The sequence below is a fragment of the Protomyctophum parallelum genome (assembly GCF_964188405.1).
Source record: "Protomyctophum parallelum genome assembly, chromosome: 1".
Classification (NCBI taxonomy): domain Eukaryota; kingdom Metazoa; phylum Chordata; class Actinopteri; order Myctophiformes; family Myctophidae; genus Protomyctophum; species Protomyctophum parallelum.
In genome coordinates this window covers 64,688,733-64,760,821 of record NC_139697.1, presented here as the reverse complement: position 1 = coordinate 64,760,821, position 72,089 = coordinate 64,688,733, and the positions used below count along the sequence as shown (strand labels likewise).

The 72,089-nt window shown below is 41.2% G+C and overlaps 5 protein-coding genes across 12 annotated transcripts; 1 reads left to right on the top strand and 4 right to left on the bottom strand.

Annotated features, from left to right (window-relative positions):
* Positions 1–3,212: 3,212 nt before the first annotated feature.
* gng3 (guanine nucleotide binding protein (G protein), gamma 3) lies at positions 3,213–5,859 on the top strand (the record flags this gene model as incomplete). The annotated part of the gene is made up of 2 exons (XM_083768887.1): positions 3,213–3,311; positions 5,100–5,859. 2 exons carry the CDS (start codon positions 3,213–3,215, stop codon positions 5,226–5,228), a joined length of 228 nt encoding a protein of 75 aa, XP_083625013.1. The 3' UTR covers positions 5,229–5,859.
* Positions 5,860–6,383: 524 nt separating this feature from the next.
* banf1 (barrier to autointegration nuclear assembly factor 1) lies at positions 6,384–9,052 on the bottom strand. Of its 2 annotated transcripts, none has more exons than XM_083768867.1 (3): positions 8,924–9,052; positions 7,719–7,863; positions 6,384–7,105 (listed from the first exon to the last, which is right to left on the bottom strand). In XM_083768867.1, exons 2-3 carry the CDS (start codon positions 7,842–7,844, stop codon positions 6,959–6,961), a joined length of 273 nt encoding a protein of 90 aa, XP_083624993.1. In that variant the 5' UTR covers positions 7,845–7,863; positions 8,924–9,052; the 3' UTR covers positions 6,384–6,958. The 2 variants fall into 2 exon arrangements, with proteins under 2 accessions (XP_083624993.1, XP_083624994.1); XM_083768868.1 differs by having other exon boundaries at positions 7,719–7,856; positions 8,920–9,049.
* A 2,054-nt stretch (positions 9,053–11,106) lies between these two features.
* Positions 11,107–20,255, bottom strand: prdx5 (peroxiredoxin 5). Its single transcript, XM_083765372.1, has 6 exons — positions 19,981–20,255; positions 18,572–18,706; positions 17,811–17,942; positions 15,031–15,069; positions 13,686–13,750; positions 11,107–11,856 (listed from the first exon to the last, which is right to left on the bottom strand). Exons 1-6 carry the CDS (start codon positions 20,068–20,070, stop codon positions 11,751–11,753), a joined length of 567 nt encoding a protein of 188 aa, XP_083621498.1. The 5' UTR covers positions 20,071–20,255; the 3' UTR covers positions 11,107–11,750.
* Positions 20,256–27,148: 6,893 nt separating this feature from the next.
* Positions 27,149–48,085, bottom strand: esrra (estrogen-related receptor alpha). 2 transcript variants are annotated; one of them, XM_083766817.1, is made up of 8 exons: positions 47,765–48,085; positions 45,855–45,975; positions 37,715–38,104; positions 36,837–36,953; positions 36,094–36,207; positions 35,741–35,908; positions 33,643–33,912; positions 27,149–31,143 (listed from the first exon to the last, which is right to left on the bottom strand). In XM_083766817.1, the coding sequence occupies exons 3-8, from the start codon at positions 38,097–38,099 to the stop codon at positions 30,890–30,892; spliced, it is 1,308 nt and encodes a 435-aa protein (XP_083622943.1). In that variant the 5' UTR covers positions 38,100–38,104; positions 45,855–45,975; positions 47,765–48,085; the 3' UTR covers positions 27,149–30,889. The 2 variants fall into 2 exon arrangements, with proteins under 2 accessions (XP_083622943.1, XP_083622942.1); XM_083766816.1 differs by lacking the exons at positions 45,855–45,975; positions 47,765–48,085 and adding an exon at positions 42,642–42,816.
* A 6,105-nt stretch (positions 48,086–54,190) lies between these two features.
* Positions 54,191–69,688, bottom strand: kcnk4b (potassium channel, subfamily K, member 4b). 6 transcript variants are annotated; one of them, XM_083783968.1, is made up of 9 exons: positions 69,164–69,688; positions 64,045–64,165; positions 63,160–63,338; positions 62,552–62,837; positions 59,257–59,374; positions 57,338–57,498; positions 56,717–56,909; positions 56,027–56,169; positions 54,191–55,929 (listed from the first exon to the last, which is right to left on the bottom strand). In XM_083783968.1, exons 3-9 carry the CDS (start codon positions 63,162–63,164, stop codon positions 55,318–55,320), a joined length of 1,518 nt encoding a protein of 505 aa, XP_083640094.1. In that variant the 5' UTR covers positions 63,165–63,338; positions 64,045–64,165; positions 69,164–69,688; the 3' UTR covers positions 54,191–55,317. The 6 variants fall into 6 exon arrangements, with proteins under 6 accessions (XP_083640094.1, XP_083640093.1, XP_083640096.1 ...); XM_083783967.1 differs by having other exon boundaries at positions 69,415–69,688; XM_083783970.1 differs by having other exon boundaries at positions 62,552–62,834; positions 69,415–69,688.
* Positions 69,689–72,089: the final 2,401 nt, after the last annotated feature.

Below are 72,089 nucleotides of genomic sequence, written 5' to 3'. Positions count from 1 at the left end.
TATTTTCTAGCCTACATACTATAGTGTCCACTCTCGATTTGATGTCTCTATAGGGACACGTACTGAAAATGGCATATAAGCTCACAACACGTCGCTCTGCTATTTTCACTACTTTTATTCCTCCTTAGTAATGCTTTTATTATGACCTTATTATTTGGTTTTTTTATGGAATTAGACAAAAAATGTGTTAATGACTGAGGCAAATATTGTCATGGTGAAACTATACTAGGCCTACTATGTTTCTGTTACGTGAGTGCATTTGCAACACACACACACACACACACACACACACACACACACACACACACACACACACACACACACACACACACACACACACACACACACACACACACACACACACACACACACACACACACACACACACACACACACACACACACACACACAAAATAAAATAATTACAAAATAAAATAAATTCAAAATAAAATAAATAAACCAGACTGCAGTAGTCCCCATAGCAACAGAAGAGGATGCGGGCATCACAAATGCCAGTATAGAGACAGAAATAGCATGCTATTGAAACTGTTGTGTGCATTCCAAATTGTATTTAGCCTCAATACAAAAGGAAATACAGCGATATACAATATCAATCTGCTCCAATTACCATTATCAGTGCTTTAATCTGAGAGACTAACCACCCCATAACACATTTCCCAGTGCTGTAGTGTACAGTATAGGGATATGGTATGGTCCACTTTCCTGAGAAAATATTCATCCAATGCTCCCCCTCTCCCCTTGCTTGGTAGGTACCATTGCTGCCGAGGGGTGTTTCAATCCACACAATCTCAACCCATGTACCACAGATTTAGTGTCCATTGTAGCAGAATTGCAGTGCACTGGACTATACAAAGCAGGGTAGCATCGAGGCTGTCTGGAGGGGTGGGGTCCAACTACACCGATATCACCAGACGAAAGAGGGGGGAGGGAAAGAGAGAGAGAGAGAGAGAGAGAGAGAGAGAGAGAGAGAGAGAGGAAAGATTGCACTCACAGAAGAATACAATACGGGTAAGAACACAAAAATGGATGAGGGGTACAAATGAAATAGGAATAGATCAAATGCTATGTTTCTATGCTCTGTTGGGTTTTCTCTTCTTGTTCATTCATAGTCCAACCTTCTTGATTCCATCTCCATCAGTCATGTGTTTCATCTTCTTTCCTAAAAATGTGCAGTGCCTATACATTCATTCATTCAGACTCTGGATTCATCTCTGTGATTTGTCCGGTGAGTCTGTCGGCCAAGGTGAATGTTATGTGAATGGCCCGGTTTATATAGGCTTAAATTATGTAGCCTTAATACTTTTAATCATAGCACCTGACAGTGACTTGATACAGCAGTAGTACTGTAGCATATTTCATACACAATATTCATTGATATTTATCCTGTATTGCAGGACATGCAGACTTTCTTAGACCTAATGTTTGCATTGCAATAACTGTCACCTATTTGGTGGAACTATTGTGATCTCAGTCTCAGAGATATTTGCATCCTATCTAGAGCATACCTCAAATTACAGTACATCATATACAAATGTTGTGATTTTGAGATAGAATGTCATCTTGTGAACATATTGTAATATTGGTTTTGAAAGTTCTCTGTTTATCATAATTATTGTGTGTGTGTGTGTGTGTGTGTGTGTGTGTGTGTGTGTGTGTGTGTGTGTGTGTGTGTGTGTGTGTGTGTGTGTGTGTGTGTGTGTGTGTGTGTGTGTGTGTGTGTGTGTGTGTGTGAGAGAGAGAGAGAGAGGGGGGGGGGGGGGTGTTTAACTTCAGAAAGAAACATTTCCATCAAATTCCAGCCATGACTTAAACAGTTTTTGTTTGTTTTCTTGTACCTTGTTTTAGAGAATATTTTTTGGTTTTATCAAGGTGAACTGTCTGGTTTGTAGGACAAAATGCTCTGGGCCGGAATGACATGGCTAAATGGCATTGTATCAGATATCCATTGTGGTTGAGACTGCATGGAGAAGGAATTCAGTTGTGACTGAATCAAGGAAATGCAACATTATCTAATATAAGAGGTTCTCAAAATGCGTTCCGGGGACCTCCAGGGATTCTTTTTAACTTTTTTTTGTAAATTAAAATGATTTCTTTTTTTATTTCACTATTATTTCACAGATGAGAGAATATATTAGAACTATTCTAATCTTCTCAAATGGGGGTCCTGGTAGTCTGGTACAAACGATAATTAAAGGAAACATGGAATGTACAGTAAGGACTCTCCTGGACTCGTATGGCACCTCTGAGAGAACAGCCTTGGTTGCTGAGATGAGTCGCTACAACATCAACAACGGCATTGCTACTCTGAGTGAGACCAGGATCCTATATACACTTAAGGCAAGTGTGTATACTAGCACCAGTACTTTTTAACATGTTCCTGCTAAGTGTCACCCAGCGATTGAGGACAGCAGTGGTATGGCAGTGGACTTTCATCTAGATGTATAGCTACAGTATTCAGATGACTGTGCTGTTGCATCACAAATGCACACAAATATCCTTCAGATACCTGTGGATCTGAAGGCATCCTCTGCTTTTTGGAGACTCCAGCATAGGCTCATTCACGAAACTACACCAGGCTACACCAGCACGAAGGTCTGTGTCTACCAAGCCATCTGCATCACTACCCTCCTTTACAGTTGCGAAGCCTGGTTAATGCCGTCACATCAGGGCCCAGAAGCGCTACAAAGACCAGCTAAGGGAATGCTAAATCAGACCTGAGGCCTTGGAGAATGTTGCTGCTGACCGTAACACCTGGTGTTAGCTGACTGTACCTGAATGGAACCCAAATATTGGAGGAAAGGACCGCCAGGACGGAAGAGACAGAAGAGGAGACTCAGAACTTGGGAACAAACCTACTGTTGCCACTATACCACCACATATACATGCCCTACCTGCAATAGGACCTGTGGGTCCAGAATAGGGCTATATACTGTGTAGCCACTAGCCACCAAATTAAAGAACGCATGATAGAAGTGGATGTCATCATTGGAATTGACAGACTAACCATAAGCAAGCATCTAGTGTGGGGTCACTGACATGAAAATGTATGAGAACCGCTGTTCTACACAGTACAATGCTCACTGTTAATTTATCCATTTGTACACTCAGGATTTTAGTGTACACCAGCATGCTAATCCATGAAGTTTCTGAATGCTGTTGTGTTTGTCATTTTTTTATTTCCTTCCCCAAGGATGAAAGGAGACACCCCAGTGCATAGCACAATGAGTGTTGGCCAGGCTAGGAAGCTGGTAGAGCAACTGAAAATAGAGGCGAGTTTTTGCAGGATAAAGGTAAGGCAAATCAATACAACAGTACAACTGTAAAAAGAATATCAGTCTGAGGTTGCACAAATGCACTATATTTGTACACTCTGAATTATAAACACTGCATATTTGACTGTGTATAGGTAAAATATTTACAGGGATTTAGGTAGTATAGAAACATAGCTGTACTCTTCAGTTTCAGAGTGAGAATCTCATAAAAAATTTATAAACTATCATACGGTACTCATGGTCCCTGAACTTTTGGCCAAATTCTTTGATCCACAAGGATTCATTCATGGTTATGTATTATGGATATTAATGAAGCCTAGCTCTGGCCTTCCCAGGTGGTACTTAAAGATTAAGCAACTGACCAATAATTAGTATTTGAAAGAATCAACTTGATGTCATTGATAGCCACTTAGTGCAAAGAGGCAGATGAATGTACACAGACGTTACTTCTGGAATGTATATACCGGTACATTCAAATGTTTATTTTGTATTGCCATTTATTTAATTATTACTAGAGCAGTGGCCGTTGGGCACTGGCCTATCTGGAACGATGCAAGTTGGAAATGCAAGTTGGAGATCCATGCCCCACCCGGCTGTAATACCCGTTGTACCCATGTCAGAGTACCCGTTCCACCCACTTGTGTCCCTTTCATGCCCATATATGGAGATTTCTGTATCTGTCTCTCTGTGTCCTTTATTCCTATATATGGAGTTCTGTGTCAGGCATGCCCAAATATGGAGTCTTGTGATGTCAGAACAGGCCAGCTCCATATATGGACCCTGGGCAGGGGCCCGGGCAGAGGCCTTTTGTGGCGGTTCTGGACAACCGTGGGTCCGACCAACTCGACACCGGGCACTGCACTCCCTGCGGGGGGTGTGGAACGCGTGTATCGAATTTGAATATAATGGATCAGTTCACTTATTGGTTTGAGTTTATGTCCAGCTCAGATCTTGATATGTACACCTGTATTGTCGATACACACGTATTGTGTATCGTCTTCTTAAATACGCCATTTAAGAATCTTATTTAAGAATCTTATTGTATGCCTGCTTTTCACATTATACATTACCATTTTATGATTCTTTATTGCATATTTTGAAGGGACACATCACATTTTTATGGAAATTTTATTTATTTGCAAATATAATATGACCATAGTCAGTACCAATAATCAGCATCAACAGCTACAAGGACAGTGATATTAAATAAACATTTGAATAAGATAAGCAAAACAACGATGTTGGCACAAATTAAAGTCAAATTGCTCTCTACTGGGAGGAACTAGGAAACTAGCAGTTTTTTGTGCAGTGGGTGCAACATTCACCTTGATTCCCACACAATCCAATGATCTACATTGACATCCACATACACAGACATTTAGTCTGTTTTGGCCTTTTTCTGAATTCCTACAATTCCCATTATTCACATTTTGTGGGCAAGCCATCAACCTGGCTCACCCATTATTATATAGATGGCCACTCTAGAAACTGACTGCCCAAAATGGTTTGTCCACTATTACAATGATCTGTTTCATATTCTCTCATCATAAACAGAAAATGGCAAGGTCATAGGTTCATCGTTTTCAAATATTTTACTTGAGTAAACCTTTAAGTTTCAGTACAACTTTAGTGGATTTGGTTCAGAGTATGGTAAATTACAGTACACAAGAGGTATGGTGTTGAACATATTGATAGTTTCCCTTTAAGCATGTTCTAAACCTTTAAAATAAATATTTTACCACATTTAATATAAACCAATTACGTTGGTTGTTTAATCTTTCTAATCTCATTCTCAATATCTTGAAGGTATCCAAGGCCGCAGCTGACCTGATGGCATACTGTGACGCACACGCATTAGACGACCCACTCATCACTCCTGTGCCCACTTCAGAGAACCCCTTCAGGGAGAAGAAGTTCTTCTGTGCACTGCTTTGAGACAAATCATGGATTGTTATGAGTACAGCTGTACAGTATGTACAGTGTGTACATGTACATCAAATCTTAATAAGAGCATCAATGTACAATAGTTTTTGGGAAACCTTCCGATGTACAGTACACCTGCGACTACAAAATGTTGAGCAAAATTTTAAACCTGCTATACAGTATCTGTCTTGTTACAAGGGGACAGAAAAATACAAATAAAATTGTGGACTGAAACCAGTCTACAACTCATAATAAAGTAACTGACAAAAAATAAACACAAGCATGAAATGTCTTACAGTATAACGGTGTTGGTTCACATCACATAATCTGCGTCAGTCAGTGAGACTAAGTATACAACAATTACTATTATGACACATAAAATGGATTCAACACCATTTTAAGACAAGAAATGTCAAATTATTTCAATGCAAGTCATGTTTAAGAGTGGAACTAAACCTCACCATGGCACACACATTTCATTCACTTGAATAAATACATTTATTTGCTCTGGTGTTTTATATTGTTAGTTACACATATCAAATGAGGACGATAACCAATTATGACAGGGGCATTATTCAAGTTTTTGTTATTGACATTACAACCATGTATACTGCCTACTTTATACTCCATCGCACAATTGTATGGCTTGTCAAAAACAACTGATCTTGACGGTCATGCATTGGAGCATAAATCAAGCTGCAAATGTTGCAGTTGTGTGGCTAGGGATTTTAGTGTATCCGTTTAAGTGGTACTGAGAAACTTAGGCAGCAAATCTGAAGTGTTAAATATTTTATATTACAATCAGTACACCCAAAACATTCCACTGGAAATGCAATATGTACCTGTATACTCTATCAAACAGCTGCTGCTGAGTTACACAGTTGTACAACAGTACTACAAGTATACATTAGTATCACCTGAACTAAAAAAAAAAAGAACATGACCTAGGCCATCTTATCAGCCATCATGTTTATTTTTGGAAAGAATAAAGTTCTTATGTTGTACTTAACAAAAAGTCTACAGTCATTTTAACAATATCAGATACTGTAAGGTGCTCAAGAGTTTCAAACGTTGTCCACTGCCTTTTCAATGTGTTGAACATATTAGCAATAGCAAATGACAAGCTTTGGTTTGAAGGTAACCATGGAATATCAAAAACTGAAATAAAACATTTAAATCAACTCAATTTAATTTCTGATGTTATGCAATTACAAAACAAGACATTTGAATGAAAACCCAAAATATAGAATTCTGAATGCTTTCAGTCACAGAAACTAACCAGTGTTTCAACCAGGATTATCTATAGAATACTTATTTAAACAGTGACATATTGGTACCAGCATTAAAACATAAAACCATAAAATAGTCCTGTGATCTATAAAGTGTTACCTTGCTGTATGTAGAGCTACAAGAAGAAAACTCATCTCTATGTGACTATCAAGTCACATAGGGTACCGAGGTAATCACTGGATTAGGGCCGTGGCTATGGGGACAAGGCCAGCGTAGGCATGCTAGTATAGATCATAGACTAGAACAACCACTGACTCTATCAAAACTAAACAGTGATGATTTGCACAACAAGAAAAGAAAATTGTGAGCAGCAGCAGCTTTTAAAACACATTTTTATTATTAAATGTTATTCTTTTTTTTGTCTTTTGTGTTCACAAGGCGCTGATGAGGTAAAAATGTACATGGAACTTTGAAAGTACAAAACAAACGGAAACTAAAGAATATAATATGCTTCACAGGAAGGAGTCACACCATTCCCGGAGACAGCCGTAGCAGTCTCCTTGCTGTTTGGAATTTGCCCCACAGGTATCCTTCAGCCAGTCCCGAAAGAGCTCCTCATCTTTCTTTAACACCAGGAACTGCCCAAGGACAACATAAGCCTGTGGATGGAGATATTCAAGATACATTTTACTCCAGGCCTGTCATAATGCAATGAGGTCGTAATGCTTTGAGTTAATTATATTCAGCAAAATCGTCTAGAATCACATTCTCATAAATGAATCTGTTGAACAATGTTCACACCTGAACGTGGAAAGAGACTGGAGGAGTATAGGACAAAAAGATGTTTTCAATGTTACTTCCTCAGAGTAAAAGTTATTCATTATTATAATTTCAATTTAAGCATTTCCTATACATTTTCCTAAATAAAATAAAATAAATTCAACCATTAATTTATATAATTTCATAAATAAAAATCTTAGAAATTTCATTAAACAAGAAAAAAATAGTCAATCTACAAGTTCAAGACACGAGCTTGTAGATTTGTATTCACTAGTTTTGGTCTTGGGGAGACATCAAATTTCTCTTTTGGGTCCCGTGCTAAAAGGTTTGGGAAGGGGAACCACTGAGCTAAGGGACAAATGTTCAATATTTTGTTGTTCGTTGCAAAGACTCGATACAATATTATATATAATATACACGTTTTATAATGTGTATAAGCATACAAAAAAAGTATAAAGAAACCAAACTCTAAAAGTCAAAGTGAGACATTACCTTGTCAAAGCCCTTGTCTTCTAGTCTTTTCCCAAGTGCTTCTCCAATGCCTGCTAGTGCCATGACATTTTTCTCTCCCATGGGCTCCGCCACAAAATCTTTGTGTTTCTGGGATGTTGACGACATGGCTGGCAGTTCCTTCTATCTGTAACATGAAGGCGTATGAATTAACATAATTTACAGATAAACAATGTATTTGTCAACTAATAACAGCTTGTCAGTTATTGACGCAGCATGACAGCTTAATTTCTCACAGGTCTGTTAATACATGTTATTTAACTTTTTTGTTCTACATCGTGCAATATTATACATTTATCGATAATACACATATTTCAATTAATGCACTATGTCAGTGGTTCTCAAAGTGGGGTCCAGGGACCCTCATGAGTCTTTCAACAGGACCCTTACACTAGGTTTGCAATTGAAACATAGAGTAGGTTTGCAACTCTGAGACTAATTTGGTTCCATTTGTATACTCAAAAAAATAACTGAAGCCGTTCAACCCCGGTGAAAAAGGGGCCCCAGGCCAGTCTAGGCGGGGGTCCCGTGAAATTAAAACGTTGAGATTAGAACCAATGCAGTGCTGCTCCAGAACAGAACGTTAACTTGTGTCCGCCAGAGGGCGACTTCGCAACAAACTACGAAGCCGGAAATACGGCGTTTTACGTCACGCACATCTTGGCGGTCCGATTTTACAGCCCATGTCCGATGTCCGCATACACAATGAAATAACATTTAATTTGTCAAATTAATAATATTCAGTGTCGACGCGACACTGTATTTAAAAATACGTATTTTTTTTGTTGAGCTAAAGACTCGTTGTGCAACAACGCCTAAAACCAACGCGATTCATTCCAGTGCTACTGCTACTGTTAGCTACGTTAGCTTAAACACGCTAGCTATAATTTCCAGATGCAGTGACTAGCCATCGTTACTCTGGTTGCTGTAAAAATTAAACAGTTATTATGATACTTAGCTGTTTTACGCCCAAACAAGCTGACCACAGCGAGTAGCGAGTCGCGACCTACATGAAGATGGATTAGCTTAGCCTGCGGGCTTTATGCTTTCTAGTCGCTGCTAGTGCCTTCAACTTGCTGCTAACTCCTCATGAAGTTTACCTCGAGCTTCAACGTGTTATTGAAAACAGCCTCATAATGGCTCCTTTACGCAACATGCTTTATTAGATATTAAATGTGTTAACTCACCTTCTTGTGGTGTATCGTCTGAACGCCCGGCCTTAAATGGTAGTAGTAGCGAGTACAGCTGCCTTCAGTGCCTTCGATGTTATTATTCAAACAAACTGGTCATTCCAGCCGTTCCACACATTGGCGACCACAATGCAATGCGACCGCGTCATGTACCTCCACGTTTGTAGTCCGATTGCTTGAATGATTGAATACTTTATTAACAGTTTGCAGAAAAATGCACAGGAAAGTACAGTTCAATACAAGTAAAGGTCCACTAAGAGGATTTAAACGCAAGAAAGCCTATGGCTTGTTTCCATTGGTGTCCTTGGCTGAAGTTCATACTCAATTAATTAAATCCTCGATTTTGTAGGCAGAGACCTTCTCACAAAACGTATTAAAGGGCGTTGCGATTGTGTATAATAAAGAACATATAACTGAACAGATATACAAAATAAATAAAGAATACCTGTAGTTAAATTGAAGACATTTGGCAGTGCTGGCGTTGGGTTATGGTGGGTGACAACACTTGTGAAGATACATGGCCAACAACAGGTGTTCTCACTCAGTCATAATGGAGTCGACTGCTGCGTTCGAATGCATAGTTGGTTCCATGAATGGCACGGCCTGTAACAACCCTGGCTGTTACAATTGGATAGGAGGGTTGTCGTTTTATTTTAAAACCCTGTAGCCAAGTTTTTCTCCAATAAGAAACTATATGCATAACATAACTTTACAAATAATCTGTGCTGTTGTGTATCACTGACCGGGTTTCAATTGCAAACTCAAAATACATTGAAGGAAATTCAGGATTCACCTATAATGGACTTTACCATAAGCAGTACAAAATGAATTACAAACTTTCCCAACTATTGACTTTCAACCAGTCCTTATCTATGCTTTTTCTACCCTCTTTTCATATTACCCAATGCAGTATTTCTCAACCCATCAACCCTAAAGTAGGTTGGGTCATGAACAAACAATTTCAACAATTGAATACCGATTTCCACCAACCTAGTTCTGTTATTTGACTCATTTCATAATATTGAGCCCTGGACAATGGCAAATTCCTGACTACTAATTGCCGGACTACTAATAGTCCGGCAGCCGACAGGCTTCTTTTGTTTAAAGTGGGACATTTGGTATAGTCTTTTTTTATTGGCCTAAAATATTGTCTATATACATACATTCATGAATCCACTTGCTTACCGGCTGTCACTATTGGGATTTTTTCCCCCATTAAGTAGCATGTATGACATTTCAAACTAGGGGGTTTTCATGATTCTGAATCCATTCCAAGCATTAGTTTTGCACAAAAAACACTGGCTTGGGCTAAAAAGGAGACCCTATAAAAACAATTGCCCAATATCGACAGACGGTCAAGTGAATTCATGAATGTATATAGACAATATTTTAGGCCAATAAAAGCATTGCTTATTTCGGACCCTGGTCTTGGAATGACCTACAGTCCAGACTCCCCCTGATTCCCCTAGTGAGCTTTAAAAGGATTGCCATGGGCACACTTCCCATACACTGCTCCTGCTTTGACGTATAGCAAATGTCTGCTTGCTTTTTAGTCTACTAGCTATTTCCGTTGCTTAGTTTTGATTTATTAGTCCTTATTGGTCGCGTTCCTGTTCTCCCTTTGAGCTTCTTCGGTAGTGGGTACTGTATTTATGAGCATTGTATGTCTTATGAGCAGAGCTGTGTCACTTATTTTGCCTCTTGTCTTGGCCAGTTCACACTTGTAAAAGAGACTCCAGTCTGTGTTTTTTTACTGGTTAAATAAAGCTTAAATAAATAATAAATAAAAGACTATACCAAATTCCCCACCCGTCCACCTCGACTGCCGTACTAAATCAGAATGAGTGACCTGTCAGGTAATGGAAACTCAAGGTCATTATTCCATCACTACTGATGTTTAATTTAAAAACGAAACGCGAGCATAGTCTCGTCTTTTTGGCATTCTGAGACAATAATGGAGGAATATACTGTATAAGCTCACTCAGCCTCACACAAACTATATCTCCGTGTTGTTGTTTAAGGTGTAAGGCGCGTTCGGAAATACCTCACCGGAGCACACTCGCCTATTAGTTTGCATTATACAGTGCGCTATTTCTGAACATGCCTGTAGTGAGCTGCAATACAAGAAATGTAGATAAACAAGAATGTACAGTATAATATATTAAACTAAAGACAAGCTATTATTGCTCAAAGCGAACTTTATTTGCTTACACCTGACAATGCAAAGAGAATGAGCAATGGTCATAAGTGCCTTTCCACTCAGATCTGTGCGCATTAAATATTTTCAGTGTTGTGACATTTAGCATCCATTTGACATTTTCATCTACAGTATCTCTGGGGAAACAATGAAGCTTATATGGATGGCGATTAAGAGGAAAGGCAATAGTGCAATGTAGCAGTAACGGAGGGTTTTCTGTTGGGAGTTTCAGTAGAAGACTAAACAGTGGGTCGGGACCCATTTGTGGGTAGGGGACAATTCTTTTATCGGTCCTTTTATTTGTGTTTCCTTCATTTTTTTTTCAAAACATTTTCAAAAAACATTCCCAAAAAAGCAAAAGATTTCCTGAATTCATGAACAAAATTCAATTATTTCCCCCCTCAGTAATTTCATAAAGAAATCGCAGAAAAATATATATTCCATAAATTACAAAACAAATGCTTAAGTATTGAAAATAGACAATCTACAAGCTCACAGCGCGGTGTGAAGCGGCGTGTTTTGAGCTTGTAGATCTGCTATTTTCACTAGTTTGGGTCCCGGGCAAACGTCCAATTTATTTTTTGGGTCTTGAGCTAAAAGGTTTGGGAACCACTGTACTAAATAATCCTACAGACTAGAGAGAATGCTGGGAGCCAAGCTACAGCTCAAGCCAGTACCATCAGGCTCCACGTTGATTTGCTTCACAACTCCATTCTCCACCAACATGGAATATCTGAAATATAGGAGATATTATTTGGTTAGCAATGTGAAGAGCGATACCTTGATTTCTGCAAGAAATTCTGTAAATGAATTGGCTCACTGTGTAACTGTTAGTATATAAAAATCAATCAAACAATGTTCAATCATTTAGCAGTTTTTGGAAGAAAGCAGTTCTTCATATTAAATATATTCAATGAATGCATAACAATATTATCCCAAGTCATTATTATAAATGCTCTTATAAGAATTGGTGACATAACATTTTCACTTTCTGTATTCAAGGAGAACACTTGAAGAGGAGACCAATGGGTTAGTAACTCAAGCCTGACAAAAGATATATCTGTGCATCTGCCTCTAATTCTACTAAAACGATAAATATAATTTACATGTCCTAATTAATCTATGCCAGGGGTGCCCAAAAGGTAGATCGCGATCTACCAGCAGATCACAAAGGCTTTCAAGGTAGACCACATGACATGCCCCTAATTAGCCCCTCTCGGAACCCCCTGGGTCAGCCCAATCCGAACCGAACCGGGCTGACCCGTAGGGTCCCTGTGCGTTACTTTGTTTTCGTATGGGAATGTTGGAACGCGGACATAAATATCCTCGGTAACATCGTGTCTGCGCCGTTTGACGTCTTCTTTTTGTTTGAGTTATTCTGAAGGTGTCAACTATAAGTACCTATACATACCGCTGCGAATTCTCTTGTGTCGCGGAAGCCGTTAAGTATTTTTAATCTTTGTTTGACCGATTTGGTCGCTTTGATTCTTCTTTATTTACCGTTTATTGTACCGCCTCCCGATGTGCGGTTGGCTTGTGCCGGCTACGTTCCTGCCTCTGATCTGCTCTGTCATAGCTATAGCGCCACTAGCTAGCCAGATAGGCGGTACAATGAGGTGTCAATAAACAAGGAAGGAAAAGAAGAATCGGAGCGACCAAATCGGTCAAACAAACGGCTTCCGCGCCACAGGAGATATTCGCAGTGGTATTTATAGGTACTTAAAGTTCACATTCAGAAGCCCTCAAACGAAAAGAAACCGTCAAAGAGCGCAGAAGGACGTATTCGAAGGTATTTACGTTTATTTATGTGTGCGTATCCGGTGGCAGAGTGGAGGTGGAATAGGACCCCATGGTCTGGGTCTCAAAAATGTCAGAAACGTCAGTACCATTGGGTTCTGCTTGTAGGGCTAGCCCCTAATATATAATAATAGAATTTTTTTATTATTATATTTTAAAGCAATGGGATAATATTTTTTGGGGTGGGTAGATCTATGCCGTCAGGACCGGATTTACTTTGCAATCCAATTCAAGTGAGATTTATGTTTAGTTATTGTATATTTAGTTGTATTATGGTTAAAACATTGAGAGCTTCTGCTCTGCTGTCTGCCCGCCATGCACAGCGACTAATGTCTGTCTGTCTGTCTGTCTCTCTCTTTTGGGTGCTGGGTACCCCAAAATTAAAACAAAATACCACCAATATTGTACTCGTTTGTAAGTATACTTTAAGTGAGCCAAAGAGCTTCCCTTTGTTCTGAAATATCATAACATGCATTAGAAAATGCTCAGCAGTATACAGTGAATCAGTCAGTGGGCTAAACCATTAGATCCCACTGGTTGCAAAATGATGATGTGCGACGCAACCCCCCCCCCCCCCCCCCCCCCCCAGCCATGCCAGTCCGTGAACATTTTATGAACGGTCAGCCGGTCCGTGGTAATAGAAATGTTGGGAACCCCGTTATACCCCGTCATGCCCCCAAACAGTATTTGGGGGCATAAAGTTTTGTTGTTTTGTTGTAGACTAGCTTTAGAGATGAACATTGAAGAAGAAAACAGAACACAAACCTCTTTGATCGCTTGTTTCCAAGTGCCTGCACAATCTTCTCATTGTCCAGTAGCAGGTCTACCGCCTGTGAAGCAGAGAAAGAGGGAGAGGCATGGACACAACCACAGAATATTATATGGGGCCCAGACTGCTGGTGTAGCGGTCCGGGCACCTAGGCTACAATGTAGCCTGACATCACGTTGCGGGTTTGAGTCCCGATCCCGACAGTCTTTGTTGTGTGTCACTCCCCATTTCCTTTCAGCCTACTGTCCTATCCATAATAAAAAAAGTCATAAAACCCCCCAAAAGAATAAAAATAAATAAAAGATTATTATATGGCAGGGCTCGAAATTAACTTTTTTACTTGGTAGCGCTTGTGCTACCAATTTAAAAATGAAGGAGCACCAGAAAAAAATTAGGAGCACCCACCAAAATCTAAGGAGCACCAATATGTAATCGATTTTTAACATTCATAAAAACAATATTATAACGTGTGGTTTACAAATACGTGTGGTATAAAAATGCATGCCAGAATTTAAAATGTAGTGTCCAGACTTTCTGTCCCTCATCCATCCATCTCTTCAAAGAGACTGAGGCATCAAACATCTCCAGATGAGAACCCTCTAGTCTACACTGATTCCGGCCAGTCACATCACCCGTTTTCTTTTTCTTTGTTTTGTGTTTTCCACCTTCATAGCCCATTTAGATCATATAATTAGAATTTATAATATAAAATAATTTCGATGTAAAACATGGTATTTATAGCTATATGCCTATACTTCTAATCAGTGGTGGAAAAATTACTTAAGTAAAAGTATCAACACTGCTGCTATGCTATGCAGAAACACTTACAAGTCTGCTATTCTCTCTCCCTCCCTCTCTCTCTTGCACAACCACCCCCCCCCCCCCCCCCCCCCTCTTTTACATTCGCTCCGGTCTTTTCTGAATCTGAACGCTTGAAATAATGTATTTTCTGACACATGGTGAAGTTGCGAGCCGAGGCGCTCTGGAATGTGCGCGATGCAGCGCTCAACGTTGTCCCGTACCGTTGTGTCAAAGAGTAGAACACTGTCACTACAGTCTACACACTTCACATGTTGGTTTGTTAGCATGAAGTGCTGCACTGGCAGTACAGTGGAGTTGGATGTCAGAGAGCGGCTCAGAGCGCCCGTTTTTCTACAATCGATCGTTGTAGCCAGGCGCACAGTAATTATTTGTAGTGGCACTGGTGCTCCCAAATATATTTTTAGGTCTCAAAGATTAAAATTCAGGCGCATTTGCGACCAAAATGGTCGCTATTTCGAGCCCTGTATGGAACCTACATATATACACACAGTATCACAGTATCAGCGGATGCTGGTTTACCTGAGTGAATGCTCCTGTAGGATCAGCCAGCATTCGAACCTGCAAAAGGATGCACCAATTTTAGTACAATATTTGTATAGTTAGGTCAAAATACATCTGATCTTGTGATACATCATGACTTATCAGGTCATCTCAGACAGGTTTGCTATCTGAACCCAGAATCAGAACAAAATGTGGAGAAGCAATGTTCCGTTTTTATGCACCACATATTCTGGTACAATCTCCCAGAAAACTGCAGGTCTGCTACAACTCTCAATTATTTTAAATCAAAGCAAACTTATTTTTTATTATATTCAAGTGTCCTTTCATAATGTGTTTCTTTTCCACTCTCTTATGTCCTGTGTTTTAATGTTTTATTTTATGTAAAGCACTTTGAATTGCCTTTTTTTCAAATGCCGTGCCTATGTGCCCATCTGCTCTTTATTTGATTATTACATTATATTCTTTTATTATTAGCAATTTTGCACTAATCATACTATAATGTCTGAATGTCAGAAACATCGCCGTATCTCCTCATTGCCTGCACCAATCACTCCCACTTATCACACAGGCATTGACCATATGAATATGGAGGTCTTAACGAAGCCCTTATTTTGATTTGACACATTAATGATTAATAATGAATTTATTAGTGAATTAACGTCGCACCCTCACACACCTCCGCCCCTTAGCGACACCTGCATCACAGGCCACCGTTCTCACCGTTACCCCACTGGCATGCTTCCTCTAGCTACCGCCGCAACACAACAAAGAGTGCCCTATACAATTTGGCGCCGCTGACTGTGTGTGTGTGTTGCATCCTTTGGCCGTCTTCTCCTACTAAACTACACCGTTTGCACACATCTCACCATGCACAACAGCAACAGCTAGCCTGTCCACACATCAACCACTACTTTGCATTCATATTCATGTCATATTTACAGTACTACGGCCTTCACAGTGACCGGGATATTTCCAACCCCCTCAATGCACCTACCCTTTTTCACACCGCCCCCAGGCAGGCATCCGACCACACGGGGAAAACAACTCAGACGCATACTACAGCTATTCCCAGGGCTCGACAGTGCGACTAGGTACTCGCATTTGCAACTAAAAATATCACCGTGCGAGTTGTAAAATTAGTATTTATAAAATTTGTAGCACAGGTGCGACTACAGGATTTGACCATTCAATCGTGATAAAGACAAGTCTGTCTACAGCAAGTGCACATTCTATAGTCGCGGTTCTATACCTAAATTTATATTTCTGAACGGCGGTGTCGTTCGCCAAAAAGAGCAGAGCTACAAGCTAACAACGTGTCGAGGCTCAATGCGGTGTTCATTTGAAGATCTGTCCCTTTGCTCCCACCGCCCGCCCCTCCCTGTGTTGCTGCTCAGTTCTCTTCCCTGTCAGCACTCAGCAGCGGAGCGAACACAGCAGGGTAGCACAGAAGACAGAAGGAGTTGCTAGGACCCCGACACGTTGAATACTAAAGTTATTTAGAAAGTTTGTAATGTTAAAACATCACTTGATATAACTTTTAACCAAACGTGGGTGAAACAGCGTGCAGCCGCGCATGTAAAGAGTGCACATGCGCAATACGAATGACCTGGCTGGATATATTAGTCAGTGCCTAGCTCAGTTCCATAACTCTAAATGCAACGCTTCTGAACTGAAGCAGTCAAAGCCAAGGAGAATGTTACATTACTAATTCACCATCGAGTAGCCTCTGCACTAAATGTCACACTCACATGATAGAACAGCAAGATAAAAACGGATAGTCTGTCTGTCCATCCATTCATAAAATGAATTGACAATCTATCTATCTATCTATCTGCATACCAAACTAATAGTCTATCAGTATAAAAACAAATTGATTATATAGATTATGGGTGAAAGAAATGGGTTGCAAAGAAGCAAGCTGCAGCGAATAGTGAACCTAGCCTCAAAAATCATTGGGAAGAGACAGAAACAATTAAGTTGCATCTACAAGGAAGTACTTCGGGAAGAAAACCTGTCAAGATGACAATTGACCCCTCTCATCCACTCTGCAGGGAGTTCGAACTACTTCCCTCTGGTAGATGGTACAAAATACCAAAAGCTAACCGTAACATCTTTAAAAATTCCTTAATTCCTAATGCCATTAAGGCACTAAATGATACCATGTCTTGTTAGATTTGTTTTTAATGTATTTGCCACTGTTGTCCTGCGTATGTGTTGTTGCTGTTTGTTGTTACTGAGACCGAAGACAAATTTCCACATTGTGGACAATAAATGAAACTAACTAACTAACAACTAAAAATCGTGTTTTTTTTAAAAGACAGGCAATAAACCAGACTTGAACCTGAAACACCATGATTAGGTCTGCATCTAAACAGCTGAACGACCAGGATGCTCAATACTATTCTGAATGATTAGCTAAAGGAAGGAAGGAAGGAAGCAAGAATCATTTGATTAAGAAATTATTTTGTTTTTTGTTGAGTCACCAGTTGCTGAGCTGCTAAGCAAAGGTTACTCGAGAGACAGCAGCACCACCCAGGAATCTCTTTCAGAAATTCTGATGAAATATTGATCAACACCTCCGTGAAGATTGCCAGGCTCACAATAACCACTTGAACCTCAGCATGCCCATCTAATCTGGGGGGGAATAGTCACCTAAATCAGCAGGTCCACAAGGTTGTAGATTGGCTATTTTTGTGTGGATGGAAAAAGAAAGCGGCCCAAGTATAGCTGTAACTCTGTTTTACTAAGAGCAGAGGGTTTAAGTGGTTAAATAAGCAGACCCGTGCGCTGCTCCATACCTTGCCATCTGCACCCTGGTCCTTTCCCCATGCAGCCATGACAAATGCATCGTTGACAGCAATGCAGGCAATCTCATCCATCCCCTTACTCCGCAGCTCTGCAGCCTTCTCCAAAAAGCCTGGCAGATGTGTCTGAGAAGAATAAAAGAATCACAAGTTGTACACGTCAATTACATTCTGAGGCGCAAAAAAAAGGTAGTTTTTTTTATTATGGTTATCTCATTCTTTTGCATCTCCCTACTCTTGCGTTGCCTGTATAGTGTTTCAATTCAAACCTACTGTGGTGTCACTATGACCCCTGAATTTCTCCCAGGATCAATGAAGCTCTATCCATCTAGCTATCTATACAGTATACTATGAAATAATACAGTACATTCCTTCTCATATCAACAAATGAAATGCAACTAACAAATCAAGTATATAATGATGTCAGTTATTTTCACGTTATTGGCGTAATGAATCGCTAACACAAATTGGGCAAATATAGGGTTTTTTCCCCCTCTACACCAAATCCCTTTGCTGAAAACTATATGCTCACAACGCATTGCAAACACAACACATTGTGAGTGTGTAGTTCTGCAAATCTTGCCAGTCGCCATGCCAAGAGTAGGGATCACGTAGTTAAACATTGTGCATTTTGTTCCATTAGCAGAATAATTAATCTAATGAGGGTGCACAGAATAATTGTGAGTACCGTATTAATATAACAGAGAGGAACCATTTGTACACTCTTGGAGTTGCGTCTTGCTGTGTGGGCCTACCTTGGAGCAACCAGGAGTAAAGGCTCCAGGCACAGCAAACAGAATGCCCTTTTTCCCCTTGAAGAGCTGATCCATTGCAACTGTATTGCCTGGCTCTCCCTCCTGGACGTCCACTGCTGGTAAACTTTCACCAACCTTTAATGTGGGATTGGAAAGAGAACAATATAAAACAATATTAGAAAATGCTAGTGCCCAAAGATAGGGTAAAGGCCTCTTTTCTTGAACAACCACTCCCTCTCATCTTGCCAATGGTCACACTCATTACATAAATGCTATTAACAGTGGGCTGCCACAGCCACAATACACATTTGCTGTAAGAAAATAATTGAAAAAAAACCCCCACGAAATTAGAATGATACAACAGGCCAATGTTTTTCATCTTTTCGAATACTAATAGAACTTCAGCTAGTAAAACGTGGGGTCCAGGGTCCTTGAGGAGGTTCCAATCCAGGGGTCCCGAGCTAAAGTGATAAGATGAACCAAATGGAAACCTAAAGCTCTGTAACTGTAAGGGCTCAATAACACTCTCAGAGCTAAATTAACCTTTTACGACATAGACTTGGGTCCCAGAGATGGAAATCGTATAGATGAATGGTCTAATCATGTCAAACTGGGGCTCTTTAAAATGTAAAATCACTGGCCTAAAATCCACTCAGTTAACTTCATCTACTGGCCAGTGGCCACAAGGTGGCGCTGCAAACCATTGGTGGTGCATGCAGCAGACGCATTGCTTTTCCTACTGGTCCAAAATGGCTGTGCACTTCTTTCCTGAGATCCTGAGTCCTGAAATGAATTAAGCTGTGAGACAATGCCGGGTGAAGCTGACCCGAGCTTTGTCCGCTTGTCAATGACACCTTGTTTAACTATAACTCATGAGAAACGCAATGGCCTAACTTGAACAATATATGTCCCAACCGACAAGACAAATAGTCCAGACTAGAGCCAAACGCCATGTCAGGTCTTATGTATTTAGAAGCTACGCACAATGCGCAGTTGTGAGTATTATTAGGTTAAATTACAACAGCCTACTGTATTGTTCCAACAATTGTAGCTATTTGGTGATTATTATGCTATAAATCCTTTGTGGTTAACTTGAAAGCATTGCATTGGTTATAACTTATATTATATAAGAGCTAAATGCAAAACGTGCAAAGGTTAAACTGAATGCTGTAAAACCCCTGCATGAATACTATCTATAATCCTCCGATAGCTGAATGAAAGACAACGGTAACGTTAATAGCCTAAACGCACGCCACGCAAGGCGTCGCCTTATTTCATCATGGAACTAGATTGCGGATAAATACATGAAAATATAATGTTTTATTTAGACTAGTGGACATAGTCGCGGATGTTTCCTTCAGATTAAACGGTTATTAAACTGAAGTAGTGCAATGAAGTAGGCTACTTACCTTAATAGGCATGTTTGCAACAGCAGTCGTATGTAACAGTCTGGTTAAGACACGCGTGTGTTTTGTAATGGCTGAGCTACACAGCAGCATGACTGGGTTGAATAACAATAAAGCAAGCCCCCTGCTGTCAATGACCGGTGATTCAGTTCACAAATACAAGTTCACCGCGACCAAGGACCAACACAACACAACTTTTCTCAATTTAAGCTTCGTATCCGGTTTGGATTGAACTTCCTCTGCACCAACAATTCATTCCACCATCTGTCGGTGACAGTCAGTGTCCTCTACTGTAGTATCACCTACGCCTTGAAACCCTGGATGGTCACCAGTAACCATGGTGTAAAGTAACTATAGTACATCATGTACTCAAGTTTTACTCCGAGGTGGAAAGACTGGTGACGCGAGGTTAGTACTACTACTCATTAGGCTACCCGCTACTATTTTATTTTACTTTAGAGTAGGGACTAGGCCTACTTCCAACTTTCAGTACTTTTACTTCTACTCCACTACATATCAAAACCAAATATTGTAGCATACTTTTACTCCACTATAATTATTTGAAAACGTTAGTTCTTTGTACATTTTGATTTATTACAAAACATAGCCTACATTAAAGGTAGGGTAAATAATTTAGTTTTTGCTAAGAATGACCAGCTTGTAGATCTGCTATTTTCAAAATATTAGGCCTACTTTCTAGGCCTACTTTCAACTTTTGGTACTTGGTACATATTTGATGAGTATTTCTATATTGCAATATTGATACTAAACATTTGAGTACTTTTTCAACCACTGCCTGAAACCCTGGATGGGTGACGTTAAAGGTTCTGTAAGTGAGTGTTAAATGTTCCCCATATGCGGATAGCAATAATTCCTAGCCGAATGTTTGTCCAGTAACAGGTCTTTCTGTTTTCCAACAGAAAATACATTTTCAGGTCAGTATACCAAATTCCATCCACTCAGGAGAGAGAACTCATACAGGATCCAGGATAAACGTGAGTGAGTGATGCCACAAATAATAGAGCAGAGACATTTTGAACTTGAACTAAAAATTGAAGTTGATAAATATACTTTCTCCTGATTGGATGGAATTGGCAACCCACCTGAACATTTATTTTCTATTTATTAAAAAGCTCAAATGCAATATCAGAATATAGACCAATTTTAACTCAAGTTGTTCTAGTTCGCCGATGACTCAGCACTCCTGGTCTCGGGGGATGACCAAATGCAAGTTGAGGAATTAAGGCGCATTCATAGTTTGAGGTGATAGCTTATCACAGCGGTGTAGCTTTCTATGGGTTTTAAAACTAGGCTACATTACGTCACTCGCCGCGGTGATAACTTATCACCTAAAACTGGAGTAGGCCTATGAGCCTTTAAGCTTTCACCCATCTATAGGCTAGAACAAACTGAAAAGCCTGAAAATCTATCTATCAGAAGAACACTCACCCCAAACACATTCACCCCATGCCTAAACCTACCAACCAGTAACCTTATTCCTAAACGTAACCCCAGTAAAACTGTCAAAACCTAACCTTATTCCTAAACGTAACCTCAGTAAAACTATGCCTAACAAATACAAGAACATATTGTGTTTTATATTGGTTGATATCTTTTTTATGCTATGTTGATTAATACATAAGATAGGACCACAATGGAAAGTCCCCAGGACCATTCTGTGTTATCCTTTAAGCCTAAATGTCTGACTGTACTAGTATTCAATCAATAAAATAAAATAAAACATCAATACATTATTTTTTTAGTTTTAATGTTTAAGATGAAAGATTTCTAAGCTATTAAAGCCCACATTACTGAAATAACAAGGCAGTGAAAGTAGGGTACTTACCTTTACAGGCATGTTTGCAACCAGTAGTATCAGACTGAACTGAACACAAGTGTGTAAATCTGTAATGTCTGAGAATGACACACAGCAGCATGTCTGTGGGTTGGGTCAGGTTGGAGGCCTGCCGGGGAGGGGGGGGGGGGGGGGTAAGGGACATTTGTTTTACCTTACAGATCCACATTTGACATTATGCGACTATACTGCAAACATGCATTTAATAATATTGCTAAGGAAACTAATGACATGCAAGTAACTGAAAATCTTCAAATCAAATGCAGTTGTTACTTTACTGCATGCCTTTCATACACACGCACCACACCAATATATTGTTATCACATGCACACTACACAAACAAATTCTTATTTGAATTGGATGTCTCACAAAATCAACTTTAAGGGAATTCAGTACCTTCTCTGCATTTTTGGTTGTTGAATGTTGAGTTCAGTGAACAGAGGATGAATTGTGCCTTGGTAGCTCAGTTGTGTGTGTGTGTGTGTGTGTGTGTGTGTGTGTGTGTGTGTGTGTGTGTGTGTGTGTGTGTGTGTGTGTGTGTGTGTGTGTGTGTGTGTGTGTGTGTGTGTGTGTGTGTGTGTGTGTGTGTGTGTGTGTGTGTGTGTGTGTGTGTGTGTGTGTGTGTGTGTGTGTGTGTGTGTGTGTGTCAAATCAGTTACCTAGAAAAAAATCTCTAGACATACTTTTTAATTAAAGAAACAAATTAATTGTTTTGCTCCATGGATTGACAGTCTAAGACAGATAGACCTTTTATTGATCCCAAAAATATAAGAGGGAGTAAGCAGGTACAGGATTGAAAAATAACTGGGCTGCTTTGTATTTTGCATGGTGTATAAGCTATTAGCAGGAATAAATATAATTATAGTTAAATAATGTATAAGTTATCAAGTAGTCAATCTGCACTTCTGCAGTGGGTAATGACTGGAATACAATCTATCAATGGGCAAACATTCATGTACAGTGACATAAAAAATATGGACAGCCAATCTACAAAGAGTATAATAAATAATGAGAAATATGCAATCTCTCCACAGTAAAATGAGCAAAAGTTCCAGAGTCATGAGTGAGAGCATGACGTTGGGCATGACGCACACAACCACGAAACATTGTCATCCCATCATGGAGGACCACACAGACAGAAAGATGGAGGGATTGCTTTTTTATGGTTTTGGAAGAGGGTAAGTTGTTTGTTGGAAGGGCATTCCACAATTTGGTGGCATAGCAGTAGAACAAATTTGACCCAATGTTTGTGCCAAATCTGGGTTGAGTGTGATCAGTTGAGCTCCCTCTGGGGTTGTGCCTGTGTTTTACGTTATTGAAGGAGTCTGACAGGTACATGGTTATCTCTGTTTCCTTGCGTATATTGTAGACCAGGCCCATTGCAAGTTGTTTTACTGTCCTCTATAGGGATGTCCAGATCAGGTTTTTTGCTCCCGATCCGATTCCGATCATCTGCCGATACCAATTTTTCCCGGTCCGATATTTATATTTTTATAGAACACTTATGCCATATCTCAACAGTACAATATCCAAAATCACAGACAATATCCAGTCTAATATCATGACATAGTGTATATATATAGATCACGTTCATTTGCTCCCGATCCGATTTCGATCATTAGAAAAGGACGTGATCGGCCTGATTTCCGATCACGTGATCGGATCGGGACAACCCTAGTCCTCTACCTTCCCACCCGAGCATAATGAGCAGGGGTTAGGTGAGTTCTGTGTTTGAGTCCAATTAAGTAGTAACCTGACCAGTTTGTTTTGAGTGGTCTGAAGCTTATTATCTTTTGTATCCCTTTGTGGTACTAAAGTACCATGGTGCATGCATAGTTGAAATTACATTAGATGAGTGCTCCAGCAGTGTCCAGTCTGTGCACAGTGTGTTCCTACTGACCACCGAGGAGATCCTGAATAGACATTTTGTTCTTTGGTTGAATCTTCTGATTACTTGATGCATTTCTTTTCACTTGAAACATTGTCCTCCGAAATACAACCCAGGAAGGTAATTTCCCTGTGATAACAATGTCACCCACTTTGACTGTGAAGTGTGAACTAAGTCTTTGGCCTTGCAGAGGTTCATTCTGGACCCAAAAAGAATGGATTCAGTTTTGCTCAGATGTATTGATCATTAATCAGTGAGCCAGGTGCAGATTTTACAGAGTTCAGAGCTAAGGGCTTTCTCAACCTGCAATTTGTCCTTGCCCGAGACCAGGAGTGCTGAGTCATCCGCAAACAACAAATTGCAGTCACATGCTGTCATGTCATTTACCGTACTTATATTAGGAACAGTAAAAGCCCTAGTATGCTTCCTTGAAGTAGTGCATCATGCCTGGCAGAGATTTGCTCTGATTCATGTTTGAATTGGTTGTCTTACAAAATCAACTTTAGGTGAATGCACCTATAAATACATCCTCATTTTGTTGTTGTTGGCCTCGGTGAACAGAGGATGAATTGTGCCTGTGTAGCTCAGTTGGTAGAGTATGTGTCTCTGGATGTGCAGTATCTGAGTTCATTAACAGGTCTATCAAATCAATGTGTGAGTAAACAAAACGCCTGTGGTCTCCAAGGCTAATGTATGAGTAACACAGCATAGGCTACATATACAAGTACTGTACATGCAGGAATTTTACATGCAATGTCTACCAGTTTGCAGTGTACTCGCATGTTTAAATTAAGTAATAGTATCAAATACTGCAATATAGAACTACGCTGTTACAGGATTCAAAATGTATATATAAAAGTACAAATGTATAGGTATAAAAAGTAGAAAGTACTCATCGTGCAGAATGGCCCATTTCAAGTTTTCAAATGTTTAACCTCTTTTGTAAATAGAAGATCTACAAGCTCACAATGCGTCGCATCGCATAGCTTGTAGATCGGCTATTTTTTAAAGAGCCGAAAACAGTGAGCCACAAAGGAACCACAAACTCAAATAATTTCAAATGTTAGATTAAAAATGAGCTATACTGTAGTGTAGTGTTCAGTGTAGACTATATAAGCCTACTTAAATAGTAAATACCTGGACAGAAGGTTTAAAGCTTACTTTAAGTTTACTTTAAAATCATAATGAACACCACCATCTACTGGTCGCCCTCTATTACAACATGTGATGATCCCTCACTTTGAATATACACAAAATATCAAGCTCACGGCATTGACGGCAATGCTCACTCACTGCTAAAGACAGACATTCTGTAGCCGTCAGTAACCCAGGAGGAAACTGTGTCTTCCATTGTGCAATGTGCAGGAAACGTTTCTGCATCAGCACCGTGTTTATAACACAAAAGAAACATCCGTTTTTAGTTCTGAGCTATGACCATTTGAAGTGTTAAACACTGCTGTTACTGTAGCACCTCATGTGTGCAATTTAGTTTTAATGTGAGCAGGGTTGTAGAATATGGCCCCTGGTACGACTATTCTCATGTCAGACCCCTGAAAACCCCTGTGTTCATGCCAAGTTTGGTGCGGATCGAAGCAACAGTGCACCTCACAAGCCCAGACGTGCAAAGGCAAACACATTGTCACTTCTCGGGACTTGGTCGACTGACTCGGCTCTGGTGTTTCCAGGGTAGAGAGGAACTTCCGTATGGAGGGGAATTGGGTAAAAGTCTTTGTTGGTTACTGTTTAGCTGCTAAAAATCCTCATAGAACTCCCACTTGCCATCCTTTTTGTGCACCAGGATTACAGGGTAGCCCAGGGCCTGTTGGCCGGTTCGATTGTCCATGCTGCTCCCATCTCTGCATGTTCTGCTCCACGGCTGCCCCTTTTCCCATTGGCAGTTGGCATGGGCAAAGACGGATGGGGTGAGCATCTCTTATGCCTCAGTCCTCTTGGAGTGTGAAGATGTTGGGGGACTGTTCAGGTAACCGCTGATAAACCTTCCATGCGGCGTTGTGGGCCCTGTAATATTGGAGACGGTACTAGAGGCTGTATGGACCTCCTGCGGTCTGGTGTAACTATCAGGATGGCTGTTTCAGCTTCATCAAAATGTCTTGTCTGACTGACATTTCTTCCTGCTCTTCATACTCTAATTAAGGCAGTGTTACCACGGCTCTAAGACAAGCGATCAAATCACTGTTACCCATAAGAGAGCTCATCTGCTGCTCTGATCTGATGCTTATCAATGATGCCTGTATAGCACCACCCTGCCAATGACATTGCAAGTTGAGCAGGTGTTTCCCTGTAGGACCAGCCATTGAAGTGAGACATTATTTAAACTTGGATTGATTCCTAAAGGCCCATTTCCATCAAACCAAGGTAACTTGGCACCTAATAGATTGTGTGCTAGTGAGACTGAGCAGCGGGAATGGTAGCTACTAGCTACTGAGGAACCCTGGTGCCTCCAGTGGCAATGGCACATCACAGGCAAAGCTGACGGGCTTGACCTGAAGACCTCCGGGTTTGAGGAATAGCCTACAATATTTGTTTCTCAGTGGTGAGGCTGGACAGTGGCTGCCGCAATACCCAGGGGTTGGCAGTCTGGATTTATTCCGTTTTGGGAAAGCACAACCTGTGGCACAGAGTCTCTAGGCTGGTTGAATCACCTGCCCTCTATAGTGAATTTACTGGTTGAACCTATCGACATAAAGTAGTCTTATCCTACAGACCAAGTATGTAAGCAAATACAAGTGCGTTAGGAACATAAGGCACATACACATCTGTTCTTCTGAATGGGACTAAGTATGCCTTTACACTACACTGGTTCCTTCTGGCCATTAGAGGGTGGCATCTTTGGGCAGTCAAATCCCATACCGTCACCTAAGAGTATTATTACTCAATTCATCACTCACTCCCTCTGACAAATCAATTAATCAATATTTTATATTTTTCAACCTACCATTCCATATGATGCTGAAAGAAGCATTTTGTAAATGTATAAACCTCATAATTGTGAAGTTTCCCACCACGTAGCATTGAGCATGTGAATGCAATCCATGTGACTTTTGTTCTAACTTTATAGATTTAAAGTAAACCAATACTTAGATGCCCACTCTCCCGAAATGCAGTGGGACCACTGCCCTGTTGTAGCCGCTATCCCACCTCTAAGAAGACATAATCAGACCAATAATTTGTGGTGTTGGTGTGTCCTTTTATTAAACACAAAGCACCTACAATAACACACTGCCTGTTGGTTCAGGAAGTATGGGGTTTCACCTTTCTTCACAGTGATTTTTTTTTTATATGGACATGTTTAGACATGGACATCGACAAACTGTTTTTCTAAATGAAAACAAAAGTAGCCTATACAGACATTCACAGCCATTGTCACACACAAAAAAATAAAGCAAGTGTCAACAAACAACAATAAATTGAGTAAAAAATAGAATTTAATCATTTAAATAGTCTTTCAAAATACAAACATTGATTTTTAACTTTAACTAAATAATATAACATTTAGTACAGCTATTCTTCATTGTAACTGGCAATGTTAAATTTACACCGTGTCTATACAAGGAAATGTGGGAGAGTTTTGGTAATTAACTGTATTGCTCATTTATATTTAATGCGCACATATCTAATAGACACTACAAATGAGTATTATTTAAAAGAGTGACACTGCAAATTGATTCACCCCCACCCCCACCGTACCTATGACAAAGTGGTGCTGATGAAAAATTAATATTGTAAAGTCACTGAAGGTCATGTGAAAACAAACATCAACAATTCTCCTACTGGACCCAGATATTTATATTTATGAACCGTTCTTTCGGAATTCTAAATGTTAATGGAGGAGTACAGTAAACAAATCAGAATACAACGAAAATATATAAATATATATAATTCACAAAATAGGAAGATTATAGTCTGAAGTCTGAACCCTACGAGTGTTGCTTTACAATTTCAGGAGGAAAGGAACATTATCAGAGACAGCAAGACAGAACATGTCAAGAACAAAAGGTGAATCAAAGTTAGCATTAACTGAAGGCTTTGAAAATGTCATCATTTTTCCAGAGGGTTGGCTAGCTAGTTGGTTGGTTGCTAGCCATCTACTGTAGCTATCAAGTACTGTGTTCATTAGCCAGCCAACTGACAACTTGAAGATTGTTGGAAACAGTCAATGAGCTTTGCTAAAAAGCTGATAATGGTTCAACATCTGATGCAATGAACTGGCCTACAAGGCTTCCAATGCTCGTGGGGTGTGCACCGACTACATATTTGAAATCTTATGAAATGTTGGCTTACACTTTGGGGCCTCTTTTAATTGGCAGTATTTCAAGAAACAGGATTATGTAGAAACAATTAAAATGGCCATTCTAAAATATCCTCTCACGCATTCATAACGAGAGATATGTTGGTGCACTATGAAGAACCAACATCCAAGTTTAACGTGACAAATTATTAACAACAAAAATACATCTTCTTTGTTTAATAGCTAGGCTACCTGGCCAATACAACATTGCTTCTTGAAACAATCCCTCTGTAGTGTTCTCTTGTCAGAGGAACTATGTATAAAGCCACATACAGTAAATGGATCCTTAGGACAACAGTATTTTCTTTAAATACACACATTGTTTTTAAACACAAATGTTAAGATTGCCAATCACCGTTTCATTTTCATTCCTACAGTGTCCCAAACGAAGAGACAATATAATTTTTTGCTTAAAATTCAACATGAGAAAATATCGAAAGAAGGGAAAAAAAAAAGCTTTTGAGAAATGAACGAATCATAAGCTAAAGCTACATATTTAAATGTGGGAATTTCTGTCCCACCCGCTGGCGTTATCACCTTTTTATAAATATATGCCTCTTCTGATAAAATATTTCACATGGCCACAACATCGATGGATCTTTCTGCGAATTCAACTTGCAAAATGTTCAAATTCAAAATGAGTGCTGATGTAATGCAAATCAATCCATTACTGCTAGTCACATCATAATATTTGAACACCTTTCACAAACACTTAAACAAACCAATGCAAACTACAACAATGACTAAAAGGATCACCTCCAGACAGGAGAAGAATATTTTTGCATTTCTAGTTGCTCGAACCCCATTATGAGCACAGATATCTTGCAGTTCCATCACATTTCTCATGTTAACAATTAAGATTCTTAAGAGCCCTCAACTAAAACTGAAAGAAAAAAGTGACACAAAAATCGTATAGCATAAATGAAATAGGTCACCATTAACACCATTATTTTTGAAAAGCACACTGTCTTAAAGTACAGAGAAGTTGGTTAGAGGATCTAGTGAACGAGGACAATGTATAAAAACAATAAGAAATCAGGCATTTGCATTCCTCTTATTTAATCACTGTTGTACCTAGACTGGCTTGTCAAAGAGCTGTCCGTTTCCCTGATCTTAGTGCACTCCCGTGGCTTTTGATTGGACAGACACAAACGTATGCTTGTATAGAATTGGGTTTTCTTATGTACCTATAGGATTTTACATACAATATGGAATCTAATTATTATTTTCAGAGTAGACAATCTTCATATTTGCAGGTCTTTGACTATGCCATTTGTACAGCTTTTGATAAAGCCCTCTCCATGCCTCCTACTGTATAGAAAACACACAAAACTCTTTTCGCCCTTTTACCCACATTTTAAAGGTCACATATTATATAGGTCACTTTCTTTTGTTAATATGGGCCTGAGGTCCCCAAAACATGTCTTGGATATTGTTTGAAAATACCACTTGGATTATGCATTATATCATTGCATACCCCCATTCAGTCCTTTTCTGAACAGGCTGTGTATTTAAATGCAAATAGAGTTGGTTGTCTCTACAGTTCCCATCCGGGGTGTGGGGATGAGTCCCCAGTTCAGATAGGAGCGGGAGGCAATGTTCTGACCTAAGCAGCCCACAAGAAACTGACTGGCATTTCTAATTTCACAGTTAGGTGTGTTAAAGCTACAATCCATCGTTTTTCCATTTCTCTCTAACCGATGTATAGAGAGGTATTTGCAACGAGGTCCGAACTACAGTAAAGACATGGCGGTGCCATGATTCAAACCGCTTTACCAACCAGTTGGGAGTCCGAACTGGAACCAGGGTCGGTTTGGTCGGTCAATTTGTATTAATTCAAATAGGATTATAGCTTTAACCACTTTCAAACACTACAATAAATACTTACAGTTGCTGACCAGGGTCCCCCAGGGCTGTATACTACTGTAGGTCTGCTTAGTAATTCCCTCTACAGTCAGTGAGTGTAGTCGACATCAAATATCTAAGTCTCCACCGAAAACAGCCCATCTACAGGTTCACAACAGGGAGTGTGTAGATCTGCTAGTTTTTGCTCCAGACTAAGGACGCTGGGGTTCATATGGTTAATAGGCACATCAGACAGATAAATGTGCACAAGCACTGGAAAAGTGAGTTTTTCATAATATGGGACCTTTAAAGTGTAGAATAACAATCAAATCATTGTATTGCTTTTAACATATTGCAAGTAATTCCTATAAATTTGCCCATGGAAGCAGACTAAGCTATTGTAAATACAAGCACTACTCAGCGCATGTCACCCTGACCCCATACTGGACCCTCAGTCAACGGCCATTTTCCTGGTATTTCAATATGGCTTTTGTGAGCAAGATATTGCATTTATTTGCACAAAGTTCAAAAGCCACACAGTTACAGTCTGTTCTTGAGTACCTTAGTAATGAAGTTCTTCAGTGGTTATTTCACTGCGGGTCAACGCTGTGAGGGAAACTCACCATGGGGATTCATTTTGAATCCTTTCACTTCTTGTTGTCTTTTTTATTTATTTTTTGCGTTCCCACATTTGGACTGGGTTGATCTGGATCTCAGCGGCATGTCAAAGAATACTCGACAGTTATGACTTCAAAAAGCAATAACTGATGATTTTTCTTTTCCCATAATTTCATCTACGCATCCTGCTCAGTGTGTAGGCATAAATAGAAAAGAGACGATCCTCATTCCTTAATCGTTAACGGTCTTGCTTAATAAAATCTTCCCCATTCACACTCAACCACTCAAATCATTCTCGTCGGCAAACATCATTCGTCAAGTCATTTCCCTGCAGTCCCTCGTCTTCACTGCCCTGTTTCTTCCGTGCCTCCTCCTCCGCCCACAGCCCCTCCTCCTCTCAGGGGGAGTCCATCATGGCCTCCAGCATCTCGAGGAACAGTTTGTGCATGGGTACGCCCCCGCGGGTCTTGATGCCATAGAAGGTGCTGAGGGCACGGCCGGCGGTCTGTCGGAGGAGGGGCAGAGTGAGGAGGAGGCGCCCTGCCCGCTGTGGGTCCTCCGGGTGCCGCTGGCACTCCAGCTCCAGTAGGGCCTGGTGGAGAAGGTCCCGGAGCTTCTGCACTGCCTCCATGTCCTCTATGTAAACAGAGTCTGAACAGTGAGAGGGAGATCAGTCAGTGCCCAGGTACAAGTGTGGGTGCAAACTAGAGTTGCTCCCAAATCAATACCAGTATGTCAATTAGTATTGTACATTAAATAATTTGGTATTTTGTAGTTTTATTGCGACTGCAGGTCACATCTACTATGAAATCTACTAATGTTTTGTCCGTCAGTCAGTCAAAATCCCCATACATGGGAAATCCCCCATATATAGTGCTCAGGTGACATCATCAGGGATGGAGATCCCTGATGTCATAGTAAATGCGAGCTGCAGTCGCAATTAATAAGCACATATACATTGGAGATCACTGATGTCATCAATATGGCCAGCAACTCTACATCTGACCTCAAACACTTAGATCTCCATATATGGATATATGTCAGAACCTGTTCTGATATTCCATATGTTGATCCTTCCCCATCCATCCTTCCTCTTCAATGTCTCCTTTTTGACAGATACCTGTCCATTTAAACTCTAGACAGGCCTGCCCCAAAGTTATTAATGCAGCCGCACCCGGCAGCCGGTGAAAAGTAGAGTTCTCAACAGGCCCGAAAATTAAGGCCCGGCCCTACCTGGGCCCTTATCAAACCCTGTACACTCAAGACACTGCCCCCGCTGCCACCCTTAGATCTCCATATATAGAACTGACCTGTTCTGACATTCCATATGTTGATCTGACCTCATCAAACCCTGTACACTCAAGACACGCTCCATATATGGCCAGTACAGAATTAATTCCATATGTTGATCTGACCCCCCATGCCAAAGCGTGAGCGCTCGCCCAGGAGTCTGCTGTCACCCAGGCGGATGCACTACTTACGTACATGACTATTTTACTCAATTGTGGCTGCACTTTAACAATTATGAATGGATTTGTTATTTATTCCTATATTTCTTTTTAAATTAAGCATTGGTATTGGATCGGTACTCTGTATCAACCGATACAGTTGCGGCCATCAGTATCGGAAAGGAAAAATGACATTGATAGTACATCTTTAATGCAAACCCTGTCACCAAGAAGAGGGTTTATTTGACTCAGCGAGAAAGCGACTGTGTGATTCTGAATGGGACTTAAGTCTCTGGCTGTTCGCTATATAAGAATGGAAACCAGCAGTACAGGGTAACAGGAGCCTTTATATTTCCAAAACAAATAGAGCTTACGTTCTGAGACGCAAGCAGACTATGTGGATGATCTGACACCCTGTTTACAGTAAGCAGAACTGAACCTCTATGGAACCTCCATGTAAATGTGGTCTATATCACTGTTTCCCAAACAGTGAGTCGATAGTTTGGTTCGCGTACCACTTCTTATGTGTATAAAACGTATCAACGTCTTAAAACGTATCAATTACAAGTATTATTATTTTTCAAAAGTATAACAAATCGAATCAAATAATTTCCGTAAATAAATAAAAACAACGAACAATGAAGAAGTAGTGAAAATACTCCCGTCAAACTAATTTCACTTTTTGTTCTTGAGCTACAAAGACTGGGAACCACTATGACATGCATGAATACCACTAATGTCTGTGTTGATCTGACAAATGTTCCCCTCCACTAATCCAAATGTTTCCATTTCATAAACCCCTAATTATAATTGAAAGTGAACATTTACGTTACAGAGTGCAAATGTTAAGACCATTATTACTATGGGGCGGCTGACCAGCTAACCGTTGACCACATCTGATCAACATCTGGTTACATTCATCATGTCATTGCCCCTCTCTGAATTAAATACAAAAATAAAAAGATGGAGAAATAAATCTTTAAAAAGGCATAACTGTTTATCATGTCAACAAGCTAGACATGCCATTTAGTTATACCATATAGGGCTATAGGCCAATCTTTTACCAACGCTGATTGGTATGAACTGAAGACTATTCTGTAAATAGGAAGACACCATTTCAAACACCACAAAGGCAAATAAATCAATCTTGTCAAAGGAACACAGAACCTCTTCCCTGCCAAGTGCCAGTGCATTAAACTAAATGAAGAAAATGTAAATATGTGGTGGTGATATATGGCCCTCAAGTGCAGCTACATCTCATCGCTGTCAGTCATAAACCTTGTATGCGTGTTCCAATGGATCCAATGTATGGTCACATGCTCTTGTTACATTTTCATTTGTTATATAGTATTTATAGAACCCACAGAAAAACTTAAAACACTCATAACCTGGCATGCCTATTTATTTTTTATTTATTTTTTATGTTCAAAACTTAGTATAGTATGTCTATTGTCTACATGCTGACATTGCATTGCGTTGTGAGCTTTGAGCTTTGCTACTTTTCTGCAACAATTTGATTCAACATAAAATAGGGCATTCATTTATGAAAATATGGAGATACAAGATTTCTGCCAGACAGCGACAATGTACCAAGTGCAAGTACACACCTCCCTCTAATACACCCACTCACTAGAAAAATGATAAGTATACGGTGGACTTCTGCATAAATCCCCAGCTCTGCTGCCAGTTGTCAGTACTATACCTGAGTTTGTAAGTGCGATGGCTTTTAGCATGACAAATTCCTCCCGGTCCACGTTGAGGATGCGGAAACGCCTGGCGAGTTGACTGATTGCGGCGTTGAGCTCTGTCAAACCGGCAACGCGCGACATCTCCTCGTCAAGGACAAAGTCTTCGGCAAACACCACCTCATCCTCACAGCCCAGGGAGCGGTAGGCGACGCCGAGTACCAGCACCTCCAGCCACACAGATTGCAGCACGGACATCTGGTCAGCTAGGGACAGCGACAGGAAGCCTGCAGGGGAGAACAAACCTCAAGTCAGGGCTGCAACTATTGATTGTTTTCTTGGCGTTTATTCCATCTCTAATTATTATTACTATAATAGGCCAAGCCCAGTATAGATAATCAAACAATTATTTTATTAAATATATTGAAGCCTTCTAAGCGCAGTAAAATGCATCATAAATGTGCTGACTGTTTCATTGCCAAATTATTTAATTCACCCATTGAGCTAGTGGGGCTGAGAAACACCTTCAGTCACAGATGCATCGTCCCTCAGCATAACCCCCCATGAATTCTGTTCCGTCATTGGATTAATGACTCCTCCTGCTCACTCTCTCAGGCACTTTGCTCATGTACATGTACATTAGTTCAGAATTAGATACCTGCTTAGGCCAACTACTGTAAATAGATTGTATATTCCTCATTTTATGCATTGTAGATTTCCATATTCTGATAGTCTGTACTCTGCACAGACAGTGTATATCCTTTCATGGAAGATCGATGATGGCTCATATTACTGCCGATAGATTGTACATGATGCTACATTTATTCTAATAGTTCATACATTATGCTAAACCAATCAGCCCATCTTTTTATCCAACCATTTGTTAATTATTTTTATTCTTGAATTTCAGATGGGTTACCCGTTTCTGTTCTGTGTTTCATGCCTAGTGCCTTCCCCCCCATGGGATCAATAATGGTCCATCTATCTATCCAATGTTTTAAAATCACATCGTGTGGATATGATTGGGGTTTGGGGTCCTCATGGGAACGTGTGGCTCCAATGTGGAAATCGGTCTTCATGTGGCCAGCCAGCCTGTGACGTCAACCGTCTATGGCTATCTGTGGTTTCAACCCGATCAGAGCCCCATTGTCCCATAAAATTTAAAGTAATATTTCAAAAAGTATAAACAGTGTATAACAGTATTATGTTATACAGTATAAAAGTATAACAATCGCCGTGATGTAGTCATTACCATAGCGTACATGATTGCACAGCAGAATTGCCTTATTATAAACTAATTAATAATAAAGTCATGGCCTACGACGTGATACATGACACAGGTCCTTATTGTCCAGAGATATCAGATCACTACAGCATTTACAAACACTTGAGCTTACATTGTATGGATATCTCCCCTACATTTCCATTTTTAATCATAGGCAATATTGAGTCCTGAGACAGCCTTGTGGTTAGAGTGTCCGCCCTGAAACTGAGAGGTCGGGGGTTCGATCCCCGGGCCGAGTCATACCAAAGACTGTAAAAATGGGACCCAATGCCTCCCTGCATGGCACTCAGCATCAATGGGTTGGATTGGGGGTCAAATCAACTAATGATTCACGGCGCACACTGCAGCTCACCGCTCCAAGAGATGGGTCAAATGCGTGTGCAACTTTGAGTTCAGTGTCTTGCTCATGGGTACTTCAGAATGTTATGTGGAAGGGACTGAACCTGGAATATTTTCCGTTACTGGGACAACAACGCAAGCAGAAAACAGGGTGCGTCACTGCACAGACAGCACATCACAAAAAGGTTGCGTTGATCATTGTGTGCAGGTCCGGTGCCCGGCATAGGCTGGATGGGTGAGATGGGTGAGGATGAGGGAGGAAGTGAGAGTGAGAACTATCCCACTCCGCCTCTCGAAAATGAAAAAGGTGTGTGTGTGTATATATATATATATATATATATATATATATATATATATATATATATATATATACACACACACACATATATATACATGTATATACACATATACTGTATATACATAATTTTATACATAAAAAATACACATGCATACATACACCATAGTCTACGTACCCCCTTGCAGTCTCTTACCAGGAATGTGTTTGGCCCAGCCTATGATGACAACAAGCTCGCGGTCAGCGAGGTCACAGAGGGTGGTGAGAGTACGCTGGGCTGTGTCTGGCTGCAGGGGGTCAGGCATGGCAAACAACTTCTCTGGCTCTGCTACTAGGAGGTGGGACACGATGATGTTTGCGGAACCTATACAACACAAAAGACACAAGGAAATTAAAAATACCTGTTTTAAAAAACGAACTGGGAACTGGGTGCAGACGTAAAGGATAAGATATAAATGAAAATGCAAGATACCAATTTAAAAGGACTAGCACATGAAAACGCAAGATAGCAATTTAATAGGCCAAAACCTAGCAAATCCCGAACAGTACCTTTTTCCCCTTCCTTTCTCAGTGGTATAGGGGCAATCTGGTACGTTGCATTCTCCACTTCCGGGCGTCTTTTGTACTTTTGCCTGCCTCCTCTGACCCGGTCGAGACGAACTCCTACCACAATGAAAGAAAGATGAGATTAATGGCGAGACAATACAGGGTGAATGGGTCAAATATTCTTTTAAAGGCTGATAAATCATTTTCAGTTTGTGATACCTAAATATTCTAAGCAACACATTTACCTGAACCTAAAGTAATGTAGGAAATCGGAGTAGATCATTTGTAAAAGCCCTTGTCTGAATGAAACTACTGGTGATGCGTTAGTGAAACCTCAATAATCTAAACGCCTAGTGTAATGGTATATCCACTTAGTGTAAATTGCAATACTCCCTCTTCTAAATTTGAATTTGATCCTTAATCTCTCAACTTGCATGGCCATGTGGTATAGGCAAGTGCAGGGTTAGTGGTCTGAGTGCAGGCTGTGATCCATCCTGCCGTGGCCCATTTGACCACTTAAACCTTATAAACTAGCAAAAAAATGTCTGGTCAAACTGGTGAGTTTGACCAGATGAAGAGCCTTGGCTCGAAACGTAGTCAATAAAAGTTATCTTTTGGAGCATATGACTGTGCGGGTTCCCTTCTCTTTTCATATGACATTTAATTATGACATGCCCAGAATAGGGATACTAGGGTTCATGTGGTTAAATTCAATCAATAAACTGGCTCAAACTAAAGCCACTCACCCTCTTTCAGCATGCCTACTTTGAGGCACTTAGTGAAACGGCATGCCTGGCAAGCCTTTCTGCGTCGTTTGGTGATCTCACACTCGTTGGATGCTGGACAGTTGTATTCGATGTTGCCTTTGGTTGGAAAGCAAAACAGCCAGTGAATGAATGTCTTAACAGCCTGGACAGCATGCAGTATTCTCTCCTAAAATATGTGAAATATTATTTCAGAGCCAATGTAAGACTATGAGGAATGACGAATGGTAATCCGTATGAATTTTAACACCTTTCTGTAAGGCAGTAAGCCATCGATTCCTGAATAGAAAATATTTTCTTTGCCACTTTTCCTTCTGGATAGTGGCCTCCCTCAATGTGGAGGGGTCCAAGCACAGGGTTGGCCACCCACAGAACAATGCCCTTTGGAGTTTAGGACTTAATGTTTAGTCAAAGGCACTACAGCAAGGGAGTCAAAGAACTCCTTCCCAGGTCCTTACTCACTGCACCACCTGCCAACTATTTCTACTCCATGACTAAACCTATTTCTGATCCATTAAATGGACAATATATCTGTGGTGGAAAGATTAACACCAGCTGCTTTTCCACCAAAGACAAATTGTGCTTGTTTTCATGCGTTTACTTTATACACACATGTTGTGCGCAAAAGTATCATTATCCAAATATGTGTATCCAGCCATACCTAAGACACTAACGATAATGAGATTGAAATAGACTTCATAAAATACATTTTAAAGTAAGATATTAAACTTTAATATCACATAGGTTGACAGACACATGCAGACATGTTGTGCACAGCGTTGTACAGGTATGCAAAAGCAACATCACTAAAGCCACTACTGTACTTGTATATCGTATACTCAAACTTAAATAGTACATACCTTGGATGGTTCTCTTGAAGAATGCTTTGCAGGCCTCGCACGACGCGACGCCATAGTGGTATCCTGACGCCACATCGCCGCACACCAAACACAGCCTCTTGGGTAGCGTAGTCAGAGTGTATTTGCATCGTCCTCCGCCACTCCCGGTGGAGCCCTCCTCTGCCGCGTCTCCCGCCTCCTCTTTGAAGTGGCAGTGCAGGGCCGGCGTGTAGAGGGGCGGGGAGTAGCGTCTACCGCCGTCACCTCTCGACCCGCCGCCTCCACCGCCACTCTGGGAGGAGTCCGAGGACGCCCCACCGGGGCTGGCGCGACCGCCCACGCCTCCCTCAGGACTGCTGGGCTCTGCCTTTATGTAGAGATCTGTCCGTGGCACCCTGGAAGCCATAATGTCTGGAGGGGGAGACATATGGTATAAACATCATTATGCAACTTGTGACTATTACAAGACAATTACAGAAAGAATTTGTTCTGCTTATTTACTTTACTTAAGCCCTACATGCTTTACTTTGTCATACAAAGCAGAGGTGCTCCGATCACGTTTTTTTTGCGACAGATCACTGATTGTTTTTCTCACGATCAGCCTATACCGATCTTATGCGTAAGGGGTGCAAAATTATATGTCAAAACCACATCAAAACTTCCTGTGTGTGGCGAGGAAGGGGAGAATGTTTAGGCCTGACACAAAGATGCAAAACGATATTATAGTGTCAATTATCTAATGTAATCCTGGGTGCTACACTTCCTCTGCCAGTCTGGGGGGTGCAGCGGACTGACCTCATGCTTCCTCCTATGCATGAGGAGTCCAAGCTGCTTCTTTTCACCTGACAGGGGGGGGGAGTTTCCCCGGCCGGACGTAGTGCGTGGAAGGAACACGTTATTCCGACCAGTTCCTTTCCCCCCCCTGATCGACTTAAAAGATCTGTTTCTCCAGATCAGGTTAATTATTGATCACCATGTCAGATCAACTGGAGCACCTCTGATACAAAGTACAGTGAAAATACCTGATCTACAAGCTCACAAGCATTGCGCTTTTTTATTTTGTTTTTTTAATGTTTGTTTTTGTGGCTTTCGCCTTTATTTTTTATAGAGGGATAGATAGTAGGCTGACAGGAAATGGGGCGAGAGATAGGGGGGTGACATGCAGTAAAGACCGTCGGGATCGGGAGTCGAACCCGCGGTACACTGCCAGACTGGACTACCAGCCAGGGTGCCTGGACCGCTGAGCCACAGCTCAGGCCAAGGATTGCGCTTTTACATGTTATGTCCCCTTATTTTTAGAAAAATGTTGACTCTTTTAATATGATGACATGGTCAAAGGGATTGATTGTGGTGGATAAAGGGGAGGCGTCCAAAGGCGTCCTGTGGCACATTACAGAATAAGGCCATTTCAGATCAATGCCAATACCAATATAACAGAAACAGATGTTTCACCCCATAAGGTGTGTTATACTATACAGAAATGTCCTGTCGATTGATTGATTACTTTCATGTTTGTTAAAAGCACGGCAGGGCAGTACAGTCAAAAAGCTCTTTCCAGTTTCCACTGTGGTCCATTGTACTCAGTGTATTCAGAAAATTAGCTAGCTAGCCATTGAGCCCAATTCATACTTTGTCGCACACCAGCATCACATGCCACCACTGCCCACCAGTCACCACCGTGCAACGGAGCATAAATTAGGCATTACATTGAAGACGATAAGACTCTGTGTGGTAATAAATACCTTTTTGATAAAGTAGGTTGCGAGTACACAGTCACACCCACTACATTAGTTAAGATAGCTGAGAAGAAATACAAGACTTGTGGAGTGGAGGCAGAGTAGACCTGGCCACCAGTGAGTATAATGAATGATCTCAGACCAGGTATATGTAAAGTTTTATCACGGTTATTCAGTGGTGTCATGCTCGCTGCACGTTGTATCAGTGTGGGGCCACAATAAATAATAATCACGTGCACACGCAGGTACGGAATGATGCGGTGCATGGCTGCACGCGTGTGGGCACACGCTAGAACGCATGGGATTACACCATTACACCACTGGTTATTCATGATATCATAAGTAAAGTTACAAATCGGGCATAATTATTTTTAACAAGCCAAACAAACACCATGTATACCGAGTTGTTGTTGACCTTACTTCCCTGTGGCAGATTTGTCTGGTTCCAGGCCATTGTTGACCAATATGAGCATTTATTTCACTATTTTCACCCTGAAAATCCAGCATCATCAGGTGGTGCACTAACAACAAAACCTAAGTAGTGCTGAATAAACAATTGGCTAATTGTAGACTTTTAAGTTTAGTCAATTATTTTGTATTTTTGTTTAACGGTGTGATGAACAAATGGCATGCTTATTGCTTACAAGGGCATACATGTCATTAACTAGCTAAATTGAAGTTCTAGATCAAAACAAGTTGAAAAGTGAAAACTATTTTGGTTTAATGAACAGATATGGCTATTGGCTACCTAATGTAACAACCACCACCACCAATAACACTCCGGAAACACTGTAGTCTAGAGTATTTTATAGGAGTTCTCTGTCATTTCTGGAGGTCAAAATAGGCAGGGTTTAAATTCTGTTTGTGACATTTCTACATTTTCTAGAGGTCAAAGTAGGCAAGGTTTGTGCACGTTGATGGTGATGATTATAGCAGGCGCCTATGCCCTAGGAACCACATGTACTCTTGCTGATGTGGGATTGAATGCTCCCAAAACCATTCCTGCCTATCTAGTCTACTACATACGTCTCCTGCAGCTTTTATCACAATGAGAAAACTACAAAGGACACCATCACTGGCCTGGCCATGCTCCTGGGCCTTTAAACATAGAAAAGGCTTAGTGAATAGTCAGCAAAAGTGATTGCCAGAAAAGGATATATTTAATAATGTCATAGAACTGCAACTGCAACATTTTTCAACTGTTGAATTTATACAGATCATGAATGGAAAAGATTCTGACAAGTATGCACAATAATTGCGATCAAGCGATTATGTAATATTTCAGACAGGACTAGGACTAACGCCTCACGAACCCACAAGATTCTATGGTTATTGTTGTACCTGGTACAAACATACTTATTACACATGTGGTCAATATCTTGGCCTCTAATGGGATGCAGGAAGTTTGTGTTCAACTATCTCACCACAAGCTCGGCTTGAACCACAACCCCTCTGCAAACCAGCACCACATAACCTAAACCAAATACAATGATAAGACAAGAAATGAGCATATGCATTTGCTCGTACATACAAATGAATGGCAGTCTTTGGGTGGGTGCAAGGAAGCTAGGGTAAATTATTCTAGCCTAGTTAATCTGTTATTATAACTAGTCCTTACCCGTTGTGAGATATTTGCCCCCCCCCCTTGTGGCCGTGAAGGGTACTGCGCCCGGGTGTTGTAATTGACTAATAAATTAATTAATAATCATTAATGTGTCAAATCGACGTGTCAAATTAGTTACGCTCTCCATATGCATATGGTCAATGACTGTGTGAAAAGGGAGTGATTGGTAGTGACAATTGGCAGGTGCTTTGCGATAGGTGCTGGGTAATTAATCACACCACCTGCCAATTGTGTGACCGCAAACTTTTGTGTTTCCCTGGTCAATTGGTGATGACGTCTGCAGTAAACAGGACATATTTGTAAAATCAGTTCATCGATTGTTCCGGCCCCTCTCGCCGGAGAGAAAGTGTGAGTGTGCATCTCTTGAAAAAGTGATAATTCACTAAATACGCGTATGTTAAAGTTCTACCAGTAATCAAGGAGGGTGTACTATGGCTCTTAATTGTATGTGAAATACTGTACATACTGTATGTAACAACAAGAGCCGTTCTAGGGCTAATAATATTATAGGAGTGAGAGAAGTGAAGTTGTCGCCTATCTGGGAGGGATTCAGGGTTAAAAGGACCGCTGGAAGAAACTGCAATCACTCAATGTTAATAGTATTTGTAGTAAGTAGATAATGGCGGCACAATTTGAGATTTGCAGAAGTGTGTCTTTGACTATTGTTTGACTGGATTGCTGAATTCCTACAATGCCCATAATGCTTTAGTGCACTTCCCTACACATGGAGGTGTGACTTTGTAGTCCAGGAAGGAAGTGAGACCACATTGAGACAGGTTTTTGGCCATGAATAATTGAACATGGCATCATGAAAAAAAGAAGAAAAAAACATATTACACACTTAAAAACCCCAGGAAAGTGTTTGTGTCCTAAACATCATTAAAATAAGCTCTGGTGACAAAAGGCTGCAAGTGGCCCCTTAAGACCAAAGTTTTGTATGTCCAATGTTTAATCATAACCAATTCCTTCCTTTATGTTCCTTTATAGCAAAATCCAGTAGTTGTCAGTACACTGTCTTTGGATTTAGTACACTGTTGGGAAGAAGCATTGTTTTTCAGGCAGCAGAAAGGTAGGGCACTAGGGCAAGTAGGGCTGTATAAAAGTGTAGCGTCATTGGAATTAACGTGACACAAAATACTTGATATTCAGTGACAGTTATCTCAGAATCGAGATTCTTTTGAGATATGTTTGAGAACATATCGCCATAATCGCCTTGTGCATTTGCAATCGACATTACTCTGCTCTGGGGCTGGAGTTAATGTCAGTTTTAGCCAAAATACAAATTAATAATACAAATGGCAGTCACTTTACTTATTATAACAAGATGAAGTTATGTAAACATCTTTAAGTGACACCTCACGTGGGATCACAAAAACGAGAGATCGGAGTCAACGCTCGGTGTCAACAACTCGACATAAGATACTGCTTGAAGTAGCCATAGGTAGCATTTATTTAGCCACGAATGTGACTAGCCTATAGCTTAGCTAACGTTAGCTAATCCTGACCTACTGAACAGATCTGTCTTTCTGGGGGGCAAGTGTTATTATAACTTACTGGCTTTTGCGACACGGCATGTGCAGTAGCTTACCTGGTTGCTGGGTGTTCGTGCGAACGCTGTTATATAACATCGCACAAGTTGTAAGAAAAATTAGTCCCCCAGACGTAAATCTATCCGCTCACACATCCATACCGCCTCAGAAGAAGCTACAGCTTAGCTCTGAGCAAGCTGTGTTGACTTGTGTAGAAATAAAAATGTCTGGCTTTCCGAGGCTAGTGTGGGGAATTGGGGATGTCCCATGGGATGGCCAGATGGGAAGTGTGTGCTACGTTCAGAACCAACCGGTGAAATGTGACCTCTGTTTAACCCTCGTGAAATGTGGCTATTTAATCCTTTTTAGCTGTGTGTGTGTGTGTGTGTGTGTGTGTGTGTGTGTGTGTGTGTGTGTGTGTGTGTGTGTGTGTGTCATGATCTTTAAAGAAGGTTGTCCATTACATTTTTTATCTATTTATTTATTTATGTTTGTTTATTTACTTGTTTATTTGGGGGTTCGAATTGCACAGATTGCACCAACTAGTTCACCATAACAACAATGCCCATATACGTTTATGAGCTGACTATACTATTTTGACTCAGAAAGTGCTTAGAATGGAACGACGCATTAACTTTCTGGCTTTATATAGCCAGAAAAACAGTAGCATGAAAAGCAGGGGGTTATTGTGACCCAGCATGCATCTGCCTGGACTGCCCCCAGTTCAAAGGAGTTCAGGGTCATGACTCATGCTGTACTGATATGCTTTTTTTAAATGACAGCTTATTGTTCTTGTGTCCTCAATAGACCTGTCACCTGCATATTGCAGCCCAAATGGGTCAACTCTATGCAGCTGCTTATGGACCATTGGACCAATAATATAAAATGTGATATGGTCTCTTACTCTCTTCATAGTTCATACCAAGAAGGCACAGCTTGCGCTTCCTTGGTATGAACTAAAGTATGAACTTGATTACCTTCATAACTACCAGCTCAGTGGCCTTGTAGTTAGAGTGTACGCCTAGCCCTCCAAGCAGAACCCAATGCTACTGAAGTTTCTGACATTTGTTCGACCCAGTGCATTGGGTCCTGTTGCACCACTACCATGCCACCTGGTACGCGGCCATTCTTAAACATAAACAACATGTTTAGCGCCTGTCTGCGCTCTGTGACGACATTTTTCCGTGTGAGGCTTTCTGAATATGTGAAGTATAAGTACCCATACATACCGCTGCGAATATCTCCTGTGGCGCGGAAGCCGTTAAGTATTTTTAATCTTTGTTTGACCGATTTGGTCGCTTTGATTCTTCTCTTCCTTCCTTGTTTATTGACACCTCATTGTACCGCCTATCTGGCTAGCTAGTGGCGCTATAGCTATGACAGAGCAGATCAGAGGCAGGGACGTAGCCGCACAAGCCAACCGCACACCGGGAGGCGGTACAATAAACGGTAAACAAACAAGAAGAAATAAAGCGACCAAATCGGTCAAACAAAGATTAAAAATACTTAACGGCTTCCGCGCCACAGGAGATATTCGCAGCGGGATGTATAGGTACTTAAAGTTCCCGAATTCAGAATAACTCAAGCAAAAAAAGGCCGTCACACGGCGCAGATTCAATCTTAGAGAGCATGTATACTTCCGCGTTCCGGAATTCCCATACGAAAATATAGTTATGACCAGGGACCCAACATAAAACTCATCAAAATTTCAGAAAAGCTTTATGTAGGGTCCCGAAAGTGTACGCCCTGAGACTGGGAGGTCGGGGTTCGATCCCTGGCCGGGTCATACCAAAGACTCTAAAAATGGGACCCAGTGCCTCCCTGCGTGGCACTCAGCATCAAGGGTTGGATTAAACCTGTGACATACTAGCGTCATGTCCAGGGGGTGTACTTGTACATCAAGCTGCCTCACGCTACAGAAACAGGAGATAGGCTCCTGCCCTATGGGCCTCATGGCTCGGCAAGGCTACTTATATATTATTATTATACCTTCATAACTAAACTGCTTTTTCATATAATAATTACAATAATTTTAAAATAAGCCATCCAAGATAAAGCTGGAACATTTGATGGAGTCAAAATGTGCTGTGCAGACACGGGTCCTAATGCCACGACTTAATTAATAAATGGAGTGTGTTGATTGCTTAATGACAGACAGAAAGCAGCTGAACCCTCCCTGTCATCCCTGCTTTACAGTGTTATTACAGATGCCAAATGACCACATGACATGTCTAAAACAAATTGTAGTTTCAAATGAACATTAACAGCATGCAGGTTATACCCTCATCATTGGCCAATTCACAATGATACAATAAATTACACCAAATGAGCAAAACCAACATGCACTCCAAAAACTCACAATAGCCATAAACAATGGAACATACAACATGAAATGTTAATTTCAAAATTATAGGAAAAAGGGAGCAAACGGTTTCACTTGTGACTTGGTGACATTAAATCATATGTAGGCTACTGCAGTCTTTTCTTTTAAAGCTTTATTTTGAAGCAGTTATTTTGTATTTTTTCCAAAACACCTCATAACCCCACATATGTAAATTCCGGTGTTTATGGAGGAAACATGACTACTCTATATTACTTTCCCAGACAGTCTAAGGATTATAACCAACAGCTTTGGCATCCTGGCGGCTCAGTCACTTAGTGCAAGTACTACTATGCCTGGATTACCAACCAAACAGTATTGGGCCAATGCCCTGGGGCTCTGGACCACCAGGGCCCAAAAGCCCACGGTTTGCGTGTAAATTAATTGGAAGTCCTGATTGGAATGCATGAGAAGTAAAAGGGGCCCTGCCGCCTTAGCATAGAAATGTTTCCTTGGCTGGTTTGGCACTTGCCATTTGATTAGCTCACGAAGCATTTTTTTCCCGGGGGCACCAAGTGGTATAATCTGGGAACCTCAGTCAGTACCCGACTGCCAGACCTATAACAACGACATCACATGTTCGAAACAAGCTTGTGTTGCGGGTTCCATGTCATTACCTGACTTGTTTCGTCAAATAAAGCAGAGTCTTTGTTTTAAATCTTGAATAAAATCTGATTTCCAACTCGCAGTTACAGATTAGTACTCCCAATATATGCAAAGGGTTACACCTGTGAGCCTCCTATAGCATAATGCTGTGCATATTATTTGTCGAATTGCAGAGCCCTAATAACTACAATTACATCCCTATAACGTATGTCTTACTTGAAACATGACATAAACAGTACACAGCATAATAACATATCACCTATCAGTAGTACAAGAGGTGAATTACCTGTTTATTGAACTGCTGTTTGGAGCCAACTTATCTGGGTCTTTGTGTAGGAGCTGACTGAAGTGCTATTACCTTGGATTAGGCCAAGTCAGTGGGTAGAATTCTTCAGCTATCAGGACACCTGAAAAGGGTCAAAGTGTTGCAATTATGGATTTGCAGTAAAATCACCACACACCCATCAGTTTTAATAACTCAGTGTGTATAAATGTAACCTGGGCTATTTGATTACATTACACTCTGAGTAAAATGTGCTACTTGTCTTATTAAATTAAGTAACTCTTATTTGTTAGATTACCATTGCAATACCCACAACTAGGCAACTCTCTCTTACTAGGCAATGACCACATGACATACCCCCCTTCCGGTGACCACAGTGTCAGCTGTCAAAGGACCAGTGTGTCCAAGCCAAGGACTGGACAGCGGACCGAACTGGGCACAGGTACTGCCCTACCAAAAGGCAATTATTAACTGAGAGAGAAACTTGTAACACTATCTTTCTTTTCTCAGTGGTACTGTACTGTACGAACCCTATGCGTATGCACTCACTTTGCCTGCTGTATCTTTTACATATTTCTCCACAGTACTCTGCTACCCTCCCCCTTTATGCTCTGTGACACATTCCAAAGGTCACAGTCACAGGAATGCTTGAAGGACAGACAAGAGTAAAGCCAGCAATACCTCTCACTCTTGCTTACTCAGTAGGTTTGAGTTTGGTGATCCCTTTGTTGCTGTATTTAAAGATAATGGCTAGAAAGATAAATAGATAATACATTTAAATTAAACTTAACATTTACAATGAAACATGGCTTGCCTACATTTTTAATTGGAATGGATGGTTTAACCCCATAAGATTATGCATGTGGGCGTTTTATAATGAAACGTTTCCTTAACTGGAGTTTAAAAGATCATTTGAATGATGACAATGTCACAGCATACTAAAAGTTACTTGGGACTTACTCTCTTAAGTATCTTTTTCTCACTTGAAATATCAAATGTGACCACATTGGGTGACAATATTTCTATTTGTCTTTAATGGCTTTCAAAAGTTCACAGATATTTAATATGGCACCTGTGGTCTTCTTAGCATGTGATTGATAGGTTTAGGCCTACTGGAGGCACATCACTGTATTAAGCTGCTCATTTGAGAGCTTTGCATGCGGCACACTGTGGAGAAAGGAGGAACAGCAGTCAGAGGTGACCTTGCCTCAATGCCTAGTTGCCTACTGATCTCAAACCCACTGAAAAGGTTAATTGCAAAAGTGGATTATGCTTTAGTTTAAAGTCAGAAATCGCAATCCCAAACATGGAGGCCGGGGGCGTGTACAGGTCACTATGTTAAAGGCGTAGGTTAGTTCAGTGAAAATACAAAAACTGATCGTCCAGTTGGCAAAGTCTCTGGGGTGCATTTTGCCCAGAAGTTGCATCGCCACTGATAACCGAAGACAGTCAACAGTAATTAGCCAAGTGTAACGGTAGGCCTACTACTTTACCACCACAATGCAAAATACATCTCAGTCTTCTGTACGGCGTGCACCTAAAGCCAAACAATATCTCTAAATAAATATTGCGGCTCAATGAGCAACTCCCTGCAGAAGATTATTACAGTGTGGCGTGGCGCGGTGGCATTGTATTAGTTTAATACGGGATTATAATTTGAGTAAAATTGTGAATAATTGGCCTAAGGATAAGGAGGTGAGTATAAGTAAATGTAGTTGTAGTTATTTATTTACGGTTCAGGCACCCACCGCATATAACGCTATGCCCCCACCCGCCCACCCCCAATAACGTGGTCACGCAACTGGGCTTTGCGACGCCGATCTGTGCGTGCAGGTCTGCCGTGTTTTAGTTCCGCGGAAGAGGATTAAAAATCCACGCATTACTGTCACACTCAGCCGTGTTGAGCCACTTACTGTAAAATGTGAAACATCGCTGGTGTAGAAGATGAGTCTTCAAATCAAGTCAGTCAAGTGACTCAAGTCGATCGTTGCCACCGACAAGTCGCCGATCTGCGCCAGCTGTAAAGGGCTCGCCGGGGGGGGGGGGTGTCTTCACTTCAACATCTACCGGTGGTCGTGTAAAAACCATAACCGACGACACAGCCACAGCGTCACGACTTTGTGTCTGCTTCCCGGTTCCGTATTGTATACTGTTGTCTCTTTCGGTATTGATTCCGATGTCTTGTTCCACACCGCCGTCCACCACCACTGAGCTTGTAGTTTAGTTACGTAGTCTCTCTCTCTCTCTATCCCATGTCTCTACTCCCCTCCCTCTTCCCATTTGCGTCGTGTTTCTCCGTTACGTCCGTGCGCTGCTTCAGCGTCATAGCATAGGAGGAGGCACGGGGCCTATATACAACAAAGAGAATATGACCCAGTCCCCTCCTGTAATAATCCTAAATATACGACTATACATTAAACTCACGATGACGCATGATGCAGAGCACCTCGCCACGTGTACGTTTTAGCTTCTGACTGTGATTTTTATTGGGTGCGATCTCGATCTGAGCAGTTGACTTGCGTCGTGCAAGATAGCCTAACATAATTTAAAACATATATAGGCCTATCTAAATGTTGACAGCATGGTTAATGCTTTACTGTCAAATCGAGAGAAACATGGCTCGTGGGTGTAGAAGTGTATATGTGCGCGCACACACATGATGAATACACACACAGTGAAATAAATCACACATCTCTTTAGATAGCATGGAAAATGTTTTGTAGTACTATAGACGCGCAGTCAAGTCGGTCTTGTGACACTGACCCGGCTCATTCCACTCTACGGGCCACACGCACGCAGGCGCATGCTCGTGTCCCAGCGACGTTCGAGCACTCTTGGATTTGGGCCAAGGAAGTGGGGGATCATCAGAGTGGATGAACTGCAATGAGACGAGAAAAGGAGGAATGGGGGAGAAGAACTGCATTTTGAGAAGCAACAAGATTACATAATATAGCCATGTCTAAAATGATATGAAACCGTAGCCTACTGGAGAGAAATCGAGTCATAGGTTACTTGTCACATCTTGCTTTTATTACAGGCGATCCTAATACATTTAATTTTTTCACGTTGTCTGCTTACTTTTATTTTATCCTCTTTGAAATAGGATCTCCCTATGTCGTATCCGCCTGGTAACTTGACCATAACAGCTGGTGCGGGTAGAGGAAGAGTGCTACTGTATCTGTGCGCAAACTTGTCACGCAAGAAAGAGTTCCGTATAATTAATAAACAGGAGTTCAGTAAAAAAATCTGTATGATTTGTGAATGAATGGGCGAGTGAAGATCTGTAATAGCCAATGCAAAAATAATTAATATTTTATTGTCCAACTACTTCGCCTACAAGCCTAAAATAGCCCAGCATACCAAGATGATATAGGCCTAGCCTATAGTCCTTCAGTCGTGGTCCATTTGTATACATATAGGCCTAATAGAGGTCTGCACGTGTTGTAATCCTATGTGGAGGCTCGGGTGTGACAGAATGTCCGTGGCGCGCGCACGAGAGAGGAGAAACTGACGGCAGTGTCATTGCGACCTTGAAGCAAGGTCATTCACTGTCCCTGCGGAAGCACTGCAACTCAGCAGGGCTGCTCGGTCCGCATTATTATCATCATCCCGCTATACACAAGGGTGGTAAACACTATAGCCTATCTGATGTTTTGTGTTTAAACTCTATTTGTTATTTTTATATCAACGTTTCATAGGCCAACATTTTATAGGATAAGATAAAATGCAACTTTACTGATCCCCTGAGGGAAATTGTGGTATCACATTCATACCAACAAACACAGCATAGAAACCACGTTAAATAAGAATAAAGATACTACTGAGCTGCTGGATATCTGCACTGCATGCGAAAATGACTGAACAAAACATGTACAGGGAGTTGAAAGTAATTAAGTACATTTACTCAAGTACTTTTACTTTTATCTATATTTTTGATAGCATATACTTATTTGTCTACTCAACTAGCCCTTCTCTAAGTTCTCTTGCAATTTTAACTCTCACTATTTGACAGGTTTAGTTTCTTGGATGTGGATTATGAACACAACACATATAAATAAATATAATAAATTATGATAAATGATGAACTGATAAATGATGATGTATTGTTACGTTAATCTAACCAGCAGCACAAAGTAATTAAATCAGACTCAGCTTCATCACATCAAAGTGATGAGTGCACATGAATGCATTACAATCCAATAATATAAATGCACCAAAGTCTCTGTACATGCGTACGTCTGTAATCCACATAACTTGAGAACCGTTCACCCCACCGACTTCAATTGTGACATACGCGTTCCACACCCCCACAGGGAGGGCAGTGCCCAGTGTCGAGTCGGTCGGAACCATGGTTGTCCAGAACCGCCACAAAAGGCCTCTGGTTTGTAGGGTCCGATCAGACTTGTAAGATATGGGGGTGGCATACCTTTGTTTGCTTTGAGTTTGAAGGTTTTCTATACTGTGCAGGCGGCGACCGGGAGCCAATGCCAATGGAGGAAGTGGAGAACGGGTGAGACATGTGATAATTTTGGCTGGTTGAAGACCAGGCGAGCTGCGGCCTGTTGGATCAATTGGAGAGGCTTAAGTGCGCATGCCGATAGGCCAGTAAGGAGGGAGTAGTTACAATAGTCAAGTTTATAGTTCACAGAGAGACATACAGAAATCTCCATGGGCATAAAAGGGACACATGATGGGCGGAATGGGTACTCTGGGTACAACGGGTATTGAATAGTGGGGTGGGACATGGATCTCCAACTTCCATCGTTAACGACTCGGTTCTCTACAGCCAGGCAACGGTCTAGTAATTGTGAAATGAGCCATCATGTATAATGAGTATATGGTATTGGGTACAGTGGGAAAATCTGGTATATAGTTTTTCTTTTTTTAATTGGCCTAAAATATTGTCTATAGGCTATACATGTACATTCATGAATCCACCTGCTGACCGGCTGTCAACATTGAGCAATTTATTTTATAGGGGGTTATATGTGACCATATTAACAACCTATAGGGCAACATTTTCAAAATGTCAAACTAGGGGGTTTTGATTCTGAATCCATTCCATACATTAGTTTCTTGCAAAATGTGCCCAAATGTGATGACCTCGTCACATTTGCGATGACGGCTATGGGCGTAATTTAGCCCAATGAGTGTTTTTCATGCAAAACTAATGCTTGCAATGGGTTCAGAATCATGAAACCCCTAGTTTGACAGGTCACATGCTACTTAAAGCATAATGACATTTAGAACAATGTGCTTTATAGGTTGTTAATGGTATGGTCACATATAACCCCCTATAAAATAAATTGCTCAATGTTGACAGCTGGTCAGCAGGTGGATTCATGAATGTATGTAGACAATATTTTAGGCAAAAAAAAAAGAAAATAGATGTGAATAAATCAGGTTGGGTCTCCATTTTTGTAGAATGTATAGGTCCACATACACTATGTCCTACTATATCAAGTGAATATGTAGTAGGCTATAAAGCCTATAGAATCCCAAAAAGCAGGGAGGGAGGACTCGCACACAGAAATAAGAGCAGTGGTTCTCAACCTGTGGGTCAGGACTCCCAGGGGTCTCCACATGATATTGGGAGGATATGACAGTGAAGTGACAATTTAAGTAGGCTATACTTTTAAGACCCTTTTCATAGAAAAAAAAGACCAACAAACTATCTTATAAATATACTGAAACATCGTCCAAATGGTCAAATATCAGAAAGAAGTCAAATATGCGAAAATAGCCGATCTACAAGCTCACAATTCCTCGCAATGCAAGTCGTTCTGAGCTTGTATATCTGATATTTTCACACATTGTATGTGTGGAACCTATAGTCAAACAAAATTGAATGCCCCAACTCCTACATTTCAAGTGTTTATTAAGGTGGAGGGTAAATATGATTATTTGGGGGTTCACTGAAAATGTCTAGTGGTTTGAGCAATTTTGAATGTCTAGAGTAGACTCCCAGAGTCCCAAATGCTCTATGTATAGCAAACCACTAGAGGACTGGATTGTTAATAAAGTTCTTAATGTACTCTGGTCAGCCCTGGATTCTACGAGATATTTTACTGCAATCCAGGCCACTCTTCTGATCTCCTTTATTCTGTGTGTGTGAGAGTCCCTCCCAGTTTGCCTTGACTTAAAGAGAGAGAGACAAATAAATTAAGGACAATTTACAAAGGCGCAACTCAACTTTAGCTAACCAAAGTCTTTAGAACTACAGTACGCCCATAATGTGAACTGCATGTTGTCATGTATGCCAGACTAATGCCAGTTGACAAAATATACGTGAAATATGTGAAGCTATACAAGATGAATACTAACATATTTTAGGGTGACATTTTAATCTGTACTACTGGGGCTCTGATCCATATAGCTCTAATCTAATGCCTTCAACGGCAGCAAAGGGCATTAGGGCTATGGACCAGAGCTATGGGGCCATGTGCTTTTGGTGGTCTGTGACCTGAAACAGGTGTAACAGCTGAAATACAAACATGTAAGAGCAATTGTTTGTGCATGTGATAGCATATAGGCCACTGTATATCCCAGCCTACTCAACCTTTTGTAACTCAAGGCCCTCAACCTTTTGTAACTCAAGGCCCACCTGGGCAGTGTAAAGATGGTCATATAAATGTAGCCTAATTATTCCGTTTTTCAAAAGTTGCGCACACACACACACACACACACACACACACACACACACACACACACACACACACACACACACACACACACACACACTTTTAAATGTTTCACTAATCAAATAGAATGATCTTCTACCACTTTATAAGAAACGGTGCAGCAATTTGCAGTGTAGCCTAATGTTAATGTCTGTTGGTCTACACTCTGTGTCATCTATAAAAAAAGTCTTCAATGTAGGCCTACAATTTACTGGCACGTTTAATCAATAGGCATTCACTTTTACATTACTTGTTCAGTTTTACAAATACGAATGCTGGTGTGCCCTCTAGTGGCATGTTGATGAAATAGCAGCAGAGAGTGACTCGTGACTACAGTAACTGTACCACCTGCCAAATGTGTCCTTGAAGGCTGCTCAGCCTGCTCAGATATATTACTGTCGTGTCTGTCTATTAACATTGCATCTTAGCAATTTGTGTTCCTTGGGAACTACTGGTACTTCCAGTTCTAGCCTTCTAGGTCATATACTGATATATATCATGCATTTTTGATGAATTGAACAATGTGGACCCTGTTGTAAACAAGTGTAATGCTTAATTGGGTCGTCCACTCACAGTTAACAGTCTTTGTATTGAGTTTGTGCTTGAAATGTACTGTAAATTCTGCAAACTGTTAATAAATATTTCAATCAAAAAAAAAACATATTGGCTCAATTGTGCTTGATACACCATGCAGTCAGTCCCCACAACTGACAATTGAGTCCATATAGATTATGCAATACCAATACTAGCTTACGGTAGTACTTGGACAAGTTTATAAACATATTATGTAAATTGGCATTTTCATTTCCATTTTTATTTCACATAAGCAATAAGATTAATGTATACATTGAATTTGAAAACATTAATGCTGTTGTACACAGTGTTCAAGAAAATGACAATATATCAATCTGGATTTAATTCCAAAATACTAATAACATTTGCCACCTGAAATGAACCTGCATGGCAAGATAAAAAAAAAACTATATAACTAAGCTAATTATAAATATGGGTTAATATTGCAGTTCATCCCAGTGCAGTCGGTGCAGCCACCAGCACTCAGATACTTAACACTGTAAAATCTTGAATACAGTAGGAAATTTACAGTGGAAATATTTGGACCCGGTCCATTTGGTTCCTGAGTCTACCAGGTTAACCACTGTACTGTGAGTTAACCACTGAAAGGGTGCATTGATATATTTGTTTAAATTATTTATAGTTTATAGCTCTATATAGTCTGGTAGTAATTTGTATATGTAGGGTATTTGTTCAATAACAGGGGTCTGTCTACCGGTCTCTCCAGCTCATGGTACCAATATCAGCAGAGAGAGAACTCATCGAGGACACAGTTAACCTGTTAACAAAATGCAACTGGAAATTGAAGCTGATAATTCTTCTTTTCTTTTCCTTTTTTCTGATTGGATTAAATTGGTGTCCTGAAAATGTATCTACTGTTTACTAAAGAGCTGGAAAAATGGGGAGAACCATGTTACTGAACAAACACTCTATATAGCAATTTGATTGCTATCGCAATATAGAGCTTTAACTTTTGAACTAAAAAGCTTTTGTTTTAACCAAAATATATCACTTGTGACTTACAGCACATTTAAGCCCCTGTATGATGAGGTGAATCCCCCCCTCCCCACACCCCCAAAAGGCATTCAAGTGGTTAAAAGTTTTATATGTTAAGTGCAAGGGTTTCTGTATGCCAAGTGCAAAAGCAAATTGATGACCTGACGGAGATGTTATATAGTTGCATCGAAACGTTGTCATTTTTACTTGCACCCTGCTGAATAAAAGGCTTTAACTGTCCGAGTTTCCTTCAGTGCCTTCCTTCTACCCGTTACCTGTCCTGCTCCTGAGATGCACCGGACCAGCCTACAACAGGCTTGAGGCACAGTGGAAACCCCTTGTGCAAAAGCAAATTATTTGTATGAATCTCGAACTGACATTATTGTGTTTGTGAGTTCTGATTAGGAAGCTCTATTTCATGCCAGCAAACATTTTCCAGGTGTAGGAGCCGTTTCCCCCCTTTGATTTCATAGTGTTTTTCAACCAGTGGGTCTTTCTGAAGAAACAAGAGGTGTAACTGTAACATGAATGAAAACCCAAATAATTGTAGTCTTGTGTATTGGAGACGAAACAATACATCAGCACTGATGTTCTCCAATCAAATATGTGTTATTCAAATGTATGGGGTCGTGACCAGACCTCATGGTCAACAGAAAGTTTGGGTTCCATTGCGAAACCTTTTCAGAAGCTCTTGACATACAGCTTGGATAGGCTACATGCAAGACCTTTATATGATTTTGGCAGGATTCAGCATCACCTGTCTTTGACCAAAGCTTCCGCAATCTCATCTCCAGACTGCTATGGCAGGTTGTTTTTGTTTGATGTTTTATAATTGCATCTATCACACTGTATATGGCTTAGCTCAATGCCAATAGCCCGTATTTGAGTGGTTTGAAGGACAGGAATGACACAGTTACATATTTTCCCAGTAGAGGGCAGTAACACCATATTTGTAACATGGCTAACAACATAAAAAAAAAAAAACATCAGCATCTTTGAATCAGGCATAACTCATGCTTGGAGTATCAAAATCACATATACCCATTATTTGGTTTCTATTTAAATGTCTGTTAGTAGGCATAGTGAACAACACAAATAGGCCACATATAATCAACTCCTCTCAGCGACATTTTGAGCATATCTTATATCTCATCAGGCAATATTTGTGCAGCCAGTGAAGCTAATCTCAACTCATAAAACAACGAATAAATACATTCTTAAGGCTTGATTGGGGAAGTGGGACTGGGATGGTGAAGCACGTCTCCGTTAGGCACACCAGCGTGTGTGTGCTGGTGTTTGGTGTGGTTAGCTTTAGAATTCTTCTGTGGGACAGGTCTTCTTTGGCGGCGTCTCCTGGTTGGACGGGAAGGCGTCAAACGGGGTTGCTCTGCTGTGTCCAGAAGAGGATCCAAGTGCAGCTTTCCGCTCAACGCATCGGAAGACTCGTCAATGAAGGCCAGGTTCTCCCCAAAGAAGTCCAGAGGCTGAGAGAACAGAGGATCCGGGCCGGCCTCCTCCTCCTTCAAGGCCTCCACGGTTTTCCCCTCAGGCACGTGCTCTGTCTGGGTGACCTGGGACTCCGTCTGTGAGCCGGATTCAGATTCATTGGAGGAGGAACCGGAATCGGAGCCAGATTCAGACTCTGATTGGCTGGATTGGTCTTTCTCCCCAGGGACCCCGCTGGTCCCGTCAGTTGAGTCATGGCCGTGTTTGCGGCCATGACGCCCCCTTTTCCGATGCCGCTTGAAGGGGTCATCAAGTTTCCCTGCTATGCGGAAATCCACTGACAGGTTCTGCATGTTCTTAGCATGGGCACTCAGCGCCTCCATCTAGAATAGAGAGAGGATAAGAGACGGTGGGAAATAATTATGGAATAGTAATAATTAAGGAATAGTTATAATGAGAGGAGAAGAGAGGGTACTGTACGTCAGCTTTGGCCTTTCTGGACAGAACCCGAAGCCACGATCCAATCATGGCTAATATTGAAACAAAGTAGGCCAGGCCCAGCAGGACCCAGAACCAAACCAAAGGCTTATACCAGTGTTCACTCCCTTCAATCCCAGAGTCACCTTAGAAAAGACACACAGGCATAAGTGTAGCAGTGAGCTAAGACAGCCAATGCAGTCCTGTAACTCCCAATGGAGATAGATTAGATAGATTTTAGCTACTAGAGGGCCTACAGGCCTCCCAGATCATCTGATAAATTATTCATCCTTTACTAGAAAAGTATAGTTAATAATTCAAGAGGTAAATTAAATTAGAGTTGAGCTAAATTAACTTTGGTTCATTAGATTTGACTTGTGAATGTATTGGCAATGTGTGAAGTAGCGAAATTCATTTTGCTATGGCAAATAGAAACATTATTAAGAGACACAGCTAGAGTAAGCCATAGCCTTCTGCAAGTTCATATCTGTCAATTAGATTAATAAGCAGTTTAAATGTAAGCAAACCTCTCCCCTTACACAAAGAAGGAATCAATTAAGAGGCAGTAAGATGTAAACAATTTAATTATTTGACAACACATTATCAGACCTCGCGTCTCCAAAGCTGACATGTGTGTCTCTATAAGCTATTTTGAATTCAAACATACAGTAGGTGGGCATTTACTGTGCATACCTGTGCCTGCAACATAGTCTCCGAAGCCCACCGTTGTCAGGGTTATGACTACAAAGTAGGCTGATTCCGTGAGACTCCAACCTTCTACCTCTTGGAACACAGCAATAGGCAAACAGACAAACAGCCCCACCCCCAATGCGATGGAGAAGATGGCTGTGATGACACGCACAATGGTGGGACTAACATGAAACTTCTGTAACAGAAGATGAAGGTAAAGCAACAGAGTTAAGTCCAGTTCTGATTCAGTATCTCATTTGGTCCTGAATTAAGAAGAGGATTAAGATTAAGATCTACATTATTCTCATTCTCAGCTATTTCATGATTAGAAACAAGAGAGAGAGAGAGAGAGAGAGGGAGAGGGAGAGAGAGAGAGAGAGAGAGAGAGAGAGAGAGAGAGAGAGAGAGAGAGAGATTGTTTGTGTGTGGTGTGTGTGTGTGTGTGTGTGTGTGTGTGTGTGTGTGTGTGTGTGTGTGTGTGTGTGTGTGTGTGTGTGTGTGTGTGTGTGTGTGTGTGTGTGTGTGTGTGTGTGTGTGTGTGTGTGTGTGCGTGCATGCGTGCGTCAGAGAGAGAGTGTGAGTGAGTGAGAGAGAGAGAGAGAGAGACAGAAACGGTGATCTAACCAGGAGGATCTTCTCTACTTTGGCGACAGCTTTCCTGAGCCAGGTACCCAGATGGTCTCCAACTCCAGCCAGCAGGATAGCAAACAGGGGGATCCCAAACAGGGCATAGAAAATACAGAATAGCTGCCCACCTTCCGTCTTGGGCGAGATGTTACCGTAACCTGAACACAGTATTATATTATTAGGGAAGAATGGAAGACAAGCAACTGAAGCGCTACACCAAATCTATAAGTCAAAAGATTTTTGAAGTAATCTTCAGTAAAGTCAGCGATACGGCCGTCTTTCATGGGCACTTTAGAGACGCACATCACAGTGTCTCCACACTAACAGACCTTGGCATAGAACAAGTCTCCACTCTGACATAAGGGGGTAAACTTTTACAACCTCTTCCTAAAGAAGGTCCAGGCACCTTGGCTGGTAATCCAGCATGACAGTGTGTTGCGTGTTCGAGTCCCGATGAATTTTGCTGTCTTCCCCCCATCTCTCTCCCTGTTTCCTGTCAAGCTATCTAAAAACAAAATGGGAACACAGGGAACTGCGGTGGATCCATTATCTCAGAACCATAGTACCCCAAAAATTGTCAATTTACTGTATGGATGCCTATTACTACAATGGGGACATGGCCTAATTAATAGTGATGTTTTATGAAAACTGTCCTGTGTACATGCATTTAAAGAAAATCTAAGATTTGTAGCCTACTACGGAAGTTAAGTGATCAATGGTAATGAAAGAATGGTGTCAGGTTATGGTCACCGATATTTTATGATGTCCATCTGTCTGTCCGTGGATAATCTTGCAAACCACTAGACTGATTCAGCGTCAAATTTCTTGTATATGCTGACAGTAGGCCAAGGAAGTAAATATTTATTAGAATTTTGTGAATTCACGATTTCAGATTCCATATTAATGACCATCAACATGATTTCAGAAAGGTTTGAGGTTCACTTTCTTATGAAATGGATATTTTTTTATCCTTAAAATTTTAGCCCACGATTTTGTAACCCATTTTTTCACTGAGTGTCAATTATCTAATGTAATCCTGGGCGCTACACTTCCTCTGCCAACCTGAGGGGGCAGCGGGCTGACCTCACGCTTCCAGGGCGGCTGTGGCTCAGGAGGTAGAGCAGGTCGTCCAATGATCCGATTCCATGGGTCGGAGGTTCGAATCCCAGCTCCTCCTGTCTACATGTCAAAGTGTCCTTGGGCAAGACACTGAACCCCAAATTGTTCCCGATGTGCTGGTTGGTACCTTGCATGGCTTCCGCCGCCATCAGTGTATGAATGTGTGTGTGAATGGGTGAATGTAATGCACAATCTATGTAAAGCGCCTTGGATAAAGGCGCTATATAAATGCACCATTTACCATTTTCCTTCTATGCATGAGGAGTCCAAGCTGCTTTCTTTTCACCTGACAGGGGAGAGTTTCCCCGGCCGGACGTAGCGTGTGGAAGGTACACATTATTCCGACCAGTTCCTTTCCCCTCCATCAGTGGTGGCCACGGGAGGTAGTTTAGAGACCAGGATTTTGAAATGGATATTGTTTATTATATCTATATTTTATGATCAACTTTGATCTTGATGAAGGCTAAAATGATATACTAAGTAAGTTTTAAATCTAACTTTCGGTCCTCCCCCACTGACGACCCATTGTTGTGTGTGTGTGTGTGCGTGTGTGTGTGTGTGTGTGTGTGTGTGTGTGTGTGTGTGTGTGTGTGTGTGTGTGTGCTTTAAGCTATTCAAGCAAAAATATCAGATCTACAAACCCTCAAAACGTTGCCATTCCGCACCTTGTGAGCCTTGTGCTGCACCCTGCTATTAATAATATAATATAATAAATAAATAATAATACACTTTCACCTATATGCCTATAGGGACACCATGTTAAAGTGATTAACAATTATAATGTATTATTTACTCACCAATGGTTGTGATGATTGTCCCTGAGAAGAAAAAGGCACTGGCCAGGTCCCACTGACTGACAAAGGTGGAGTTGTTGCTGCTGGGGTCCACACCAGCCCCCATGGCCTCCACCACCTCCTGACATACAGGACACAACCAGAGGAATGGGTTCATTAGGATGTTCAGTTCACATGGCATAGAGGTTTTATTTAATATTTCCATCCGCTTATGGATACTTGGAATAATCACAACATAGATATTGATTATGTAATATCTGGAAGAAGGACCTGAAAACTCACTATGAAATGGCTGACTAGAAGGCAAGCATTGTTTCCTGTATGAATCCATACTATGTGAGGCTAATGTCTCACCTGGATGAGTCCCGGAACAGTATTAGGCCTATTGAGGAGGATATAGTCAATCCTGGGAAGAGCTGTCTCCGGGGGCACGGCGTGCACGTGCTTGCGTGCATGCATGTGTACCCGGAACAAATCTAGCAAACTGCTAGTGGCTAAGCTTCATATACACTGTCAGGAAGCCAAATAAGTACCTCCACTACTTTTTCTCATAACAGAAAATACAGTAAGAGGGGAGTGTTCTTGTATAGCAAATATTGACTGGTGACAATGAGTCAATATTAATTCAACAGTAAGCCTATTCAGTCATTTAATGGATTTATGATTCACTTACAAGGCTAAAATATGACTCATTCACTTTTAATATTGTAGATTACATTCAAATCTTATTACAGACCCCAAACACTTGCCAAAGACATGATATTTTAACCCCAAATAATATAAAAGTATAACTCATGAGCTGTATTCATAGAAAGGAATATACAGTTCACTGTGTTTTGGAAATTGCTTTTGCTGGGGCTTTTGCTGGGGCGCCAACCCATACTGCTCCCGGGTGCTGTCTAATTTCCGGCTGCCACCCGTCTCTCCGGTGGTCACCAGACTATTCCTGGTTGTCACGTAGTCTATTCCTATGAGTCACTATAAATAGAATAACTATAACAAAATACATACATAAATGGATGCACCTGGGACGTATCCTCAGTGATGTATCCCAAGGTCATCAGGGTTTCGGGTCTCCCAACATCATACCCCTCACTCAGGTGACCCAGCCGGGGGATCAAGTCCCGACTTACGTCCCAGTAGCTACCCTCGATAAGTCCCATTAGGGGAAAAAAAGAGTTCTCTTGATAATTTTTTTTGGTATACTGTATGGTAAAGAAATGGAAAGACTGGGAGACTGGAGTTTCTGGACGCAATCAGAATATAGAGCTGTTCAACACTTATTTCAAACAATACATAAAATCAATCACTTTTAAACACACCTTTAAAATGAAATAAATAAATAATCAACCCCTCACTGGATGTATAACTCTGATCTTGTTCATAACATTTCTTTTTAAAAGTATTATTATTTACTGTTGAACTGGCTGAACCCTTAACATCCCCTTGCATCTTTAATACAGACTAAAAATAGACCTTTGAGAAAACTTTGACACACATCTGGGAACGCAACATGGCTGCCAAACTAGCTGAAACTTGGCATAGCTGTCACTCCCCATGTCATCACAGGCTTCCCTTTTTTCATAGCTGGTTCTATCGATGCCAGCACCTGTTATCTGGTTTTCACTCAAGCCACACTGCTCCACTGGATCATAAACAAAGTGCTTTTAGAGAGTCTGAATACTGGTTTAAGCAAACAAAAGGTTTAAGCTAACAAAATAGATTGTCATTAGGATGGCCGCAGACCCAGGACAAATAGGCCTACTGTATGATGGATGATGAAATGCTCCTAGTATATTAACTGTGAAATATGATAGGTCTCTGGCTGGTCAGTGAGTCAAAGCTTCAATACCCCAGTGAATAGGCTACAATACTGTCAAAAAGAAGCCAATGCACTTTTCAGAATGTTAAAAAGCTTCAACAAAAAGGCTTAGTTCATCAATTAACAATTTTAAAAAGATGTACTGATGAACTAAGCCTTTTTTGTAAGGATGCTTTCCGCCTTTTGGATCAAAGTGCACCGTCCACTGATTTTATCTTCACTGGCCATTAGTAGCCTTCCTCTTTTGTTCTGAATACAATACTGTATTTAGCCAATCTTTTTTTTTTCTATTCTCTTCTTTTTTTTCTACCAGTAAGTGCTACAAGTAAAAGCATAACAATGTTTTGCATAGCACTGAACATCTGATCGCACTGTGTGTATCTATTATTAAATGCTGAAGGTTATTACAAAACATTTTCCTTAGAGCTGTGGCAGAGCAGTTGTGCACAGCTCAATTTGTAGACCATATGGCTCTAACACTCCCAAGGTTAGGGGTTTCATTCCCTGCATAGCACATTGGTGAGAGCATGCCACTAACATTGGCAAGGTAAAGGGATAGCTTAGTTCAATGGGTAGAATAGATATGACAGTGGTATTGTTAGGTGTTCAATCTGTCCATTTTAAAGAAAACAAAAGTCAAATCATGTTGACTAACCAATGTTGATCTTATGTGACTATAGTGTGACGTATCTATGATGTATGGCTCTAACTTGGGCAAGGTTTCAGTTTCACTTCCATTACAAAAGTCAGTCAGACAGACAGGCAGGCAGACGCACGCACACACCCACACCCACAGACTAACCCTCTGGACTATAGAGAGCTAGCCTTTAGCAGAGCCACAACATACAAACACAAAATGTCACATGGCTCAATCTAGCCACATGTCCAAAATGCAGCAGCCAGAGTTTTAACTAGAACTAAGATGAGAGAACATATTACTCCAGTTTTGGCATCACTGCACTGGCTTCCGGTTGTTTTTAGGATTGATTTTAAAATTATTTTACTTGTCTATAAAGCTCTCAATGGTCTCGCACCTTCCTACCTACATGACTGCCTGCCTAAATATGTCTCAAACCGCCCCCTAAGGTCTTCCACTGCTGGCCTGCTCGCTTTGCCTAAAAAAATGGCAACAAAAGACTACGGGGAAGCAGCTTTTTGCTTCTACGGGTCGTCGGCATGGAACAAGCTCCCACTGTACCTTCGTCAGGCAGCCTCTGTAGACATTTTTAAAGCTCAGCTCAAGACCCACTTCTACAACATTGCTTTTAATTGATCTTTTATTTTTTTTGTTATTCATGTCCTCACTGTATTGCATTACTGCTTGTTTTTTAATGTCGTTGCCTTGCTTTTCTTTTATTCGCCATTGTTCTGTAAAGCACTTTGAGCTGCATTTCATGTCATGAAAGGTGCTATACAAATAAAGTTTTATTATTATTATTATTATTATTATTATGTAGGCCTATATACCTGCCTTACCTCTATGAGGGCCTGTAGGTTTTCCTCGCTGATGCAGGTATAGTTTAGCAGGAAGTTGCGCTGCCTGTCCTGCAGGTGATTGAAGACCCCCTCCTCAGTGGGCAGCTCCAGGGTGCGGAACACCACTGCACCCATCACCAGATACAGCAGTACCCCCGTTAGGATGATCAGAAGGGTGGAGCAGCGCATGGCTACACGTCCAGGTCCCCAAAAGTCCTCCGAATCCAACACCGATTGTTGCTGCTGCCCACTTCCACTGATGGGAGAGTCAGGGAGAGACCAGCTGCTGCAACATATACATCAGCAACCAGTGACTTCATCAACCCAACAAGTCTCCACGGAACCCAATGGTCATTTGCCCAAAACAAACTAAATGAGGTTGCACCCATTGTCCGTCAGCCGACGTGACACAAAGCTTGTTTCGTTTATCGTTAGCGAAAACTCTGAATCGTCATCCCCTCTCTGATGGAAGACACTGAAGATGGGACATTATACTAAGATTGTGACATTACAACGGGTTAGGAGTGTTGGTGCACACGCACACTTGCCCTTGCGTGTGGTGTGTGTTGTGTGTTTGTGTGAGCACAATGAATTGTGAGAGCACTGACCACATAGTAGCATCATCATCATAGTTCGGGATCTGTGCCACATGCAGTTTGATCTCCCCTGTCTATCCTCTGTCGCCGCGGCACTGTCTAAATAAACCATATTCCACTGTGAGATGATGCTGCTGACATTCAGAATGACCACCCGTGCAGCGCCGGATCACTCAGGAGCAGTCCAGCTGCTGCAACAGATACATCAGCGACCACATGAAGGCTTTGAGATCCCATTGTCTGTTTCGATGCCATATATCTCTACACCCACAGCCTTCTAAGCCCTCCGTGCTACAATGCTGCCACTGCCATACAGCATAATGCAACAATGATGTCTTAATGGCCTATGAAGCTTTGTAAATGTCACATAAAAGAAAAAAGCCCTGGAGTGCTTCAAATAAACTTTTACAGGGATCTCCTATGTGATTAGATTTTCGATCCATTTCTTCTAAATCCTGATGTCCTCTTCTTTTGCCAAAATGTAATTTCTATTGGAGAAATGCATTTGATTATGTGAATCAACAGGTCTACATTGACGAAAGCATTATTATTAAATAAGTAAAATAGACCTGACATGTCTAAAATGTATGTGATCATGTGATTGCATACCTTGATTACCTTTGTAAACATTACTTAGGCATTTCTGTTTTAAGCTAGAGCAGGGGTGTGGTTAGTGTTCTTGTTTCATGCAGTACATTTGTCAAACCGGGAACGTTGCAATTATACGCTTGGTGGAGCTACTGGTACACCCCAAAAGCAACAGCTAAAGTCCTGTTAATTTGAAAGGGTAAAAATACCCTTACAGGTCAATTTTCAAACTCTTCAGAGTCAACCCAACAGGCCAACACTCAACATTGTTTCTGTATATCAGATCCATTCATAAAGCAGCGTAGATACCTGATTCTCTCCCCTTCGTCGACAAACCTTCGTCTTTTCCAGGCCTTCTTCCTCTCACGACTGAGAATGGAATCCCTCGAGGTCAGGCTTTTGCGAAGGCCGTCGCCCTCGCACTCTGACACTAGATAGGAGCAAGAGCAGGACAGGACTGCAATAAACTCTACTGTCTATTTGTGTTGACATTGTTGACTCACATGTCTGGGTATTGACAAGCTCCAACTATTAAAATTTGTAATAGAGAGACAGTCACATCCATACAGGTGTTCATGTGTGATGGAAACGAGGCCTTGGCTATGAATAGTATTTATTAATACATAATACAATGATGACATTATCTGTTATTGTCTAGTGTCTAGTATTACAGTATATTACTACAGTGACTTGCATATTTAGAAGTAATGAGCAAATATTTCACCAAATTACCAGTCAATGAAATCACATAGAATTACACAATTGTCCCTCTCTTCCAGTTAATCAATGAAGTCAATAATGAATTAGCAATTAGGGATGGATGAAGGGTCCGTAATGAGCCACACTAAAAAGATACAGACACTGGGCATTATGTCTCTGTCTCTGTGATGTCAGTGTTTAGACGGGGTGTGAATAAGGAAATGTACAGTATAAAGTAAGTCACTCACAATAGCATGCTTAAACACTTCAGTCATGAATGATTAAAAACATTTCAATGTTTTAAGTGTGTTTAAATGTACTAGTATCACATACAGTATTACTTGTTTTGTTTGTTTACATTGCCATTCTAATCAAGAGTCATTTACCATGGTTTATTTACCATAATCTGAATGGGTAATAATTGCATGCACGCACGCACCTGTTCAGCCTTTACAACCCCACTAACAAATTAAGGCACAATTGAATACACAACTAAAGCTACGCCCATAAAGTAACAACAGCGCGATCTGTTACATCATTATGAACACTAAGTATCGTGATTATGATTGCTGTTAGAATGTGAACACCCCTTAAACCCTTTTATCTCATCAATGAGGAATCATACACCCCAATGAGCAAACAGATCTGGCCATTGTATAATATTACTATAATGACCCAATACTCTCTTTTATTTACGCCAGTACACCAACCATCAAGCCAACTGAACCCTGGATATAGCATGGACCCCATGACATCAATAAAGACACATGGACGACCCTAAGTTATGCTGGGAAGTCTCTCCCAGTAGCCTGGGACACTACACAGCCCCCACCTGAAGCTATCTACTGTCCCCAGTAACCCACTTACCCAACACACAGGATGCTGAGGCGAACCCCTCCCTCGCTCAAGGGCTCAGACTGAGAATTGCCTGGTGTGGGTGTGTAGCATTATTCCGACATGACATCCCTTACTAACCCTACCTATAAAACTAACCCTAACCTCACACAGAAGCCAGGGTGAGTCTTAACCGGCCACGTATGTCCGACTATTGGTACGTCGGACTAACGTATGGCCCCTGTCTGGTGTGGAGGGTCTCTCTGCAAAGGCCCATTACTGACACTGTTGTTGGAGGGTGAGTGTGTGGTGGTGGTGGTGGTTAGGTCCCTTCTGGGTGGTGCAGCCATGAATCTCTTTCATTTACAGTAGACTCGTGGCAGCAAGGCACTGGAAGCTATCTTGCGTCCCACTTCTGGTGCTCGCAATCTACAATAGAGCAGGCAGTTAATAGCACGGCTGGCCCACTGAATATGCCTTACTGTCTTTTTCAGGACCACAATGGAAACAAGTCCCCAGGACCTTTCTGTTATCCTTTTAGCCTTAATGTCTGACTGTACCACGTGTTTTTTTACATGTCCGTTTTTACATGACTCTGGACGGTTGGCTGGGCCGGTAAGCACAGAGTAGCACAGCCTGAAGCCCAAAAGCTGTGCGTAGATCACCCCTGGCCAAGGGGAGACCCGGGTTCAAATCTCAGGTGTTACGTTGGTGTCATGACTGGGATCAGGGTTCCTGTTGGGCGGAACAAAATGGGATGAAGGAAGCAGCTCAGCCTATAGCTAATAACTCCCCTGGCCAAAGGGAGATTCGACCTTAGGCTTACATGGGAGACTCAGGTTCGATTCTTGGGTTTTACACACGCTAGCTGTGCCCGATGTGGAATGCAGAGTTGCTGACACATTATTGCATCTCTTGCCCCGGAGACGCTGAAGGAGTATTGTTACTATTGTCACTGTGCCCACTGGGGCGGTATATAGGACCCTCTGAATATCCTCATCGTTCAAGCATAGCCAATCCAATGATGCACTAATGCTGGATGACAGCCAGTCAGAACTCATCTCCTATTGGCCACCGTTACTGGGAGCAGTCCTTGTTCTTACATCTGCGATCACTCTCTCATTCTAGTCAGAATCGACACACAGTGGAGATTGTGGCCATCAGGCAGGGTGCCTCGATGGACCAGGTAGAGGGAAGCTACCATGTTGATAAGGACCTGGCATGTCGTTCAGCTTGCAGTCCATAACAAACACAGACGCACCCCAAGACATGCGGGGGAAGTCTCTCCCAGCCGCTAACAGCCCGAGACACTACTTTGTTGCTTCATTATATGTACTGTAATTTCTTGTTTAACAATACTGTACATTGCTGAGCCAAGCAATCCATTGGGATGTTTTCACCACTTCCAAACAAATGAAATCCTCCAGTGGCCAATATGTCTCTGACTGGCTGATCACAGTCTGGAACACATGCCCACTGCTCTGCAGACTGTCAGGGTACTTTACACATTGTTTGTGAGTACAGGAGACGTGTCACCAATAATGTAACACTGGCCCCAAAACTACTATCAAAATACGTACTTCGTATCAGCATTCTACACTTTCAAACACATAATACTCTGCAAGTGCAAACAAACATACAGTATGACCTTGAATCCTCCACTGTAGGAGTAAACATCAAGCAAACTTTGAATACTGAATAACTTGTAGCTGAATCTTTTTCAAACTTAAAGCTGCTATAAGCAATAATGTCAACATTTTAATGACTTGGGGGGGGGGGGGGGGGGGGGTATTCAGACAGCCAGCAATGTGTAAAATGCTCCCAAAAAGAATTTAGTCTCTGTGACACATCTAGGGGCCGCAATCTGTATTCAAAGATCCTAGAAGCTTTGTCATTGGTCGATTAATTTGCCTGTCTACTTCCTGATTGGTTCGTTTTTTTCGACCAATGACAAAGCTTCTAGGAACATCTTTGAATGCAGATTGTGGCCCCAAGATGGATGTGTCAGAGAGATTACATTTTTTTAGGAGCGTTGTACTCATTTCTGGCTATCTGAATTAAAAAAATAAAAATAAAGGTCATTAAACTGACATCAAATCAAGAGTCTGACATGATACTGACACCAACACTACTCCCAAAGGGTAGAACATATTTCAATGAGGAGATTCATTTCATACTTTGTCAATTACATTATTAGCTTTCTCCAAGCCAGAATTAAATCTACTTTTCTGAAGTACAACTTCTGTCCTTGCAATCCCCCAGTCAGCAGTTCCATTGGCCATGGCTTAAACTCGGCCCAATAAACTGTCACACACTGACAGGAAAATATACTGTGGCCTTCTGAGCTGTTTTGAATATCTGAACTCAGACCTTCTCACTAAATTGCAGACGCTGCATGGGGTTCCCTGGGTGGCTCAGCTATAGTTAGTGCCTGCCCTGACCACATGCATGCTACTTGTGAATCGTGAGGATCAGAAAACAATTAATACAATACCAGCCACGCTAGCACGGCTGGTAAGAAATTGCAGACACCAACATGTGACATAGTGCTGTATAGAGTTAAATTCAGTTGCCATGTACACATACGTGTTCTAGATACTTGCCTTGTTGTTGTATAGTATAAACACAGACACAGTTGGCCTGCAGCCTATACATACATATACTACAAAGACAGTTTTTTGATAATAAATATAAACTATTCATAATGGTAAATGAAATATAGACAAACCAAACATTTCGTGGATATATTGTGTCACTTTAAATCTCATGCTACATTACATGTAGGGGAGAGCAGCTGCGCTTGGCGCAGCGACAGTCTGGTCAGTGGCTTTTTAGGAACTTAGAAAGCAGCAATGCTGTGATCACAAATGGGGAGTGGGGGAGCTCCGCAGCTGGGGTGGGAGGAGCAGTAGGCCCACTGCAGCAAAAACTGAAAATTTCATTTAATTTTGGATTTTGATGTCCAATTTGTCCATGTGGATGTGGGTGATGTGTGTCTATAAAATATTAATTTTCAAATAAAGGATTTCCTCCGATTTAGGTGGATCTCTAATCTGTGAAGCTGGGGCAGCTAACTAATGTTATTGTTAGTACCCCTTTCACAATTAAATAGGCTGTGTGATTATACCTTTCCTGGTCATAAGTAAGTATAGCCTTGCCGAGCCATGTTGCCCATAGCACCTATCTCCTGTTTCTTTTTTTTTTTATATATTTTTTATCCCACGATTTTGTAACCCATTTTTCACCCCTGTGTCAATCATCTAATGTGATCCTGGGCTCTACACACCCTCCACCAACCTAGTCCCCATATATGGGGGACAAGGGGAGAGCAACGGACTTGAACTCATGCTTCCTTCATGCCTGAGTGTCCAAGTTGCTCCTTTAGACCTGACAGGGTCTCCTGTTTCTGTAGCGTGAGGCAGCTTGATGTACAAGTACAACCCTTGGACATGACTCTAGTCTAGTATGTTGCAGGGATTTACCCCAATCCAACCCTTGACGCATGAGTGCTAAGTATGCAGGGAGGAATTGGGTCCCTATGCATTGTATTTGGACATTACTTTGGCCCCACTTTTTTGTTCACAGATCTGTTAACTTATTTCTTGTTTTTTTTCCAGACATAGGCCTACAATATATAAATCTGTTTCTTTCAGAACTGATGTGGCAGTCCTCTACATTATACAATACTGCCACTATGAGAATCGTGTGAGGTAAGTTGTATTTTCTTTCCATTCAATTTCATACAGTACAATCTACATATAGTTTCACTGTATATTATCGTCAAACTTGAAAGTAAGAAACCATATAGAGACATGCATACTAATCAAACATTATGCACACATGAGAAATGTATGCATTTGAATAAGATCAGCTAAAACACTATATCTGTACCTACCTCAAGCAGCAGCAACACAGTAAGGACTTCATGTTCACACACACACACACACACACACACACACACACACACACACACACACACACACACACACACACACACACACATGTGCGCTCACACACACGGCTGGCCATGCGGGAAACTGTAATACGCTTCACAGCCACTGCTGCAACCAAACTGCTCTAGACACATGTTATAGCCAAAGAGATAAGGTCTATAGTAGCAGCCAGCCCAGCCCACTGTTCACTTACCTCAAAATGAGCGATCATAAGAATCCAGCGTATCAGCTCCTTAATGCCGTTTCATAGATTCATACAGGCACAGACAGGGAGACTAAAAGCACAACTGTCTGTGTGAGTGTGGGCCGGGGCTATTGCTGAGTGGGCAAGGAGGAAGAATTACTCCATCAAACTGACTGTGTATGAAGAGGGTGAGTCAAAGAAAAAAAAAGATAGGGATAAAAGAGAGAAAGAGGGGAGGGTTGAGGGAGAGAGAAAGAGAGGGGGATAAGGGGGAGAAAACAGAGACAGAGAGAAAAAGAGAGAGAGAAGGGGAGAGAGTGGGAAGACGAGGCGAGTAAGAGAGAGAGGAGTGTGAGGGAGCAAGAGAGAGAAAGAGTGACAGAAATATAGGGACATGTGAAACAGTGCAGCAAAGAAAGGAGCGACCAGTCAGTTGTGCTAGAGGGAGCTAAACTGATCTGGAAACAGTCATTTTGTTTATTATCATTATTAAACATTATTTATGGAACAACTGATGATTACATGACTGTTTTTCTTGTGTTTGGGAGGCAAAATTAATTCTGTAAATCTGTAAAAAAAAAAAAGTACAATGCTTGCATATTATAAAAATGAACTTAAATTTGAATTCAGATTACATGCTAGGATCTTTATCCAAGGCTAATCTGTCTGCCTGTCCCTCATCAGAATATACATCAGACACTGTGGGAATAAGCAGAATGGCTTGGCTAAATGCCACGTAATGTATGTAGACAAGGTGCAGCAGCACACCCTGCATTTATACTGTCTGCAATTCCAACACAGTATTCTCCCCTACTTGATACCTTTGTCTTGAGGCATACAGTGGCGCCTGTTGTCCGAATGTTTGTGCAGCCATCAATCTGGAGCGTGCCAGGTTTATGGATCTATAGTTTATGTGAGGTATGCTGACTACTGAGACAGTCTGAGTGGCCAGCTCAGCCAGCATTCCCTCAATATCCACTTTTCCTCATCATATGGCTGTGTCTGCTTTCTTTCTTTCTCACTGCATGTCTTTGCACATTTGCATGTGCATGTCTTTGCATGTGTGCATGTGCATGTCTTTGCATGTGTGCATGTGCATGTCTTTGCATGTGTGTGTCCAGAACGATTGTGTATGTCACACATGGTGTGATTAGGTTACAAGTAATCTAATACACATAAATGTAAGTGCAGAAATTCCTTTCTCATTAGACTCACAAGCCAGTCTCTAAAGTCTTTGCTCAACTAGAGACTAGTGACAATCAAATGGGGTGGAAACAATTACAGTTAAACCAAGAACTGCATTGTGGAACAAATCCAATGTATTTATGGTGGTTCTTCATACAGATGTGTCGGTTGACAGAGAACTCTGATCGTCTGGCAAGTCTGGCAACGCAAGACTACTTTCTTGTACCAGCCATGTTGGGAGGGTTATCTTTCAAATGTAATAATTCTGTTAAACTTTTAAAGGCTTGTGATTGCCTTTTAAAATGTAATAATCATCTTAATTAATCAGTTATGTAATTTTATTCATATTACCTTACAACATTGTTCAGCCAATATCTTTTGAATTTAATCTAACACACAACAGAGTTTGAATGGTATTATTATTGGCAATTTTTTCACAATGTGCAAAATGTGTGCATCCATGGCATGAACCAATGACTGTTACGGAGAACAGTTATGTGACCCGATTGGATCACTCCAGTGGAATGACTCCACGGCAGAGGGACATATTCGAGGTAAGGTTTTCTGATTAACTACTGTGTGCACCTGTGTGTGTTGCAAGGCTTGGCTGCCCCTATAAAGAGCCTTCCCACACAGACACCTGCTGTAAAATGTTTTAAGGTGCTGAAAGCCCATGACAGGATTCGAATGATTGAATCAGGTCACATACTGTAACCGTGGTTATAAACTGCATGTCTCCTCCCATTGTATCATTCCAATGTGGGTATAGCAATATCCGATTCACCTGGTGCTTGAAGTAGGAAGTGGAACCAGCAACATTTAAGCAACCAAGTGAAAGTTGAAAGTCTCGCCGGTAAAAAAACTGCCCAGAACGGCAGATCTCAATGGTATCGTACTGGGTGCAGCAGCCTTAATCCACAGCGTGGTTCAATAATTCACTGTGAAAAGGACTCCAGCCTAGGCCGAGAAAGAACACCACCAACTGGGATAATTGCTGGTGCTTGTTGGACAAAATGACAACACCACGTCAGGCTAGCAGGTAAAAACAAAACAGAAAAAACAGTAAGATCTAGTGAAAATTAAACAAGCAGAAATTATGTAAGCTAAATTAAGTAAATTATTACTTCACCTTAGTCCACAGTTCAATCATTCCTGCTGGAAAAATGTTCACACCAATTCTAAAGTGGAACTGACTGCAGGCTGCTCTTAAGTACTCACAGAGGGTGTGTCTTACTCATTCGACAATCGAGTGTGGGAGGAGAGAAAGAACAATATGTCAGAACCTTGGTTAATTGCTCTCTCTCTATCCGCATGACGCCTCCGAAGCAGTCCGAGCTGGAGAGTAAGCATAACCCTCATGCAGGACCTTTGGCAAGAAAGAAGGATCTGGTCAAAGAACCACACTCACTCCTCCGGTCAGGCTCGATCCATCTGGAAGCACTCAGGGCTGACCAAAAGTGCATGCAACTCACCAACCCTCTTGGTGCAAGTGACCACCA

Bases quoted from the DNA above. Each gene is read 5' to 3' on its own strand.
- banf1 (XM_083768867.1), bottom strand. From the start codon at position 7,844: ATGTCGTCAACATCCCAGAAACACAAAGATTTTGTGGCGGAGCCCATG. The intron at 7,106-7,718 runs GTAATGTCTCAC...CTCCATCCACAG, and splicing joins AAGACAAGGGCTTTGACAAG to GCTTATGTTGTCCTTGGGCA.
- prdx5 (XM_083765372.1), bottom strand. From the start codon at position 20,070: ATGCTGCTGTGTAGCTCAGCCATTACAAAACACACGCGTGTCTTAACC. The intron at 17,943-18,571 runs GTAGGCCCACAC...TATTCTTCTCAG, and splicing joins TTACTCCTGGTTGCTCCAAG to ACACATCTGCCAGGCTTTTT. The intron at 15,070-17,810 runs GTATGGAGCAGC...ATCCTTTTGCAG, and splicing joins ACCAGGGTGCAGATGGCAAG to GTTCGAATGCTGGCTGATCC.
- esrra (XM_083766816.1), bottom strand. From the start codon at position 42,681: ATGTTATATAACAGCGTTCGCACGAACACCCAGCAACCAG. The intron at 36,954-37,714 runs GTATGTACTATT...TTCCAACCAAAG, and splicing joins CTTCAAGAGAACCATCCAAG to GCAACATCGAATACAACTGT. The intron at 33,913-35,740 runs GTAAGAGACTGC...TCTCCCCTGCAG, and splicing joins CTGGGCCAAACACATTCCTG to GCTTCCTGTCGCTGTCCCTA.
- kcnk4b (XM_083783968.1), bottom strand. The intron at 56,170-56,716 runs GTATGCACAGTA...GTCTTTTCTAAG, and splicing joins AGACTATGTTGCAGGCACAG to GTGACTCTGGGATTGAAGGG. The intron at 55,930-56,026 runs GTACAGTACCCT...TCTCTATTCTAG, and splicing joins CCAGAAAGGCCAAAGCTGAC to ATGGAGGCGCTGAGTGCCCA.